This window comes from Macaca nemestrina, chromosome 5 (assembly GCF_043159975.1).
Source record: "Macaca nemestrina isolate mMacNem1 chromosome 5, mMacNem.hap1, whole genome shotgun sequence".
NCBI lineage: Eukaryota > Metazoa > Chordata > Mammalia > Primates > Cercopithecidae > Macaca > Macaca nemestrina.
The window spans coordinates 94,396,071-94,468,159 of record NC_092129.1 but is presented as its reverse complement, the minus strand read 5'-3'; the positions used below and the strand labels follow the sequence as shown (position 1 = coordinate 94,468,159).

Genomic DNA, 72,089 nt, shown 5'->3' with positions numbered 1-72,089 from the left:
GATTCTGTCCTTCAAGTTTTATAAAGTGATTATTTTACAGACTATAAGTAATCAATAAGAAGAGTATAGACTATGTGTCATATTTTCCTTAGAGATAGAATTAATGAACATGGCATTTTATTTAAATTCATTTTAGTTATCTCTCATATCTGAGACACACTGAAAATTACTTGGATATTGTAAAGGCAGAGGAAGTCTTTTCCAAGTACTACTCAAAGAAGCTACATTTTTTTTTTTCAGACGTAAGTTCTCATAATACTGAGCTATGGTTTAGTCAGGAACTAAGGCTACTTCAACATGAAGGTGATTTTTCTAAATCTATTTTCCATTGTCTGCCTATAAAATATTTTATTTTTAAAGCTATACATTGAAGATATTAGAAAATCATTGTCTAAGTTTTAAAATAATTTTAATCAACGGTGATGTTATGTAGGGGAAAGTGAAGAAGAAGATTTTAGAGTGAAAAGAAAGCTAGAGAAGAAGAAAACAAGAATGAGAATAATAAGATAAATTAAAATCAACAGACCTCAGAATGCTGTCCTCAGTTTCTCATTGTAGTCAGAATTCATAAATCTTGGAAGCTAAAAAAGTATAATATAAAGCACAATGTAGAAAACATAATTATAATCTGATACATATTGACTTTCAAAATAAAAATATGTGCAATAATAATAGAAATTAATAATTAATTAATAGGCAAACCCCAGCAATGTCGTGGGTTCAGGTACGATCCACAGAAATAAATCTAATATCACAATAATGCAAGTCAGATTAATTTCTTGGTTTCTTAATGCATGTAAAACATATTTGCACTATACTGTATTCTATTTAGTGTTTAATAGCACTATGTCTATTAAAACAACATATATACCTTCATTAAAAACACTTTATTGCTAACAAATGCCTCTGCTCATCTGAGCCTTCAACCAGTTGTTAATTGTTCTGCTGGTGGAGGGTCTTGCCCCAACCTTGACGGCTGCTGACTGCTCCGAGTAGTGGCTCCAGAAGGCTGAGGTGGCTGCAGCAATGTCTTAAAATAAGACAACAGTGAAGTTTGCTACACTGACTGACTGCTCTTTCATGAATATTGGAGTCAATCCTCTGAAACTCTGTCACTGCTTTATCAACTAAGTTTATGTAACGTTCTTAACATTTTGTTGTCATTTCAACAATGTTCACAGCATTTTTGTCAGGAATAGATTCCATCTGAAGAAACTACTTTCATTGCTCATCCATAAAAAGCAATTCCTCATTGTTAAAGTGTGATCATTCCCAGTTGCATGTTCAGGTTCCTCTTCTAATTTTAGTTCTTTTGCTATTTCTACTACATCTGCAGTTGCTTTCTCCATTGAAGGCTTGAATCTCTCAAAGTCATCCATTCAGATTGTAATCGACTTCTTCTAAACTTGCTAGTGGTGATATTTTGACCTCCTTCCTTGAATCACGAATGCTCTTAATAGCATCTAGAATGGTGAATCCTTCTCAGAAAATTTTCAATTTACTTTGCCCTGATTAATCAAGAGAATCATTATCTATGGCAACTATAGTCTTAGAAAATGTATTTCTTAAATAAAATAGGACTTAAAAATTAGAATTACTCTTTGTTACATGGGCTGCAGAGTGGACGTTCTGTTAGCAGGCATGTAAACAACATTAGTTTTTCTGTACATCTGCTTAGGAGCTCTTGGGTGACTAAATGCATTGTCAATGAGCAGTGATATTTGAAAGAAATCTTTGTTTCTTGCATAGTAACTATCAATAGTGGGGCTTAAAATATTCAGTAAACCATGCTCTAAACAGATGTGCTGTCATGCTGGCATTGTTGTCCCATTTATAAAACCTAGCTTAACAACATTACGTTTTTTGGAATGGTAAATGACCATTGGGTTAAAATTCAAGTCACTGGCTGCATTAGCCACTAACAAGAGAGTCAGCCTGTCCTTTGAAACTCTGAAACCAGACATTGACATCTCCTCTCCAGCTATGAAAGTCCTAGATGATATCTTCATTTAATACAAGGCTGTTTCATCTACATTGAAAATCTGTTGTTTACTGTAGCCACCTTCATTTATTACCTTAGCTGGATCGTCTATTCCAGACAACTTGCTGCAGCTTCTACATCAGCACTTGGTGCTTCACCTTGCACTTTTATATTATGGAGATGCCTTCTTTCGTTAAACTTCTTCAACCTGCCTCCACTAGCCTCCAACCTTTTTTTCTGCAGCTTCCTGACCTCTCTTGGCCTTCATAGTATTCAAGAGAGCTAGAGGCTTTTTCTGGATTAAGCAATGGCTTAAGGGAATGTTGTGTCTGGTCTGATTTTTCTATCCAGACCACTAAAACTTTCCTCATATCAACAATAAGGCAGCCTCATTTTCTTATCATTTGTGTGTTCACGGAAGTAGCATTTCTAATTTCCTTTAAGAATGTTTCCTTTGCATTTGCAACTTGGGCATCAGTTCAAGAGACTTTTGGCCTATCTGAGCTTTTGATATGCCTTCCTCACTAAGTATGATCATTTCCAGTTTTTGATTTAAAGTGAGATATGCGGGACTGTTCTTTTCACTTGAATACTTAGAAGCCATTGTGGGATCATTAATTGGCCTAATTTCAGTATTGTGTGTCTCAAGGAATATTAAGGCCATAGGATTGGGAGAAAAATGGGGGAAAGGCCATTCTGAGGAGGAGTTAGAACACACATAACATTGATTAATGACATTCACCACCTTAAGTGGGTGTGGTTCATGGCACCCCAAAACGATTATAGTAACATCAAAGGTCACTGATGACAGATCTCCATAACAGATATAATAATCAAAACATATGAAATATTGCAATAAATATAAAAATGTAACACAGAGACACAGTGGGCACATGCTGCTGGGAAAATGGTGCCAGCAGATTTGCTCAACACATGGTTGGCCAGAAAAACCTTCAATCTGTAAAACAAGCATATCTGTGAAGCACAATAAAGTGAAGCACAATAAAGCAAATTGTTCTGTATTAATTGAACATATACTATACAGAACAAGGTGCTCTCTCTCTCTCTCTCTCTCTATATATATATATATTCTCTATAATTCTTTATAACCCATATGCAGGGAGGCATTATTATCTCACTTCACACACAAGTGTAAGCTAGGCCTCTGAGAAGTTATGTAAGAATAACAAAGTTCTAGACTAGTGCTAATTAAAAGCAGGGCTGAGATTAAAAGTCAGGTTTATCTATGTGACTCCAGAGGCAATCCTTTCCCACTGAACTGCACTGCACTGCTTCTCATTAAGATTTTGAAGCAAAGATGCTACATGGAGGAACTTGTATCTATTACAGAAAAATAATATTTACACTTCTATGAACAAATTTATCCTTTATTGAAATAGCATATGTGCATAAGTAGTTGGAGGATGACAGGCATATGTAGACTTACGCTTCTTCAGTGTTAAATTTATGACTGAAAAGATAGGGAAGTTTCTTCCAGCTGCTATTTAAATTTTAATTTTCTGGTGATATCTAACACATTTCTGTAAATCTTAAATTGCACAGAACATGATCACATATATTTGGCATGATAAAGACTTAAGAAAATTGTCCTTTTAGGACTCTAAATCAAGGAGCAAGATTTTTCAGGCAATATGTTTAAATTTGTCAAACCTTTAAATGATATTACATTTTAAATGTTGTTACATTTTAAATGTTATATGGGTTATCTTAATTTGAGTTAGCTAGTAATATTAATTTGATCCATGTGTTATTATATTTAGTACAGGTAGAAAATGGTTAAAAATTACCAATAATTTCATACAGTTCAACCATGTAATATTTTATATAATTTGTAGCTGTTTATAGGTATACTCTATATCAGTCATAATAATTAAAATAATTTTCAGTTGTGTAGTTTTTTACACAGTTGTACCAAAATCCCGCATATTTGGAAACATTTAGAGTGACAAAAAATTCAGTCACTATTATTAATCTTACATCATATAGATCATTACGCATCAAAACTAAAAAAAAAAAAAAAATTGTGTCCTTGAAGTTTCTAAAACAGTAGTAGATAGTTGAGATAGCAATATTCTCTTTACTTTTTCTCTGTTTCTTCTTCCTAATTAAAAAAGACCAAGATTTAAAGAACGGTTTCAAAACACAACAGATGTAACAAACCAATTACCTTAGGAAAGTCTCTATTTATGATATGGTCAAACTATTGATCTTTCAATAAGAAAAGTTCATTTTAATTTAGTTTCTTTGCAATAATTACATTTATAGAGACAAAATATAAGGATAGATCTCTGGCTAATGAACTATACAAATATCTCAGTAATTATTCTGGACAGGTTTATTGTTCAATTGCAATTATTTTTCATGCCAAGTCCTTAAATACTGTGTATATACAGGTTAATGTTGTTCTATTGGTGTAGATTATTTTTGTGTCTTACATACATGAAAATGCACTCAAAAGGCAGGATTTTTTTTTCTTTTTTTTTCTTCTTCTTTTTTTTTTTTTTTTTTTTGGTTTTTGAGGCAAGGTCTCACTCTGTCACCCAGGCTGGAGTGTAGTGGCTCAATCTCAGCTCACTGCCACCTCTGCCTCCCAGGTTCAAGCAATTTTCATGCCTCAGCCTCCCAGGTAACTGGGACTATAGAAACACACCACCACGCTCAGCTAATTTTTCTATTTTTAGTAGAGATGGGGTTTTGTCATGTTGCCCAGGCTGGTCTCGAGCTCCTGACATCAAGTTATCCACCTGTCTTGGCCTCCCAAAGTGCTGGGATTATAAGTGTGAGCCACCATGTCCAGCCAGACAAGCATCTTTTAAAGGCTATAAAAAGATAACACATAATCACATAAGAGTACAATGAAGTCTGATTATATAAGAGCAAAATATTAATGAAAATCTCCCCAGGTTTGCTGTCCTGCTAAATACTTTTTAATTCTGTTATTCCCTTCCACTTTGTTCTTCCTCCTCCTCCTCCTCCTTTCTTTTCATCTTATTTTCTTTCTTTACCATTTTGGCCTCTTATTTCCTCATTTAAAAAAATCTTTCTGCTTTTGTCAAGTAACACATCACCTTTAATGGTTGCTAAAATAACCAAAAATTCACGTTTCAGCAAGAGATGGAATCTATTTCTTTAGTCCTTGAAATTGTGTTGGCCATATGAGTTTCTTTGGCTAATTGAACATTAACAATTGTGACCCAAATTGATCAGGATTTCTCTGCTGACATTTTGGACTGGATAATTTTGTGTTGAAGAGGATTGTCCTATTCATTATAGAATATTTAGCATCCTGCTTTCTACCAACTAGATGCCATTGGCAAGCCTCTCATTGTGCCAATTAAAAATGTTTCTCCAGACATTGTCAAATATCCCTTGCAAGTTGGAGGAATTGCCCCAGTTTTAGAACTCTGATGTAGTGTCTTGGAAAGAATTTTCCCTTGCGCCTGTAATCCCAGCACTTTGGGAGTCCGAGGCAGGTAGATCACGAGGTCAAGAGATTGGGACCATCCTGGCCAACATGGTGAAACCCCGTCTCTACTAAAAATACTAAAGTTAGCTGGATGAGGTAGCAGGTGCCTATAATCCCAGCTACTCGGGAGGCCAAGGCAGGGGAATTGCTTTAACCCACGAGGCAGAGGTTGCAGTGAGCCAAGATTACGCCATTGCACTCTGGCCTGGAGAGAGAGCGAGACTCCATCTCAAAAATAAACAAATAAATACAAATAAATTTCCCATAGGGGCTTACTCTCTTTTGGTGCACTGGAATCCTGACAACCCCATGGAAGTAAACCTGAACTAACCTGTTAAAGGATATGAGACCATGTGGAAGAGAATGAAGACACTCTGGCCAAGAGCCTATCAGCTGTCAGACATGGGAGTGATGTGTTTCAGATGGTTCACCTGAGTGTGCTCCATAAAGATCATATGAGCCTATTCAGACCAAAAGAACCACTCAGCTGACCGACAGAATCATGAGCTACACAAATAGTTGTTAAGATATTATGCAAGAAATATGCATCTGGAGTTATTTTTGTTTAGCATTGAAATGTATTTGCTTTTTTTTTTTCTAATGAACACTAATCACTAAAGAAAATAGACAGATGGTATAGAAATTACAAATATGGAGTTTTCCACACATATTTTCCGAGTTCAAATTCTGGTTATTCTACTTTCTATATGCATGAACTGAAGTCTATTACTTAAACTTGATTTGTTCAGCTTCTGCATCTGTAAAATGGGGTAAATGAAAGTGCTTAGAACATACTAAGGATTTTCTTAAACAAGCTCAGTCTAAATTTTCTGGGTGCAGCTTTCTTTATTTCCAATACGAATCACAAAGTTGGAAGCTCAGATATACAAGTATCTTCTTCTCTGTAGACCATTGCTTTACAGTGTCCTCTTTAAGAATACATATGACTTTCGCTGGGAGCGATGACTCAAGACTGTAATCCCAGCACTTTGGGAGGCCGAGGTGGACGGATCACTTGAAGTCAGAAATTTAAGACCTGCCTGGCCAACATGGTGAAACCCCATTTCTAGAAAAATACGAAAAGTAGCCTGGCACGACGGCAGGTGCCTGTAATCCCAGCTACTCGGGAGGCTGAGGCGGGAGAATCACTTGATCCCGGGAGCCAGTTTGCAGCAGTGACCCGAGATCACGCCATTACACTCCAGCCTGGGCTACTGAGCAAGACTCCATCTCAAAAAAAAAAAAAAAAAAAAAAAAGAATACATTTGACTTTTTGAGTCCACACGGGTTACACAGTTTATATGAAAATCTCCTTTATAAATGAAAATAATATTTGTAAATCTCAAACTATTAAGAAAACCTTAGAGTGTCCAGTTCAAACTTAATAAAAAAGCATCCTAGGAGTCTGGATTGGATCTCTATCTCTGCACTAGTCCAAGCACTCCCAGGGTAATAAAATTGATTCCAGGTGTCATTGCCCTGATGGTACTGATTCTACTACCCCTGGGCTCTGAAGGAAACAATCCTCCGAAGTAGGGGAACTCTAAAGGTGCCTATATTCATGACTTAAGAAGTTAGGATCAGGGATTAGGTCAGTCTTGTAACTGGTTCACGTTTTGTCTTAGCCTTCTAGTACTTGAATTGTACCCTGACAACTCCATTTGCTGACACTGGGTTACCATTTATCTGCTGAAATTTCTGACTTTAATTAATCACTTATCTGGATCCTTTCTTCCAGATAGTAGACTCCCTAAATCTGTTTCTTACAAGGCTATCTCCCCGGTACCCATCCCCTGACTTTTGTCCTTTCTTCCTATTACCTGCTGCCAATCTCTGCTGGTGCCCTGTTTACCTCCTGGAAGCTCTCTTTATGAATACCTCCGGGTCTTGTTGTCTCTTTTGGGACATTTTTTCTGAAATTCTCTTTTTCTGCTGCCAGAACTTGTCAATTCAGCCAAGTGCAGTTCTGTTCATTTCCACAAACACTGGAGTATCTATTACATTATCTCTATTCTTCACCACAACACTTCAAACAACTCTTAAAAAATGATTGATTAGTTGTGGAAACCCAAACTGAAAAATGTTGGGTAGTTTCTAAAGTCATACAAAAGTAACTGTTGAAATTGCTTTAAATTCAGAAGGTTCTAGTGACCCTAAACCAACACTCTTCTTGTTCTGCTTTTCTCATATCTTATTCATTCCTATTCTCATTTATGTATCAGTACATAAACCATCATGCTGATAGTTTGAGCCATAGGCAAATATTATTTGCCTATGAAACAAATGTTGAGCAGCAAAATAATAAAATCAAAATTATGTTTTTGAAATATGAATTCAGGGTAGATTGAAGGAGACAAAGAGGTTGAGGGTATATTATAACAGTCCACGTCTGAGTTAATAAGATCATGACACAAAACGGTAAACCATTAGAAAGTCAAAGAACAAAATCGCTAACATTGAATGCTGGTGCCCTCTGGCATGAATGAGAAGAGAAATAATGCCAATAGTAATTACAGATTATCCCCAAAGAATTCCCCCCAAATTATTATATTTTTGAAACTCATTAAAATATGCTGAGTTTTAGAGTTTTTAAAATTTAATATATAATTTAATAAAACAACCTTTCAAATTACTTTAGATGCTGGAAATAAATCTTTGGTAGAGGCATTAGGAGTTCAACATATTGCTGAATAATTAAAGATTCCAGGTAAGCATTTATCTAGTTTTCTTCTGGCCTGCAGAACGTACTCTATGGATGTATAATTAGTTTAGTGTGAGACCCTAAGGTTGGTGAATCACTACCACATATGTTCATTTTATTTTATTTTTTTGCACAAATGGTTCCTGTAATTTTGGATGTCCTTGACCCTTTTTTCCCATCAGCTTCCTTATTTTATGCAAGACCTAGCTCTAATGCTAGTGTGTCTATGAAACCTTCCCTTACGATCCCACCAAATAAATCCTTCCATTGTGCTTTCATTGTTTGAGGAAACATTGGTTTATAGTTCCATTATTGTTCTTGACTTTTTATGCTTTTGTGCGTCTTCCCAGGAGATTTAGTAAACTTAAAAGACATGACAATGCTTTAGCCATCTTTATTTTTCTCTTTGTTATGACTTATCGGACTGGGTCAACAATAGGTCAAGGTAAGAAGTAGAAGGAAAGTGGAAGTGAAGAAGAAGCTAACATTTTTTATTCTCTTGCATACTAAGTATTTTTATAAGTAACACCTGATTTGTGGCCAGATTTTCTTCTTTAATATTTTGTATAGCAAAACTCATGTTGTATCTGAGTATCTTTATGTATTATGGGTTTCCAAGAATATCCAAATGCCTTGTCCCTTACATTGTCTGGATTTACTAATTCATGTGACCAGCTTCGTTTGTGTGGGCATTTGAGCTAATGACTTTGCTTTCCATACATGCTATGATTTCATATATAATACAGTCCTTAGAAACCTGCTTTATTATTCTAGTTTTAAAACTGAGGAAAGAGAGACTTCCAGAAACTATGTAATTTTTCCAGAATCATTCTATTTGTATATGTAGTAGAGTTCAATTTTAAAAAATAAAATCATGAATTTCAGGAAGTTGTAACTAGAAAGATTAACTTGGAAAATGGAAGCTATTCCCAATAAATTTTATTCTAAGTGGTTGGCACATACAGTTATATTTGAGTTATTAGCTCCGATACTTAATAGCTGCATATAAGGGAAATCATGACCAACATCAAGTTATAAAAATAGGGCTTAGTTTTATGTGCTTAAGCTTTATGGAGAAATGAACAAGAATGGTTGCATACAGGTAGTCAGCACTCCACAAGTAGCTTCTCTGTAGTCACTGCTTCATAACTTGCTACCTATCATGGGAAGAGTGTCAGCTGCAGTAGCAGCAGTCAGGTATTCATGAAAAACATGTTATATTCTGGGAAACAACAGCATAATTAAAACATGGGGAGGTGTGAAGAAGGAATCAGATATCATTTAAAGGTAGACCATCTGCACTGATAGTCTTCATTTCAAGAAGACAGGTTTTGCTTACAGAATCTGCAGCTTCTCACAAAGCATGTGTTTGAACTTAAAAACAACTGACAGGGACCAAGTCTTCCCAAAGGTAAGAGTCTAGTTTTGCTGTACTCCCAGGGAAGATATTGATACTGATGTTAGTAGTTGTACTGTCACAACAACTGACTGTGAGCCCAGTGACAATGCTGGAAATAAAATGTGTTGCTGTCCTTCAGGCTGAAAGTCAAATAAAAGATAAAACAAGGAGAAACACAAAGTACTACTTTTTCTTAGACCTAACTTCTATTACAGTTAACTTAAATATAAAATTGGCAGTGAATGCCTCTAAGAGAATTAATATTGGTAATCAGGCAATCAGAGTCTCTGATCATCTAGGGTAGAATATGTTAATTTTTGAAATAAAAAATCTCTTCATAGTTAATAGTTATTTCTTTTTGAAAGAAGAAAGTGTTCTAATTTAGGACAAAAAGTCATTGTTTTCTAATTATAATGATGACAAGTCGTCTAAGAGTTGAGGCCACATAGAAATGGATAAGCTAAAGTTAAATAAAGAATGATATATAATTTTTTCTGCATTATAAAATGAATAGTAGTTTGGAGACAGGACAAAGCCATGAGGAAAATGAGAAGGGTGAGGAAATTGATTTCAGAGAAGTACAGCACTTTGGACAAAAGCTGACACGTAGATCAGTGGAACAGAGTAGAAAACCCAGAAATAAACCTGCACACTTGCAACGTCTGATCTTTGACAAAATCAGTGATCAGCAATGGAGAAGGACTCCCTATTGAGTAAATGGTTCTGGATAACTATCTAGATATATGCAGAAGAATAAACTGGATCCTTACTTCTCACTGTATACAAAATTAACTTAAGATGGATTAAAAATTTAAATATAAGACCCCAAACTATAGAAATCCTAGAACAAATCCCTTCTTGACGTTGGCAAAGGATTTATGGCTAAATCCCCAAAGGCAGTCACAATAAAAATAAAAATTGACAAATGAGACCTAATTAAACTAAAGAGCTTCTTTACAGCCAAAGAAATTACAAACAGAATAAACAGCCTATAGAATGGGAGAAAATTTTCAAAAATTATGTATTTGACAAGTGTCTAATATCCAGAATCTACAAGGAACTTAAACAAATCAACAAGCAAAAAATATACAATCTCATTAAAAAATGGGCAAAGGACATGAACAGACATTTCTCAAGAAAAAGACATACCAATGGCCAACAAACATTTAAAACATGCTTAACATCATTAATCCTGAGAGAAATGTAAATCAAAACCACAATGAGATATCATCCCACACCAAGTCAGAATGGCTATTATTGAAAAGTCAAAAAATAACAGATGCTGGTGAGGCTGTGGAGAAAGAGAATGTTTACACACCGTTGGTGGGTATGTGACCTAGTTCAGCCACTGTGGAAAGTGGCTTGGAGGTTTCTCAAATAACTCGAAACAGAAAGACCATTCAACCCAGCAATCTCATTAGTGGGTATATCCCCAATGGAAAATAAGTCATTTGATCAAAAGACACATGCCTCCATGTGTTCATTACAGCACAATTTACAATAGCAAATACATAGAATCAGCCTAGGTGTCCATCACAGTGGATTGGAGAAAGAAAATGTGGTACATATATACCATGGAATACTATGTACCCATAAAAAATGCAATTATGTCCTTTGCAGCAACAAGGATGGAACTCAGGGTCATTATTCTAAGCGAATTAACACATGAACAGAAAACCCAATACTGCATGTTTTTATTTATAAGTGGAAGCTAAACACTGAATACACATAAACATAAAGATGAGAGCAATAGATACTGCCGACTACTTCATGTGGGAGGGTAGGAGGGGGCCATGAGCTGGAAAACAACCTATTGGGTACTAGGCTCACTACCTGGGTGATGGGATTATTTGTTCCCCAAACCTGAGTGTCACACAGTATACCCATGTAACAAACCTTTACGTGTACTCTTTAATCTATAATAAAAGTTCAAATTATTCCAAAATATTTGAAGTTTTGTAGCAACCCTGTGTCAAGCAAGTATGTTGGCACCATTTCATCCATGGGAGGTGCTCATTTTGTGTCTGTGTGACATTTTGGTAATTCTCACAATATTTCAAGCTTTTTCATCATTATTATATTTGTTATGGTAACCTGTGATCAGCAGTCTTTGATGCTATTGTAATTGTTTTGGGGCACTAGGAACCATGCCCATATAAGATGGCAGATTTAATCAATGAAAAAAAAATTAAAATACGATGTCTAATACCATGGTGGTGTTAGCATGCTTATGTTCTAAAACTCCCCATTATTATAAAACCTTTGGACAATGTAACTACTTCACATAAATGACTTGTGAAACTGAAGCATTTGTGGAGGAGGATTCAATACTACATTTCTGTCTATACCCTTAAAAAAGGAAGTATCATGCCCTGGACAGAAAATAAGATCCCCAAACTAAAATAAGTCAGCAGGAGCATGAGATCAAAGACAGAGGGAACCATAAGATGCATCTCATTTTTGCGTTGGGAATTTGCAGAAATTTTCAGAAGGTCATTGGAATTCTATAATATAAAATTACATTTCTATCAATATTATTTAATATTTAGGGTACAAAGTGAATCTAAGAGCAAAGAACTTCATTTCATAAAAATTTTTTGAAAGACACTAGAGAATAAACTATGTTTGGGAAGAGAGAAGATTCTGATTTCCAACTTACTTTGGAACAGATGTCAAACTAAATTAATTTATGTCAGTAAATTTTCAGAGATTTTTTTCAATTGGAATTCTTAATTAAATTGAAGAGCAACATAAGTGATAATGAACAGCCCTACTGAAATAAAGCAAAGTCTCTTTCAATTTGGAAAGAGTTAACTGTAATCAGTTAAAGTATATTTCAGCAAATTAATTGAAATTCTAATCAGAAGTGAATAAGTACTTTGAAATGAGGGCAGAGGGCAAGGTATAGATGAACAGACTAAAATACTGACCTCAAAATACATCAATCGATAAAAATAGAAAGTGTTTTATCTCCTCTGCTTCTTTTAATAACAAGGATCAGATCAAGCAAAAGGCTTCCTTTGCTCTTCAGCTCCTTAAATCAGGAACTTCAAAGAATTAAGTCTCTTCTCACATCATTAAGTGATATAGGAGAAATCTAAGTGGGCTTCAGCTTCAGAGGCCGGATGTCCCCTCGTCCTTGATCAGCTGGTGAGTCCTGGTACTATTTGTCTCTGTCAAGCCCACACATCTCAGCACCTGCACTCCAAAGTCCCTGCTTGGTCCATGTCTCTGAACTGAAGGGATGCTCTTCAGAGTATTGACTACTGTGAGCTTGACAAGTTTGTCCTTTTGACAAGGTGAAAGAGGTCATTCTAACCACCAGTGGGTTCTGCAAAGTAATGCTTAAGGAGGTTTGAGCCTACATTTTTGCAGTTGCACACCAGGGATACTGTGGACACCGAGAAAAATTGTAAACAGTGTGGAATTAAAAAAAAAAAAAAACAGTCGTTTTCAAAATATAGCTATCAACAATATTTGTCTTTTTAATTGCTTACAGCACTGTCAGTAACACTAAATATGGATTGTACTGATTTATTTAAAAATGACAAAAATAATTACTGCATCTTAAGTGCAATTCTCAAGAGATATTCAGCTGAGAAATAGCATATATTAGCAAAATTACTATTTGCGGTCTAAATACTTCCTAAAACAGTTAAGAAATGTAACGAGAACCAAGCAGGATACTTTTTTCAGAATAATTCTCAGTATAAAATTAGTTTATCTCAATGATTATTTGAACATGTTTAATTTTTGAAATAAATAATTGAATCACTGGCCTGGTCTTGACCCTGACAAAATATTTCTGAATATGAATAAAGATTCATAGTACATTGAAAGAAAGCAAGAGAGATATAGGAAAATTAAAACAATTTCACCAACATTTTTATATTATTAAAGGTATTCTGTTCTTCCTATTGTCCCAACAATTAAGAGGGTGCTTTAATTATCTTTGGTGGGAAGTAAAGAATGGTGTCACTGGAAGGATTTAACTAATTTGGTTTATTAAGATGTTTTACTATGATTCCAAATTACTTGCACTAATGTAAACATTATTTTTCCAATGTTCATGTTTTAGTAATATACACAGAGCAAGATTTTCCAATAAACCACTGGAGTCTTTATAAGCTCCAGCGTTTTCTAAACCAATTTTACTTAGTACTGTTGCATGGGGATTTTACATTTTTAAAAGCACAGCTGTATTTCCATTAGTATTGTACAAAACTTGTAAAAAGTAACTAACGCACCTTTACTGTTTTTTTCCCACAGCAGGTTTGTAAATTTCTAGGGCACTTGCATTGGCCATGAAATATTGTAATGAGGAGTACTCCAGAGGTAATTAAATTAGATATCCAAGAGAAATGTTCTTTCTTGCAGTATTTTGGGAAAACCTGGAGGATTGTAATTTGCTGACTTATTTATTTCAAGGGAAAAGGAAGCATTTTTGGGATGTTTGCTAAATATATCTTCAACAGTTGAAAAACTTTCCAGATAATTCTCAGATAAGTATGAAATGCCTTTCTTAAAAAAAAACTAGACTATTTTTTTCTCTTCTGTCTCTTTCTTCTTCTTTCCCTTGTCCTTAACTTCTATGCACCATCCCCCTTGAAGCTATCAATGTATTGACTTCAAATATCATGTGTTCACGTGAAATTTAAAATTGGACCTACATTCTGTAACACTGATCACAAGGAAACTAAAAAGCTAAAAAATAAAATTTTAAACTCAAGTCCACGATTTCTAACCTTTTGCAAGTATCATGTCTTCTTCACAAAATTCATGTGAATAAAATATTTTAGTACAGAGGATGTGTAATTCTGATGTAAATACTCCTTTAAAAATCACTTATTTTTTGCTTCACAAAAATGTCGAGCTCTGAAAAGATAAAGACACAGAAAAGAATGATTCCATATGAAAGATTACTGAAGAGATAAGGCATGAAATATAACACATAATCCGGGGCTGTATCCTGGACCAGGAAAAAAAATTCTAAAAAATATAATTGGAACAACTAGTGATACTTGAACATGTATTTATTGTATATTAGATGATAATTTTGTATCAATGTTAATTTCCTCATTTTTTATATTTGTATTGATGTTATTATAAAAGATGTAAGAGAACATTCTTAGGAGGTATACATTAAAGAATTTTGAGTTAAAAGATAATTTTTTTTTTTTTAGACTGAGTCTTGCTCTGTTGCCCAGGCTGGAGTGTGGTGGCACAATCTGGGCTCACTGCAACCTCCACCTCCTGGGTTCAAGCAATTCTTTTGCCTCAGCCATCCGAGTAGCTGGGACTATGGGTGCGTGTCTCCACGCCCAGCAAATTTTTGGGTTTTTTTAGTGGAAACGGGGTTTCACCATGTTGGCCTGTATAGTCTCGATCTCTTGACATCATGATCCACTCACCTCGGCCTCCTAAAGTGCTGGGATTACAGGTGTGAGCCACCGTGCCTGGCCATAGGTAAAAGATAATCTTTTTGAACTTACTCTCAAATGGTCTGGGAGGGTGAATAAAGATAGATATTGAAAAATAGATTCATAGAAAAATAAAAGTGGTTATTTTATTCTTCAAAATTTATACATATATATTTTATTCATCAAAATGTTTATTCTTCAAAAATTTTACATATATAAAAATATACATTTTTTTCAGACAGGCTCTCACTTTGTCACCCAGGCTGGAGTGCAGTGGTGCAATCATAGCTCACTGCAGCCTTGACCTCTGGGGCCAGAGCAAAATCCTCCCACCTCAGCTCCCCAAGTAGCTGGAGACTACACGTGTGCACCATCATGCCCAGCTAATTTTTTTTTTTTTTATTTTTTTTATTTTTTAAGAGACAGGATCTCGCTATGTTGCCTAGGCTGGTCTCAAACTCCTGGCCTCAAGTGATTCTTCTGCCTTACCCTCTCAAAGTGCTGGGTTTATGGCATAAGCCACCACTCTCAGCTTAACATTTTGTTTTTAAAGGGGCATTCCATTAGAAAGCCTACAAAGAAAATCTCTATATCTATACAGTACACATTCCTGGAAGTGGACTACCAGTTAAAACAATGGACTCTGTAATCAGCAGATAGCTTTTGTAGAAATTGATTGCACACTAAAATCTAGAGCAATATTGAGCTCATATAAAGTGGAAACTAGAAAATGTCCCCCCTTAATTAATCAATTAATTAATTGGTTGATTAATTAATTAATTTTTGATATAGAGTCTTGCTCTGTAACCCGGGCTGGAGTGCAGTGGTGTAATCTTGGCTCACTGCAACCTCCGTCTCTCAGGTTCAAGCGATTCTCCTGCCTCAGCCTCCCGGGTAGCTGTGACTACAAGTTCATGCCACCACACCCGGCCAATTTTTTTGTATTTTTAGTAGAGACGGGTTTCACTGTGTTATCCAGGATGGTCTCCATCTCCTGATGTAGTTATCTGCCCGCCTCCGCCTCCCAAAGTGCGGGGATTACAGGCGGGAGCCACCACGCCCAGCCTCCCCTTTTAACTTAGGTGTGGGATGACCTCATTGACAAGCCTCACAAACAATGTTCTAGAGGCCGGACGCGGTGGCTCACGACTGCAATCCCAGCACTTTGGGAGGCCGAGGCGGTCGGATCACGAGGTCAGGAGATCGAGATTATCCTGGCTAACACGGTGAAGCCCCATCTCTACTAAAAATACCAAAAATTAGTCGGGCATGGTGGCAGGTGCCTGTAGTCCCAGCTACTCAGGAAGCTGAGGCAGGAAAATGGCGTGAACCCAGTAGGCGGAGCTTGCAGTGAGCCAAGATCGCACCACTGCACTCCAGCCTGGGCGACAGAGCAAGGCTCCCTTTCAAAAACAACAACAACAACAACAACCACCACCACAAAACAATGTTCTAGAAGAAAGAGTTGAAAAAAATGACGAACTGACTTGGATTCTATCTCAGAAGAGGAGAACTTTCAACCTCCATGGAGAGAACTGTGTAAGTTTACTACAAAATGCCATTAATTCTTTATGACATTGCTTTGCAGGTCAATGCAGTAAATTTTAAAATATCTGAGCATTAAGTATTAACTCTTTGACTCATAATGCTAGGTAGAGCTTCGGGTTAGAGAAAAGAGAGGCAGAACAAAATCTAAGGTCACTTGTTTCAAACTGTGTTCTAGTCTGCTCTTCAACAGCTTGCAATTGAGTTGGGAGGAAAGTTGTTCACATTTGGTTGAGTGAAGTAACAGGGAAACCCACTAGACAGATGATCCCTGACTTATCATGGTTCCCCTTAACATTTTTCAACTTTACTACTGTGTAAAAATGGTATAAATTCAATATAAACCATACTTTAAATTTTGAATTTTGATCTTTTCCCAAAATTAGGCTAATGCAAGTGTTCTAAGCACTTTTAAGATACGCTAGGTTAAACTGTGATATTTTTTAGGTTAAGTGTATTAATTAAAGATATAATGTTAGGCAGTTTAGGTATTTAGGCATATTAACTGCATTTTCAACTTTCAATATTTTCAATTTGTGATGAGTTTATCAGTACATAGTCCCATTGTCAATTGAAGTAAAGGTTAGTATCAGAATGAGAGACACAGATAAGGTATTCTGTGGAAACTCAGAGACAGAAGAGATAAATATATCCTTCACCTATGTAAAGCCACCAAAAAATCTGAGAATCGAGCTAAGATTTGTTAAATTTGTACCAAACAATTTTCTAAAAATAAATAACTTTGGATACAAAATCAACATAAATAATCAGCTGCATTTCTATACGCCAACAACAAACAATCTGAAAAAAAAATCCAGAAAGTAATCTCATTTACAATAGCTACAAATAAAATAATATACTAGGAATAAGCTTAACTAAAGAAGTGAAAAGATCTCTATGATGACAACTGCAAAGCATTGATGCAAGTTATTTAAGAGAACAGAAAAAATGGAAAGCTGTTTCATGTTCATGGATTGGAAGAATTGATATTAAAATATCTATAGTACCCAAAGCAATCTACAGATTCAATATAATCTCTATCAAAATACCAATTACATTATTCATAGAAGTAGAAGAAAAATGCTACAATTTATGTGGAACCACAAAAAACTCAGAATAGTCAAATCCAATCTAAGCAGAAGGAACAAAACTTGAGGAATCACATTATCTGACTTCAAATTATACTACAGAGCTATATAAACAAAACAGCATGGTACTCACATGAAAACAGACACATAGACCAATGGAACAGAATAGAGAGCCCAGAAATAAATCCATACTATCTACAGTGAACTGATTTTTGACAAAGGTACCAAGAACATATACTGAGGAAAGGACAGTCTCTTCATGAAATGGTGCCAGGAAAACTAGGTAGGTATCCACAGGCAGAAGAATTAAACTAGACCTCTATTTCTCAAACCAAAATGAATTAAAGACCTTAAATGTAAGACCTCAAACTATGAAACAACTACAAGAAAACATTTGAGAAACTCTCCAGGACATTGGTCTGGGCAAAGATTTATTGAGTAATAAACCACAAGCATAGGCAATCAAAGAAAAAAATGGACAAATGGGATCACATAAAGTTAAAAAACTTCTACACAGCAAAGGAAACAATCAACAAAGTGAAGTGACAACCCACAGAATGGGGGAAAATATTTGCAAACTATCCATCTGATGAGGTATTAATAACTAGAATATATAAGGGCTCAAACAACTCAACAGAAAAAAAAATAATCCAATTTAAAAATAGACAAAATATCTGAATAAACAATTCTCAAAAGAAAACACAGAAATGTCAAATAGGTATTATGAAAAAGTGCTCAACATTATAGATCATCAAGGAAATGCAAATCAAAACTATAATGAAATATCACCTCACCCAAGTTAAACTGTCTTTTATCCAAAAGATAGGAAGTAATGAATGATGTTAAGGACATGAAGAAAAGGGAACACTTGTCCACTGTTGGTACAGCCATGATGGAAAACAGTATGGAAGTCAGCCAAAAAAATCTAAAAATAGAACTACCATATGATCCAGTAATCCCACTGCTTGGTATATAGCCCCCAAAAAGGAAATAAGTATATTGACGGGATATGTGCACTCCCAAGTTGGATTGCAGGACTATTCACAATAGCTAAGATTTTGAATCAACCTAAGTGTCCATCAGTAGGTGAATGGATAAAGAAAACGTGGTATATATACACAATGGACTACTCTTCTGCCATAAAAAAGAACGAGATCCCATTATTTGCAACAATATGGATGGAACTGGAGGATATTATGTTAAGTGACATAGGGCGGGTGCAGAAAGACAAACTTTGCATGTTCTCTCTCATTTGTGAGAACCAAAAATTAAAACAATTGAACTCATGGAGATAGAAAGTAGAATGATGCCTCCTGGAGGCTGAGAAGAGTACTGGAGGGTTGGAGGGGAAGTGGGGGTAGTTAATGTGTACAAAAATACAGTCAGAAAGAATAAATAAGATCTAGTATTTGATAGTACAACAGAATTACTGTAGTCAATAATAGTGTATTGCACATTTTTGAATAACTAAAAGAGTATAATTGGAATGTTTGTAACACGAAGATATGACAAATGCTTGAGGTGATGGATACCCCATTTACCCTGATGTGATTGTTACACGTTGTATGCCTGTATCAAAATATCTCATGTACCCCATACATATACATACCTATTATATATCTACAAAATTAAAAAATATATAAAAATTTAAAAAAGTAACTTTGGAAATATCCTTTAGATGCAGAATTCACAGTCACAAAACCCACATATTATTGGTTTTTACAAAAGAGATAACATCTTTTTAAGAATACATGCCTTTTACTTATTCTCAAATATTTAAACTATTTATTTTTGAAAAATGTAATCAGTTTATCTGTTTTAAGAAACATTAAGATATTTTAAATATTACAACTATGCCAAAAATGTAAAAATAATAACAATTTCTTCCACCCAACTTTCCTATATTCTGCTGACATTTTACTGAAAATTGTATTGTTATCATTTCATTTCATTAATTAATTTCATAAAACATAACTTTTGGTAACTGCATTCAAATATTATTCAATCCTCGATCATTGGTGTTTATAAAATTAACAATTTTTGTCAGTTATAATTAATGCCACAATAAACATCCTTGTAGATAAATCTCTAAAACTCCAGTTTTCTAAGAATTTGAGGAGTAAAATTTCTACATGTTTCAAGATTCTTTATATACCACCACAGAAACTCACATAAATCCTGTTAGGTGTGACATTAAAAGCTATTTGGCTTATAAATTTCAAAGATACATATGTAATGGGGTAAAAGGTAAACTTAATTGTTCTATAGCAAATCAATGAAACTTGCAAACTCTTTTTATATGCATAGGAAAATCATATGAATTCAAGGTAACTCATTAATTTCTATTTTACCACTAAGGTTTGGTTTTGTTGTTTTGTTTTTTAATGAATATTGAATTAGATTTAGGTGTCTTACTTTTCTTTCTCCCTGGAGATGGTTCAACTTCTTTGGCAGACATACAAGTCTCCCTAGTCTTAGCAGATGGGTGTTTGAACCGAGAAGGGCTCTTCAGTTCCCATTGGTCTCTGCCGAGATAAACGGTTTGTGGTGGCATTGGCTGCTGATTTCTGAGCTCCCACCCCTGCTTGCAGTTACATGGTCGGTGAATCTGGGACCCTGGTATCTGCAGTCCCTCCAGAATCAAGTCCTAGTCTCTTTCCAAGCATCGATTTAACCTCAGCTTTTGGATGGTTTAGGAATTCCCTGAAGCACATTCCGATCAATCAACAAGCCTCTCTTGGGCTGCCCTTTACCCCATCTGCGGAGGCCAAACCCTGATCTTGCCCTTGGATCCAGCCATACAAGTTGCAAGTCTACTTTTAGAGACTGGTCACCTTTAAACTAAAAAAGTATGAGACAGAACTGTTCTCAAATATCACTAAAATCATTTAATGGTTTCTGTCAGAAAGCTTTTCATATTGCCTGTATTATTCTCTCAGGTCAAGACATGAGAGGATGGGGCATGGAACCTTTACTCAGGTGCTCAGAGAGTATCTAAAACTCAAGCTCAGGACCCAGGTCCTCTTCTTTCTTCTCACCATCCGGTTGACATTTAGCATATTTCCCAGGAAATGGAGAAACTCTGCTTAAGGCTTAACCTATTTTCTTCCACTGCTTAATGGTTAATTTTATATCCTTTATGTTCCGTTTCTCCCGGCTTTTGCTCATGATCTTCCAGGAAGTGTCCTTAAAGGACAAGGGAGGAGGGGGAATGGAGCAGGGATGGGTCACTTTCTTTAGCAATTGTTCACTTTTTATTTCAATGTGTGGCACCGTATATTTAAAGCGAAGGCTGATGCCTGCATGGTGGAACAAGAATGATGAATTCAAAGAATGAAGAAGGAAGATAATCTCACTTTACATTGAAAATGATCATCTCACCATATATTTGTGTAAGTGTTTCAGTGATGTGGTACTCTATAGAATGTCAGCCTCACTGCAACTTTGCTGGCAATGGAGCATCACCTCCTTGCATTTCTTTTCTTTCTTGCCACTTATGGGAACATTTAGTAATTGATTATTATTTTAATTCCTCTGTGTGTGTGCATGTGTGTAGGTAGGTGCATGGACATCTATGGTTTCTAATGAGTTTTCATATACTTTCAAATATAGAAGCTATTTTATCTCTTTTATACATACATATTATTTATATTATTAATTTGAAAAGTTGCTTAATAATTATGAAAGTTATTAAATTTATTGTAATTTTTATTCACATAATTTCACATCTGCAATTAGAGAAAATTTTGTTTTCTTTTATTCAATAACTAAATCCTCTCTTCTCTTCAGTTTAGATTAGATTGTACTTAACAGAATTCATAAAAAAGTATTACAGTGATAATCATGTGTCTTTTTCTTAGAATCTAAAGGGAATGATTTTAGTAATTTGCTGATAAGTATAACATAGGTTTTTGGTTAAAGATATGCATTATGCATTATTCAAGTATTCTACTGAAATAGGAAAATTTCCCTTATTCCCTAGCAGGGCGTGAGATGGGGGTGTGGCTCGCTTCTTCGGTGCCCCGGGGTTCAAACCTCTAGCGGAAGCATGGAGACAGGCAGGTTGTGGGGCTCCAACCCCACGGCAGCATCTAGGGGTGAATGTTTATAGCTCCTGAGTCCCCTGTGGGTGTGTGTTACCCTGTGCTCTTTTAGTTTCGACATCTGCAAAAAGCTTGTGTTTATCAGCTCAATTAGATCCCTTGCCTTATTGCAAGGGTAGAGGGCTTTTCTGTATTTCGGGGTTTCTTTCCTTGGTGTACCGGAAAAATTGGATTACACACGGGCGTGGAGAATGAGTGCAAGGTTTTATTGGGAGGAAGTAGATCTCAGCAGATGGGGGAGACAAAAGGGAGATGGAGTGGGAAGGTAGTTTTCCCCTGGAGTAGGGCTGCTCAGCAGCAGGGCTCTCCTCTGACCGCCCCAGCCAAAATTTGCTTAGTTCCAAGGGTCGATGGCCTCGATGGCCTGCCAGTCAGTCAGCATCCGCCCGTGCTCTCTTACTCAGATAGGTGCCTCTGCGTCCAGCCGCTTGTGTCTTCCGCTGGTGTGTTCCTCTCCACGTCCAGCTGCTTGTGCCCAAGCCCACTAGGGTCTCGGGAGTTTTTACAGGCACGGAATGGGGACGTGGCAGGCCAGGATGGTCTTGGGAAATGCAACATTTGGGCAGGAAAACAGAAATCCCCGTCCTTACCTAGGTCCCTGGGCACAGGCCGAGGGGTGGAGCCCTAGCCAGTGACCACACTCTTCCCTTTCCAGCACTTCCCTGCCCCACTCCCGTATCACTGTTTCTGGTTTTCTAAAACGGTTATTTTTAAATATTCAGAAATGAGTGTTAAATTTGGAACATCTTTTTAAATGGTGATATGATATGCATTGTTTTATCTATTATTATGATATGGTATTATTATATTTTAGACAAGTGAGCAATATTTGAGTTTCCCTGGGATAAATCCTGCTTGGTTGTGATGGTGGATTGTCTTTAGGAATTTTTTACTTCATTTTGCTTTATAAATCATTTTGGATGATTTATATTCCAGCATAGACTTTATATTTATATTCTAGTATGGACTTATTTTCTATACTAAACAAGGCACATAACATTTGCTTGTGTGTTTATCAGATTTAAGTATTAGAAATACGATCCTTTTTAAATTAATCTTTTTTAAAATTAATAAAGATATATTCTAAAGTTTGCCATTTGAAAAGATGACGGTGTTCTCACAGATCTCCTCATCTCCCCATTTTGTTGGGTACTTCCAGAATCTTCTTTTCAACATTAAATGAAAAGGCAAAGTGATGGTCATAGTACAAAGTCACTGTATCTAGTGAGCATTTGCCGAGTGTTTGTCTGAGGGATTTAATCTTGCTCCCATTGCTTGATCTCCTGATCATGAGGCATCAAACATTTTCCTGGAAAATTTGTGTTATGTGTGAGTGTGTGGTGTTAAATAGAGTTCTTATTGCTTCGTATTCTCCTCTCCAGTATTTGGCATGGTATTGTTAGTGTTTTAGAATTTAGAATTTGGCCATTCTAATAGGTGTGTAGCGATAGCCCATTGTTTTCTATTGCTTGGAGATATAAAGTCTTCTTATTTCTAAACTGTTTTTCAGTAATGTCAATTTACTTAATATCAAAAACTGAAGTTTTTTAAGCTCCGTTAATTATTTTGACTCAAGATTTTCAACTTATTTGAACAAAATTTAACCAATCCATAAAGGATTCACTTGAAAGCAATGGCAACATATCATTTGAGATACTTAATTTGAATTTTATAGTTATTCTTCAAAGGGTAAAACATTACACACTTTAAAATGTGTCTAGAATGCACATCTATTGCCATACTGATGTATTTTTTTTCAAAATCAGCTTTGTGATGAACATTTTATAGTTTACTGTAATTCTGTATTTATAAAATATTGATATGTTTTGATAGCAGCTTTAATTTCTGATGATACTTTATTGGAGCTTCTATGAATGCAGTTTTGAACTACATGGGCAACAAAATAAATTCTAAGTATATTTTTGTTTCATAGAATTCTTAATTTAGTAAGGACGTTGTTTTGCCCATAAGGTTGTGCTCCACCTAAAGTTGTATTTTTATAATCACCACAACACCACGTTGTTTTATCTATAATATTGAATTTTAAATCTGACTTCCCAATAGCACTATCGATGATGTCAGATGCTTATTTCTAACATAATGAACTTGGAAAACCTTTACTTTATTTAATTTTAATAAAAAATTAAATCATTCACCAGAATAACCTATTTTTAAATTTGAATTATTTGATGACATTTACCTACTAAAACAATGTAAATATTTAAGACATTTTTAACTAATGAAGTGAACACATTGAAAGCTATCTCCTCACTTTTTATATGTTAGATAATAATTCTTGAAAAAAAAAGTAAGTTAAATTAAATGAGAACAATGATTTGATCTAAATGAACAGTCATACTTCACAGAGCCTTTCTTCTGCGGCTCCTAGGGTTAAATCAATTTCTTTGGGAGCAATCATCTAAAAATAAATTCTGGTTTCTGATGTTGGTGCCGATGCATCTCCAGGAAATTTTTATCTTTTGGTTTTCATGTCATCAGTGATGTACTACATGGTGGATGACAAATTCAACAAGTATTTTGTGAGGAAATTCTGCTTCCTACCAAGATGTAGTCGTGGGACTTGTTTTATCATCACACTTGAAACAACTAATAAACCAGCCATAATATTCAAATCTATGTTTCTGAAGATTTTTCACATCAGAGAATAAAGCATAGTGCTCCCTGAGAAAGAGGTAACAAATTAAGCAAGCCATACAATTGCTCCATCTTATATACTTAAGAGGGGTTTTCAGGCCATGGAATGTGGAACAGAAGTTGAGGGACACTGATGGAGCCTAGCAAGCTCTCCGAGATGAGAATATATAGTAGAAAGTCTGTGGTAACCTGATCAGAATCCTAGTGAGGAGAGAACTGGAGACACAGGAATCTCCAGAGATCTACTGAAAGTTTCCTTCAATATTCAGCAGACATGTGTGTAGGGGGAGGCCAGCAGAAAAAATCACCAGAAAAGATTAGAGGAAAGGGTACTTAGGGCTCACACAGGGTAGGGACTAATAAATTCCCACTAGCCAGAACTTAAAACTTTACGATTACGAGGCTCTGGCTTGAATTCTCAGAAGCATCTTCTTGGGAGGAATAAATATCCCTAAATTAAGTTAGGTTCTGGCTTTACCTAACAAATCATAAAAGTAAAACCCTAATATAGATAAAATTACTTCCAAATAGCGATGCCCCATAACAAAACACAATAATATTTGTAATTATACAAAAACATCCAGCAATAAACATGGTAAAATTTTCAGTAACTGGCATCCAGTAAAAAAAGTCCTGACATGAAAAGAAGCAGGAAAATATGATCTATAATTAGACAGCTCAATCAATTGAAACCTACCCATAATTGACACATAGAATTAACAGAAAAGAACACTAAGACAGTTATCTTAATTGTGTTCCCTATCTTCAAAAAGCTAGTGGAAAGATAAAGCATGTTAATTAGCAACATGAAAGATATAAAAATGACCCAAATCAAAGTTCTATACATGAAAACTACAACATGTGAAATTTCAAGAAAGGATGAAATTATTGGCAGATAAGAGATTATTGCAGAAGAAAAGATAGTGAACTTGAAGACAAAGCAATAAAAACTATCTAAAATGAAATACACAGAGAAACAAAAAGACTCAAAAAAGTAAAAGAAAAAGGACATGCAATATACCAATTGTAATTGGAATCCCCTGAGAAGAAGAGAAGGCTGACTGAAGAAGATTTGAACAATTAATGACCAAATATTTTCCAAATTGATGAAACAAATAATTTGTATATCATGAAGTTTCTCTGGAAATGGAAGTTCAAAATTGAAGATGGTTTGTTTTGAAATAAGAATACAATTTTAATCAACATAAAATAACCATAGATTTTCAAATACACAATGGGGCAAGAAAATTTTCCCCATAAATATTAAAACAGAAATTCTCAGCCTCTATTTTTTGTCATATATTTCACATGTACCTTAACATATTATTTCCACTTTCTCTCTGATCCAGCTCACTGATAGCCTCACAGCTTAGTGGCTGTCATAGGCATTGGCATCACCCAAGGCACAACTGACTGACTCATTAAATGGACAACAGGGTCAGCAACATCACGTATTTCTTCCACTGTCCCCAGAGACCAGAAGGGGTGAAATGACTTCACGCTCTGCTTGAATGGATGCACCTTATTTTATCTAATACCTAGCATAGCCATGTTGCATCAGGAGTGGGTAGAGGAAAAATAAATTTAACTCCATATTGAAATGAGGCTTCTGTTCACAGCATATGTGTCACACATTACTAGGTAAGGTGTAGTATTGTATAGAAATCTACAAAACCTATCCTGAGTTGTTTTAATGCAACAGTTAACAGCAACAACAACAATGATAATTAAGTGATACATGAAACAAACCTAGACCAAATATTTAAAACTCTTAACTGAGATTGCCAGAGCCATTCTTAGTGATATGATAACCCCATATCAAACAAGTAGTTTTATAGTTAGGAATCATTATATGTAAGACACTACTGTGTCTTTATATATTTAATAAAATAAATTTGTTGTTTTATAATATGTTACCATTTAAGAGGTCTAGGCAGATGTAACATTGTTTCACGTTCTAAGATATCCAAAATGAAATTACAGACCTTTTTGCTCAGGGATTGATAGAAAATTTTCAAAAAGGTTTTCAATTTCTTGTGGCTTTGAAGCATTATTTGTTAATATAAATTGACTCCTCTGTGTCATAGTACTATGTTACTATGTGCATTTTTCAATATAGGGAAAATCAGCAAAGGCATAAGATCCAGTATAATAAATACTTAAGCAAAGTTTTAGAATTGAAGATTCAATTGTTAATAAGATATTTTAATATTAAGTGAAAAAAAAGAATTTTAGAAGGCTGAATGTAGATATGGTCTTGCTTTTGCTTAAAGTATGTCTATACATGTATTTATATTTTTATAACTATAAAGAAAGATTTTATATAGAGAGAGGAATAATCTATGGTTTGGAAAATATTTTGAGATATTGTCTTCCTTAGATTCTTTTTGTTTTGGCAACTGAAAGAAAACAATGTTGTGAAATATTACAGAACTGAGCATATGTGATAATCACATAAAATATTTTAATATGTTTATATAGTATATATGCTCAGAAAATTAACATGGTTGAGATATTCTAAAAAGAGAAAGGATAAAGAACTAATATAGGGCAGAAATCATGTTCCTAATCAAGCTACTGTCTAAATGAGTAGATAGAACCTATATGTACACACACACACACACACACACACACACACACACACACACACGAAGATTGCTTTTATAGAGAAAAATACCAAACAATGACAATTAAAGTATTAAACATGGATAAATAAATGTAAGATTGCCAAGCAAAAAAGATGGCGGATGAGATTAATCACCAAAGCCTTCCTTTATAAGGTGAGATTTAATTATATTTGAATAAGATACTTGAGCTAAGAGAGTTTTGTCACAAACTTTTCTGTCTGTTTTGGTAACAGTTCCTGATGTCCTTACTCAGTCTTTGGGAATCAGAATAAATAGAATTATACTGATGGTCCCTATTCCTGACATTCAGCAGTGCTAATACAGGGGGCATATTCTCATGCATATGACTGACAGTAAATGGGCCTTGGGCCATAGCTCATACTTATTTAGTTAACGTTAGCTGACAGTTACACTTTGGAGGTCAGCCAAAGAAATTAAGAGAAGGGGGCACTACATGGACTTTCTTTTCCATAAAATAATCAAATAGAATGAAGACATTGAGGAGAGGCTGTTTTTACACTTTTAGTTGAGTACCTTTCATATCTACTTGGGAAATGTTTTTAAGATTATAAAGTGAGGATGAAAAAAAAGGAGACTCATTTTATGGTAACAGAAGATGCATTCATTTGTAGGAACTCCTTAGCAAACCTTACCATAAAGTATCCTAGATTTTGTGCTCTCTCTACTTGGATGTTAAAGGCTTGAAGTTGGGTATGAGGCAAAAGTAATATAAGTATTTCATAAAAATAACATACTATGTTTGCCTTAAGCATCCACATGATTCTTCCCATCAGGTTAGGGTATAATATGCCACATGTCCTCTTTAGAAAATATTGTATGCTAACAGCTTTCGCAGCAGGAATGTGTAGTAAGAGATCTTCAAAAGATTCAAGGCTTAATATTTATTGAGACTGTCTTCTACAAAGCTGAGGGCATATGTTAAAAAGAGAATGAAAGGGATTATTTTTGATGGGTTTAACCAGGAATAAATATCTTCCGATGTCCTGTGAGGTCTCTGTAATTGTGAGCACCTTGGCTACTAGAGCTGAGCCAGTGCCTTCCTTTCCTCCCTGTGCCTTTACTCAGTGTATTATTCTTTACTGTTATCTAATGTTTTCCCTGACACTCTGGGATATAGAATATATTTCTTCCAAAGAAATTATTTTAACTTTTTGAATCCATTTGCACTGGTGGTACTTAGATGTCACTTGGTAATTTCTCTAGCACGTTCATGTTTTTATGTATCACATAAATATTTGTTCAGTCCAGCTCTATGCCAGGCATTCTGCTCAATGCTGGGGATGCAAAGAGCCACAGTGTGCATGTCCTATTCTTGAACCTTCAGATTGGAGGCAGGTTCCAATACAGTGTGATGGGTGCTATGAGAGGGAAGTTCCATGCATGGCAGAGTGGCACGTCTTCTGGTTACGGAGGGCACAGTCAGAAAAACCTCCAGGAAAGAAAAAATGAAGTGATCAGCCTGAGCTCTGAAGTTGAGAAAATCTCAGCCCATGAAGGAGATTAGGTAACAAGCATGCAATCTGGGTGATAAAGCAGCCTATACCCTGAAAGGAAACCTATGCTAAGTGAGTATGAAAAACTTGGGGAACTGCAAGTCACTCTGGATGACAGAGAAGTAGGAGATATGTTAACCATTGTACAAACTCCAGGTAGACAGGTAGACAAGAATAATATCATTAAAAAAATTAAAGTTAAAAACCAAAAAATTACCTCTTCAAGGGGTTGGAAATTCATCTTAAATGATATGTCAGCCACTTATTTTAAGCAAAATAGTAATTTGGCCAAATTTGTATTTTAGATTATCATGGCTAAAAAGTAGAACAAGCTTGAGGCCAGGAAGAAAATTTTCCTATATAGTTTTGTAGGTCAAAAGATGTTATTTGAACTAAGATAATAATGAAAAACAGAAAGAACTTAGGTGAATTTAGGAGTTAATAAGGATGCAGAATAGATGGTTTATGATTGTTGATTTGGATGTAGATCCTGAAGGAAAGATTAAAGGATGATTTTTGAGTTTCACATTTCATCAGCAAACTTGATAACCAGGTGCTCACTGAAATCAGAATATCAAAAAGGAAGCAATTTTGTCACTAAAGGAAGGTAGAGAAAACACTCTTTTCTGATTTAAGCATATTGAGTTGGAAATGCCTGTAGAATAATAAAATACAAATAATGAGTAGAGGTCAAATATGATGTTTCTGGAGATGAGAAGACTAATCTGGGAGAAAGTGATTTTGAAGAATTCAGAATATAAATGGTAAAGCATTTGAAATGGATAATATCATCTAGAGACAGCTTATATCCTACAAAAAGAGGTTCAAGGATGGACCCTTCACTCTTCAAGAACAAATCAAGAAGAGTGTAAAAGAGGCTGAGACGTAACAGATAAGGATACTATAGAAAAAACAGCAGAGCATGGTATTTGGGAAGAAGAGAGGGTTCAGAAAGTAAGAGTGATCAAGAGAGTCAGATGTCAAGAGAATGCAAGAAAAATGAGACGGGAAAAATCATTCAAAGGTTTTAGAATCTGTGAGGTTCCTCTTGGCAATGGTAATTTTAGTGATGTGAAAACAAAAAGAGGGCATTTTTGTTGTTGTTGTTGTTGAGCCAGAAGTGACAGGCTTGTTGGTAAAGAAACTGTTTGTAGAGGACTCTTTTAGCATTCCTGAATAGAAAAAGAGTGTAAAAAAAAGAGTGTAAAATAAAAAATCGGTTCTCTCATTTCCCTCGATCTTGTCATCCTGCTCTTCTGAATGTAGCTGAGTAGGTGGGATAGGCAAGGGTGCCCGTGTCCTATGATGATTCACAGATTACTTGTCTCTGACCCAAAAGCTTTTCCCCAATTCCTAGTTAATAATAGTAGCTGTGATTAATAAAATAATACATCTAAGAACTAAATGCTAGTTTTATCCTTATTGTAGTTGTTATTATTTGGTGCCTATAAAAATGGGCATGATTATAGATATTAGACACAAAGTTGATTGACTTCATTTTTGCCTCTGTAAGACATATAACAGGACTTAATATTTTATTCAATGATTATTAATGCAGCTTTTCCCATGTGCCAAGATTGGTACTGTGTTATATTTATACTGTTATTGATGAGGTTCAGAAAAATCACAAAGATAGAAGAAGACAAACCTAGGAATAAATATGATCCTTTCTGACAACAAAGCTCATGGGAGGCATGCTAATGTCACTTCTGAAAGAATAGACAATTATCATTCTAAAACATTTTTATATCAATAATTCAGTATGTAACATTATAAAACATTATTAATATGTTACATGTATTGGAGAAGCCTATATATTGAGTTCAAACCACCCTTGCCTTTAGTTTTCTCATGTTAAAAGGGGGATAACTGTAGGAACTATCAATGTGTTTAGTGAAAAGATGAAAAGTGCTAATAATTAAAAGGGTTACATAAAATTTTTCACAAGGTCTGTCCAAGGTAACAACTCTAGACATGCTAGCTGGTGGTAGTAGTGGTAGCAACAGTAATAGTAATAGTAGTAGTGGCACTATCCTGTGACCGTCTTAATTTTGCCAAAGAATTAGTAATAAAAAGAAGCTATGTCTGTTCTTTTGCCAAAGTTGGATAATCAAATCAGTCAACCAATAAGTCATAGGTAACATTTGGCATGTAACCTTCTTGATTGAGTCAAAATAATTGAAAAAGTTGAATTAATTTTTTTCACAAATATAAACAATATTATTCACCTAAACTAATTTATTTCCTTTATCTGCAATATTTTTCCACAAATCACATCTCACTAATTGCTTATATCTGAAGTTCAGTTGGAAAAAATATATGAACTCCCAATATATATTTTTGCCATTTAAATGTATTGACTCTTATTCTTTGTGTTCTCCAGTGACAAAGCCATTTATTTTTTCCTAAGTGTTTAATATTCATTTCGTTTCTCATGTATTTAATCCTCTTCAGTCAGTTCTATTAAAAAGAGATTAAACACTGATAAACACAACAACAAATATTTTTAAAATCGTTTTTATTTTCATTAAAAATGTAAGCTTCCTGGATAACTTAGAGTTTAAGAAGAAAAAATGTGAACAGAATGTTGGAATAATTTTTATATTATGAAAATTGAAATCACATTTATGATGATTGTCACATACTGTCACATATACAAATGGTATAGCAGGAGAAGAAAGCTCACATGGTGTACTAAAGGGATGAAGCAGGCATAGCTAAAGCTACCTTTTTAAAAAAGATTCAGAAAGATAATGATCTTGAACACACTGAGTTTAGCCAACTGAATCTGAGCCTGCAGCAATGTGGCCAGTTATTTTGAGGGTTTGGTTCTAGACCTGTTGGGATGATGTTTGAGACATTTTCTCATTTGATGTTGTCAAGCTCTACATCAGAAAGTTGCAAATACACATTATATTTGTGCAATTCAAATATTTTGGTGCCCATGTGTGCAGTTGGTCATGCTCCCCAGTTGCACAGACTGAAGCCCCAAGTGGGTTTTCTACAAACAGGAAGTTCAGACAATCAAGTGGAGACCAACAATCACACTCAACATGTTTGATTTCTTAGAAATAGCTAGGGCCAAAACATTTTCAGTTTCACATGTTTATGTTTCCTATTGTTCAAAGGTACTTAAAATTGAAAGAGAGTGAAAAATATATAATGATCTTTCCTCTGAAGAATCCACCTGTCAGCTCTTCCCTGGCCAAAGGCTTTGGCCATCACCCCCTGGTTCTATTGCCTTTGTGAGTCTAATTCCACAGCTTTACAGATTTCATAATGCTTCACAGAAAGTTTCTTCTAGCAGTTTTTTTTTTTTTTAAACACCTTTTTTTTTCTTTTTTTTGAATTGGGTATTGTGCTTATTTATTTAGAAAATAATATGTCGTGGGTTTATTTACTCTTGGATAAAAAAGCTACCTCCATATATTGCTTATATAGACACTCTACAATTGGTTAATTACAGAGAAACACTCGGAGGTCTTGCTGCTTATAATTGTCAATGTCCCATGGTAGCTGATAGTCATATACAAAAATAGGAAATGGCATCACTTTGAATGAGACTAACCATGGAGTCCTAAAGTAAAGGCATTCATTAGCCATCTGTCCAAGGTAAGCTATAGCCAACTCTTTTCTTGTATGAATAAAGCTAATATTGGGACCCTCAGTTATTATTAATCAAAACTCACTCATTGTAACAACTGATATGGAAATACTAGCAGAGTGGATTTTGTGGCAAAATGTTTAATTTTATTTAAAAATTATTTTTATTATTTTTTATCAATTTGAAAATTCAAGAAAAATGACAATTTAATGAGAGAAATAACTTTTTAGGTATGAGAACCTTTTTAAGGACTTAAAAACATATTACTGGCTTACTTAAAACATAAACAAGAAAATAAAACCGGTCAAATACATTGATTGGTTATAAGATTTCAAACTGATGTTAAAGCATTATTTAGCTATCACAGAGAAACAGGTAAATTGACCCATGTGTTAATTCCCTGCTATATAGTGATCCTACTTTTAAATCCCATACCAAAAAATGAGCCATTTGAATGACAGCCTATGTGACCTTCGAAGTTAGAAAGAGTCTCTAATCTATTTTCAACTGTGTTAAATAGTTGTTGAATTACCTAATTTACTATATTCTGTGTAGGAAAGTATTTTTTTAATTTCATGAAAAATTAAAAATAGCAGCTTAACAGTAATTTACAAATAAAAATTTTAAATATTAAATAGATCTTTATTATTGACATAATGACTTTTTAAAGATTGGCATTAGTTTAAAACAAAGTAATTTCTGTTTTAAAAATAAATTCTAAGATATTGAATATCTCCAAACTATTAATTTTGGGAGCAAAATTTTGTTCTGTGTAAGCTGGAAACTATCATTTTTCATTTAACCTGAAACATCACTAAAGGTAAGACAAACAATTGTTTTATTTTCCTCTAAGATATTTTTAAAAAGCTTCCAGTTAAATTTTATAGAATGTTTTCATATCACTAACATTTTTATTTCATATCTTTTGAAAGATCTTTTTTAGATTTATTTGACTTTTAAATCATATATCATTCCTACAAATACTTAGAAGAGAATAGAAATGCTAAATATATTGGCCTGCATTATAGTAATAAAAATGCGTTCCAATTTCACAGACTTTAAAATGTAGAAAATATGGATTTTAAAAAACAATTAAAAAGTCTATTTATATCTTACTTATTATTAAACCTATAGTAGCTCAGAGTAGAGAACAATTAACTACATTAAAAATAAATGCAAAGGCCGGGCGCGGTGGCTCAAGCCTGTAATCCCAGCACTTTGGGAGGCCGAGACGGGCAGATCACGAAGTCAGGAGATCGAGACCATCCTGGCTAACACGGTGAAACCCCGTCTCTACTAAAAAAATACAAAAAAAAAAACTAGCCGGGCGAGGTGGCAGGCGCCTGTAGTCCCAGCTACTCGGGAGGCTGAGGCAGGAGAATGGCGTGAACCCGGGAGGCAGAGCTTGCAGTAAGCCGAGATCCCACCACTGCACTCCAGCCTGGGCGACAGAGCCAGACTTCGTCTCAAAAATAAATAAATAAATAAATAAATAAATAAATAAATAAATAAATAAAATTACTTTTTGTTTAAATACAGAATAAATGTCATATATCAACATCCATGAGCCCAAATAACCCATAATTAATACAAAGGTACATTTGCTCTCAGTCACCTAGGTATATGTCCTCTAGGTACCTGTGTCTAAAACAGGATACACTGCACTTCTGTGAGAGTACTTCACACTCACAATGAATAAATAGAATTTAAATGAAAATGACTACCTGATTAGAACCTGAATTTTACCTTATGACTATTCTATCTCACCCACTTAAAACATCTTGTAAAGAGTAGTAGCTAGTAATTGTTGGAGGAGTTTATATTAATATTAGTGTGCAAGTTGTCTATTAATTTGGATGGAAAAATCTAATCAAGTCATACAAAAATTACAAAAGAAGGCTAACAGGCTATAAGTGGTTTGTAAGCCTTAAGCTTTTCATAACAACTATCTCTTCCTCTGTACTACTGTACTCCTCTTTAGTCAATATTTCTTTGTCTTCTATTTCTCAATGCTGAAATGTGTTTGTGTGTGTGTGTGTGTTTGTGTGTATGTGAGATAGTGTGTGTGTATGAAAACTATAGCCAATTAGGTTGTTTGGCAATAGGCACTATGCTTTGGGGTGAACTTGAGTCTTTAGCTTTTCCAAACTGTTAATTTTTTCTTGAGAGTGAGCTGTTATGTTTGTTCTCTTTCTCCTTTTGGGCTTAAATTATTCATGAGAAACAAACTCCCTCCTTAGTTCCAAATTTTAGTTCTCTGAGAGATAAACAGTTATTATCATTCACTCTCTTGGAAGAAAAAGCCATGTCTAACATTTTGAGCCTCTGTAAAAGCTTCACACATTTTGCCCTAAAAAATTTCAGTACATAATCATGAGAAACAGGGATCCTGGGTACAAAATATGTATAATACAGAAGCAGACATATTGGCTTAAAAACACTTTAAAATTGTCAAAATTTTACCAACAAGTGGAAGCCTGCAGAGTGGAGTGACAAAATAGTTTGCCTGTGATTAGAAATTTGCACGTCAAGGTGTGAAAAAAGGTAAGTGAAACAGGCTTATAAAATAAAAGTTCCTAATGGGGAAGAGAAACTAAGAGACAAAATGGATAAAAATGAAAACAGCAAGGAGGCCAAGAACTCAAAAAAAAAAAAAAAAATCAGAGAAGAGAAAAAAATACATAAATATGATCTGGGAAGCCCTGAAAGGAAACAAACACTACCAGAGAATGAGAGGAGACCCTCCCACGCCACCCCCCAACACCTCTTCCATATGAGGGGTGACAGCTAATGTTATTTCTCAAGGACAGTGAGAAAAAGGAAATTGCAGAGGGGAGTTGCTCCTGCAGAGAGCAGAAGAGTTTCACTAACAGCCCTCTGTGTAAGCACTACATAAACAGAAAAAAAAAAGGCATCATCAGTCCTCATGGCTCTAGAAAAAGTACAAAACTTGAGGCCCACACACAGAAAACAAGTGAAAGTATACAAAAGACTGCCAAGGCATCTAGATCTAGAATGGCATCTAGAAAATCTCTGCATAGGAGCCACCACATTTAGCAGTACTATTTGTGAGGTCTCACACACACACACACACACACACACACACACACACACACAAAATTACTACCTCTACCACCAACAAATTAAATAATCATAATACAAAATACATGAGGCCAAAACTGATAGAAACATGTTGATAGATTGATCTACTATTATAGTTGGAGACTTCAACACCACTGTATCAGAAATAGACAAATTCAGTAGCCATAAATTCAGCAAAAAGTTAGTTAAACACACCACAACCATAGACTCCTCCATGGAACAATGCAGAATGAACATTTTTAAGCTCACCTGGAAAATTCATAAGGTAGAACACATTCTGGGCTGTAAAATACACTTTACAAATTTAAAAGAATAGAAATCAGACAGATAGCAAACTCTGCTATCAGAATGCAATGGAATTAAGTTGGAAATCAAAAATAGAAAGATAACTAACAAAGCCCAAAATATATGGAGAACAAATGCTTCTAAATAACAGTTAAAAGAAGAAATTTCAAGAAAATTTGTTTCTCATGAACTAAGTGAAGATAAACACATGCCTTATTAAAATTTGTGAGATATAGCAAAAGCTGTGCTTACAGGGAAATTTATATCTCTGAATGCATATTTTAGAAAAGAAGGAAAATCTAAAATTAGTTCTCTAAATTGATACCTTAGGAAACTAGAGTATAAAGAGCTAATTAAGCCAAAGTAAGCAGAAGAAAAGAAATAATAAAAGTTAGAACAGAAATCATTGAAAATTATAAAAGATGGTTCTTTGGTAACATTGATTAGACCCTATCCAGGCTAATTTAAAAAGAGAGAGAGGACACAAAATATTAATATCATACATAAAAGAGAAGTCAGACATCTCTACAAATTTCATGAACATTAGAAGTATAATAAAATGGCATTATGAAAAACACTATGCCATAAATTTTATGGCCTAATAAAATGGACCAATTCCCTGAAAGACACAATCTACCAAAACTCACGCAAGAAAAAAAAAAAAAAGATAATTGGAATAGCTGTGTTTCTACTAAAGAAATTGAATCAATAATTAATAGCTTTCCGAAACAAAAAGCACTAGGCCCATATGAGTTCACAGGTGAATTCTACCTTACATTTAAATAGGAAATTATGTCATTTCACTTCAGTATTTTTTATAATATAGATGCAGAGAGACTATTTTCTAATTCATCCTATTAGGCCAGCATTACCTTAATACCATCAATAGAGAAAGATATGACAAAAGTAAGATAACCACAGACCAATATTACTCATGAACATAGATGCAAAAATTCTCAACAAAGTATTGGCAAACCATATTTACCAATGTATAAAAATGGATAAAAGACCTAATTATAAAATGCAAAATGACAGAAGTCCTAGAAGATAACAAAGGAAAAAATCTAGATGATTTTGATTATGGTGATGCCTTTTTAGATACAACACCAAAGGCATGATTCACAAAAGAAAGAAAAAGGAACATTTCTTCATTAAAATTTAAAATTTCTGCTCTGTGAAAAAAATTGTAATGAGAATGAAAAAACTAGCCACAGACTGGGAGAAAATACTTGAAAAATACATTTCCGATAAAGAGCTGTTATCCGAACGATACAATGAACACTTAAAACTCAATGATGAGAAAACAAACACGCTGACTAAAAGAAAAGAAAAGAAAAGAAAAGAAAAGAAAAGAAATGGACAAAAAATCCTGAACATACACCTCAACAAAGTAGATCTAAAGATGGCAAATAAACATATAAAGACATGCCTGGCATCATATATCATATGGGAAATACAAATAAAAATGACAGTTAGACACCACTACACATCTATCAGAAGGATTAAAATCCAGAACACTGAAAACACCCAATGCCAATGATCATATGAAGCAACAGGCACTCTCAATCATTTCTAGTCAGAATGCAAAATGGTGTGGCCACTTAGGAAGACAATTTGGTGGTTTTTATAAATCTCAATATACTCTCTTATCACATGTTTCAGCTATTGTGCTCCTCAGCATTTACTCAAAGGATTTGAAAACCTATTGTTCACACAAAAACTCACACACAAATGTTTCTTTATTCATAATTGCCAAGATTTGAAAGCCTCTGAGATGTCTTTCAGTAGGTGAATGAATAAATAAACTGGTACATCCGGACAATAAAATATTATGTAGCAATAAAAAGAAATGATCTATCAAGCTATGAATGAGATGAAAAGAACTTGCATGCATATTACTAAGTGAAAGAAACCAATTTGAAGGGATTGTACACTGTATAATTACAACTATGTAAAATTCTAATAGAAGCAAAAGTATGGGGAAAGTAAAAAGATAAAGATCCATGGTTGCCAGGGTTTCGAAAGGAGGGAGGGATGAAAAGGCAGAGCATGCGGGATTTTTTAGGGCAGTGAAACTACTCTATGATACTGTAATGATGGATACATGTCATTATAAATTTATTTAAACCTATAACATGTACAACACCAACAATGAACTGTAGTTTAAACTTTTAACTCTGGGTGATAATGATGTGACAATGTAGGTTCAATTGTAGCAAATGTACCACCATGGTGGGAAATGTTGACCATTGGGGAGGCTATGCATGTCTGGGAGCAGCAAGTGCACAGCAGATCACTTTACCTTCTGCCCAATTTTTGTGTGAATCCAAAATTGCTCAGAAATTGACTCTATTAAAAATTTAGAATGTTTTTGGTTGTATTTTAGATAGATTAATATAGATTTCACAAAAACATCTCATTTCCTTCCGGATTCTCCAAGTGAAAGGTCAACATAATTATCTCAATTTCCACTTTCAGACACTGGGTTGAAGCTGTCAAAATACTTAACTTTTTCTGTGGTTAGTCCACATATTGCTCTTGTGTGCTATCCCTTAAATTAATACAGGCTGTCAATATGCTTGGGTCAAGTGGTAACGGGCTGTCAAAAAGACCCATATGTTGTCAAATTTGTTAGGAAACTCTGGAGCATGGGTACAAATAATCTGCATTTAATTTATTGATTTTTTAAAATTTAGGGTCAATACGTTTGTGTGGTAATCGATGGTCTCAGGGCAGTGATTGTGGCTTCCTTATGGGATTGCTAGTCTTCCCTAGTTCATTAAATACTCTTTTCATTTCTATGTAATCTGTGCGCTATATTACTTAGACAATGCCTGATGTTTTCTTGTATTACTACTCGGATTTCACCTGCTATTCTTATCCATGTGTAACTTGTTTGTTCTTCATGCATATCTACATTCAAGAGATACTGTTGGTTGGTTTTCTTTGAACTAGCAGGAATGGGAAAATTTAGAGTTAGCATTAAGTATTTGAAAGTTACCCTTCTTTCAGAACATTTTAATTCTCTGAGATCAGTGTACATTCTTTTTGTGTAAGGTACAAATCACTGTAGCACTTGGTGTATTTTATAAACGTAATGGGAATTTAAGGAAAGCTTTTTTTTTTTTTTTTTTTAGCTCTTACAATAGTGTTCTCAATACACGGTAGCTCAATGAAGAGCAAAGGAAGGTATTACAAGGATGTACATAATATTTTCATTGACAGGTTAAGACCTTTCAGTTTAGTATGCTTCCAAGATCACAAACCACATAGTGCAGTAGAGTCACGATTGGAATCCATGTCTCCAAGTCCAGTGTTCTTTACATGGCATTATCCAATGTCATACTTAGTTTATTAGAGCTTCTTTATTTTCCTTGGACTGCCATAAGAAAGTAACACATACTAATGACTTAAAACAACAGAAATGTGTTATCTGACAGTTCTAAAGACTAGAGGGCTGAAATTAAGATATCAGCAGGTCCATGCTGTCTCAGAAGCCTCTTGGGAAGATACTCCTTTGTCTCTTTCTGATAGCTCCAGGTGTTCTTTGGCTTGTGGCAGCTTAAATCCGATCTCTCCCTCTGTCTTCATTTGCCATTCTTCCCCCATGTCTTCACATCATCTTCTTATAAGGAAACTAGTCATACAGTATTAAGAGCTCATCCTTCTCTAGTATGAAACTCATCATAAATAATTATATCTGCAAAAACTTAATTTCCAAGTAAAGTGTGGGGATTAGGACTTCAACTTATTTTTTGAAGACACAATTCAACCTAAACAGATTATAAAACATCACAACCTATAATTATATTGTGACATTGAGCAAATATGTATGAAAGGTAGTGTCAAATTAATGAACCAGAGAAGCATCTGTATATACTGTGGCAGAGAAATTGTCCCATGATAAACTTGGTTGCAGTATATCTGGGATATACCAGGTTGAATTCTTTATTGCCTACTGAGAAGTGATCCAAGGCAGGTAAATGATAGGATTTCTGATAGAGCCTCAGATAGACTACCATTACTCACAAGTCTAACTTTTTTCTTGGGTTTTCTGATAAAATACTTTCCTACTTTAACTTAAGCACCATATAACAAAATTAGCTCGGTGACAAGGTTAAATAATCATTTTCTTGTTGTTGTTGTTATTGTGTTATCCAGTTTCTTCTTCCTCTTGTTTCAAATTATACTTTATGTTCTAGGGTACAAGTGCACAACGTGCAGGTTTGTTACATATGTATTGTATACATGTGCCATGTTGGTGTGCTGCACCCATTAACTCGTCATTTATATTAGGTAAATCTCCTAATGGTATCCTTCCTCCCTCCCCCTGCCCCACAAGAGGCCCAGTGTGTGATGTTCCCCTTCCTTTGTGCAAGCGTTCTCATTGTTCAATTCCCACCTATGAGTGAGAACACGCGGTGTTTGGTTTTCTGTTCTTGCGATAGTTTGCTGAGAATGATGGTTTCCAGCTGCATCCATGTCCCTTCAAAGGACATGAACTCATCTTTTTATGGCTGCATAATATTCTATGGTGTATATGTGCCATATATTTTTAATCCAGTCTGTCACTGATGGACTTTTGGGTTGGTTCAAAGTCTTTGCTATTGTGAATAGTGCCTCAATAAACATACGTGTGCATGTGTCTTTATAGCAGCATGATTTATAATCCTTTGGATATATACCCAGTAATGAGACAGCTGGGTCAAATGGCATTTCTAGTTCTAGATCCTCAAGGAATCACCACACTGTCTTCCACAATGGTTCAACTAGTTTACAGCCCCACCAACTGTGTGAAAGTGTTCCTATTTCTCCACAACCTCTCCAGCACCTGTTGTTTCCTGACTTTTTAATGATTGCCATTCTAACTGGTGTGAGATGGTATCTCATTGTGGTTTTGATTTGCATTTCTCTGATGGCTAGTGATGATGAGCATTTTTTCATGTATCTGTTGACTGCATAAATGTCTTCTTTTGAGAAGTGTCTCTTCATATCTTTTGCTCATTTTTTGATGGCATTGTTTGTTTTTTTCTTGTAAATTTGCTTGAGTTCTTTGTAGGTTCTGGATATTAGCTCTTTGCCAGATGAGTAGACTGCAAAAATTTTCTCCCATTCTGTAGGTTGCCTATTCACTCTGATGTTAGTTTCTTTTGCTGTGCAGAAGCTCTTTAGTTCAATTAGATCCCATTTGTCAATTTTGGCTTTTGTTGCCATTGCTTTTGGTGTTTTAAACATGAAGTCCTTGCTCGTGCCTATGTCCTGAATGGTATTGCCTAGGTTTTATGGCTTTAAGTCTAACATTTAAGTCTCGAATCCATCTTGAATTAATTTTCATATAAGGTGTAAGGAAGGGATTCAGTTTCAGCTTTCTACTTATAGCTAACTAGTTTTCCCAGAACCATTTATTAAATAGGGAATCCTTTTTCCATTTCTTGTTTTTGTCAGGTTTGTCCAAGATCAGATGGTTGTAGATGTGGGGTATTATTTCTGAGGGCTCTGTTCTGTTCCATTGGTCTCTCTCTCTATTTTGGTACCAGTATCATGCTGTTTTGGTTACTGTAGCCTTGTAGTACAGTTTGAAGTCAGGTAGCATGATGCCTCCATCTTTGTTCTTTTTGCTTAGGATTGTCTTGGCAATGCGTGCTCTTTTTTGATTCCATATGAACTTTAAAATAAATTTTTCCCATTCTGTGAAGAAAGTCACTGGTAGCTTAATGGGGATGGCATTGAATCTGTAAATTACCTTGGGCATTATGGCCATTTTCACGATATTGATTCTTCCTATCCATAAGCATGGAATGTTCTTCCATTTGTTTGTGTCCTCTTTTATTTCATCGAGCAGTGGTTTGTAGTTCTCCTTGAAGAGGTCCTTCATATCTCTTGTAAGTTGGATTCCTAGGTATTTTATTCTCTTTGAAGCAATTGTGAATGGGAGTTCATTCATGATTTGGTTCTCTGTTAGTCTGTTATTGTTGTATAAGAATGCTTGTGATTTTTGCACATTGGTTTTGTATCCTGAGATTTTGCTGAAGTTGTTTATCAGCTTAAGGAGATTTGGGGCTGAGATGATGGGGTTTCCTAAATATACAATCATGTCATCTGCGAGCAGGGACAATTTGACTTCCTCTTTTCCTAATTGAATACCCTTGATTTCTTTCTCTTGCCTGATTGCCCTGGTCAGAACTTCCAACACTATGTTGAATAGGAGTGGTGAGAGAGGTCATCCCTGTCTTGTGCCAGTTTTCAAGGGGAATGCTTCCAGTTTTTGCCCATTCAGTATGATATTGTCTGTGGGTTTGTCATAAATAGCTCTTATTATTTTGAGATACGTTCCATCAATACCGAATTTGTTGAGAGTTTTTAGCATGAACGGCCATTGAATTTTGTGAAAGGACTTTTCTGCATCTATTGAGATAATTATGTGGTTTTTGTCTTTGGTTTTGTTTATATGCTGGATTACGTTTATTGATTTGCGTATGTTGAACCAGCCTTGCATCCCAGGGATGAAGCCCACTTGATCATGGTGTATAAGCTTTTTGATGTGCTGCTGGATTCGGTTTGCCAGAATTTTATTGAGGATTTTTGCATCGATGTTCATCAGGGATATTGGTCTAAAATTTTCTTTTTTGCATGTGTCTCTGCCAGGCTTTGGCATCAGGACGATGTTGTCCTCATAAAATGAGTTAGGGAGGATTCCCTATTTTTCTATTGATTGGAATAGTTTCAGAAGCAATGGTATCAGATCCTCCTTGTATCTTTGTTAGTATTCGACTGTGAATCCATCTGGTCCTGGACTTTTTTTGATTGTTAGGCTATTAATTATTGCCTTTTTTTTGATTGGTAGGCTATTAATTATTGGTCTATTCAGGGATTCAAATTCTTCCTGGTTTAGTCTTGGGAGAGTGTATGTGTCCAGGAATTTATCCATTTCTTCTAGGTTTTCTAGTTTATTTGCATAGAGGTGTTTATAGTATTCTCTTATGGTAGTTTGTATTTCTGTGGGGTCGGTGGTGATATCCCCTTTATCATTTTTTATTGCGTCTATTTGATTCATCTCTCTTTTCTTCTTTATTAGTCTTGCTAGTGGTCTATCAATTTTATTGATCTTTTCAAAAAATCAGCTCCTGGATTCCTTGACTTTTTTTGAAGAGATTTTTGTGTCTCTATCTCCTTCAGTTCTGCTCTGATCTTAGTTGTTTTTTTTTTTTTTTTTTTTTTTTTTTCCTTCTGCCAGCTTTTGAATGTGTTTGCTCTTGCTTCTCTAGTTCTTTAATTGTGATATTAGGGTGCCAATTTTAGATCTTTCCTGCTTTCTCTTGTGGACATTTAGTGCTATAAATTTCCCTCTACACACTGCTTTAAATGTGTCCCAGAGATTCTGGTATATTGTATCTTTTAGTTTGCTTGTCTGTAAAGGATTTTATTTCTCCTTCACTTATGAAACTTAGTTTGGCTGGATATAAAATTCTGGGTTGAAAATTCTTTTCTTTAAGAATGTTGAATATTGGCCACCACTCTCTTCTGGTTTGTAGATTTTCTGCTGAGAGATCCGCTGTTAGTCTGATGGGCTTCCCTTTGTGGGTAAGCCGACCTTTCTCTTTGACTTCCCTTAACATTTTTTCCTTCATTTCAACTTTGGTGAATCTGACAATTATGTGTCTTGGAGTTGCTCTTTTAGAGGAGTAGCTTTGTGGCATTCTCTGTATTTCCTTAGTTTGAATGTTGGCCTGCCTTGCTAGATTGGGGAAGTTCTCCTGGATAATATCCTGCAGAGTGTTTTCCAACTTGGTTCCATTCTTCCTGTCACTTTCAGGTACACCAGTCAGATGTAGATTTGGTCTTTTCACAAAGTCCTATATTTCTTGGAGGCTTTGTTCACTTCTTTTTACTCTCAACTTCTCTTCTAGCTTCGTTTCATTCACTTGATCTTCAATCACTGATGCCCTTTCATCCAGTTGATCGAGTCAGTTACTGAAGCTTGTGCATTTGTCACGTCGTTCTCGTGTTATGGTTTTCATCTCTATCGAGTCATTTAAGTATTTCTCTACATTGGTTATTCCAATTAGCCATTTGTCAAATCTTTTTTCAAGGTTTTTAGCTTCTTTGTATTGGGTTCGTACTTCCTCTTTTAGCTCGGAGAAGTTTGATCGTCTGAAACCTTCTTCTTTCAACTTGTCAAAGTCATTCTCCGTCCAGTTTTGTTCCATTGCTGGTGAGGAGCTGTGTTCCTTTGGAGGGGGAGAGGCGCTCTGATTTTTAGAATTTAAAGCTTTTCTGCACTGCTTTTTCCCCATCTTTGTGGTTTTATCTACTTTGGTCTTTGATGATGGTGATGCACAAATGGTGTTTTGGTGTGGATGTCCTTTCTGTTTGTTAGTTTTCTTTCTAACAGTCAGGACCCTCTGCGGCAGGTCTGTTGGAGTTTGCTCGAGGTCCACTCCAGACCCTGTTTGCCCGGGTATCAGCAGCGGAGGCTGCAGAAAAGTGAATATTGCTGAACAGCAAATGTTGCTGTCTGATTGCTCCTCTGGAAGCTTTGTCTCAGAGGTGTACCTGACTGTGTGAAGTGTGAAGTGTCAGTCTGCCCCTAGTGGGGGATGTCTCCCAGTTAGGCTACTCCAGGGTCAGGGACTCACTTGAGCCAGTAATCTGTCCATTCTCAAATCTCAAACTCTGCACTAGGAGAAACACTACTCTCTTCAAAGCTGTCAGGCAGGGACATTTACATCTGCAGAGGTTTCTGCTGCCTTTTGTTTGGCTATGCCCTGTCCCCAGAGGTGGAGTCTACAGAGGCAGGCAGGTCTCCTTGAACTGCAGTGGGCTCCACCCAGTTTGAGCTTCCCAGCCACTTTTTTTAGCTACTTAAGCCTCAGCAATGGTGGGTGTCCCTCCCCCAGCCTTGCTGCTGCCTTGCAGTTAGATCTCAGACTGCTGTGCTAGCAATGAGGGAGGCTCTGTGGACTGGTAGCCTCCAAGCCAGGCACAGGATATAATCTCCTGGTGTGCCATTTGCTAAGACCCTTGGTAAAGTGTAGTATTAGGGTGGGAGTGACCTGATTTTCCAGGTGTTGTGTGTCACGGTTTCCCTTGGCTAGGAAAGGGAATTCCCTTCCCCCTTGTGCTTCCCAGGTAGGGTGATGCCTTGCCCTGCTTTGGCTCTCGCTTGTTGGGCTGCACCCACTGTCCTGCACCCATTGTCTGACACACCCCAGTGAGATGAATCCAGTACCTCAGTTGGAAATACAGAAATCACCCATCTTCTATGTCGCTCATGCTGGGAGCTGGAGGCTGGAGCTGTTCCCATTCAGCCATCTTCAAATAATCATTTTTTATTCTGTCTAGGAATGTACTTTATTTGTTCTCTTTTGTAATGCTTCAGAGGACAAGAAATTCTGCCTGAGTCCAGTCATTTTTTTGGAGGTTTCTCCTCTAGAACTTGATACCAGTCATGTACCTACTTAAACATTTGGAAATACAATGGATAATGTGTTGTTTATATGATACACAGTTTATAAATTTCTACTTGCCATAAAAATGTTATCAGTACAGTATTTACTGTTTTGCCAAAGAATCCAATTGTATCCATATGGTTATTCCTTTTCACACAATACAATAGCATCCCACCTATTCATTCAAGAAAAGCACAGGGGAGTGGATTTTTAACCTGAGAATGGCATTTTCACTTGAGGACAGATGAACATATAAATTCTGACAGATATATTCAAAACTACTTGGAATGATTCACTCATTGATCAAACCAATATTTACTAAAATTTACAAAGTGTCAGGCACTATTCTGGATGCTTTTGATAGATCAATGAACATAACAGACAAAATATCTCACCTTTTTGGACTTACGTTCTAGCAAGGAAAGCATGAAAGCTTATATTAATTTATAAATATATATTTATATATATATTTAATTAGATAATAAAATCAATTTAAACTAAAAAAATTATATTAATCACATGCCAAATTATGAAGAAAATTCTCAAATTTGGATCACAAAATTTATTTTAATATATGACTATTCTGAATTACTTGTATATTTTTAAGGTTCCCAATAAAATACTAAATAAATATTTCATAAATATTACAACACTAAATAAAAATTACAACCAATCCCACAATTTACATGTATCTATGGCCTATTCTGATATTTCTACATCTCTCTCTCTCTATGTATAAATTATATATTATATATACATTTAAAATATACATATATAAAACTTTCATAATTGCAATTATCATGGCTATAAGTTTATGGTTTTCAGTTATTTCACTTAAATTATTTTGTAAATCCTTTCCTTTTTTCAGAGTTTCATAGTTGCTCAATCTATCACACAACTATAACAATGTGTTCGTTTTTTATATTTAGGTTTTTAGAGAAACATTTCTGTTATTACAAAAAAACAGTGTTAAAAGAAGCTTTTACATAAAGTATTTCTGAACCATCTTTTTTGACAGATTTTTTTGGAACAGAGTTGAAATAACTGTGGTTCATTCAATGTATTGATAAATTATTCAAAAAAGGTACTTCAATATCTCCAACATTATACTTTGCATTTATCACAACTGTCAATCAATCAGCACACATTTCTATGCATGTTGACAATTCTGATGGCCACTATCTTTTGTTTCTGCTCTGTCATCCAGGCTGAAGCACAAAGGCATTATCAAAGCTCACTGCAGCCTCAAGTTCCTGGGCTCAAGCGATCCTCTCATCTCAGCCTCACAAGTAGAGCACTATCTTCATCAAGGGATATGATGCATGAACACTGTAGATGATTGAATTGAGCTCGGCTGGATGACAGCATGTGTTTGTGTTTCCTCTTATTATTCATGATTTACAATTTTATCCTTCAAAAAAAATCTGTGTTATGGTATTTTCTAAGGGAAAAGAATTCTTCCACAATTAGGCCCTCTTTAGAACATAGTTTTGCCCATTCTAAAAAATGTAAACAGAAGTCTTAATAATTGAGGGGTTAGGATTGATGGAATGGCCACGATGGACAAAATTTAAGCCTTGGAATTACTTGGGGATTTATGCTGCATTTTCCTGTTTTTTCCCCCCAGTTTGGTTTTAGTTTGCTAAATATCTTTCGTTAACTAATCATCAAGGGTAGCCCCTATATGCATAATGTCAAGTGAAGCAGAGGGTTGGGAAGGACAGTCAGAAGAGAAGACATCCAAGTCTTATACACTGAAACATAAAGCATGTTTTTTAAAATTCATAAAATAGCAATGCCTCTTGCAACACAACTGACCATATTTATACAAATACTATATTTTAGTGCTTGATAGTTATGAAAAATGAAATAAGGAGTGCATAGAAAGTATTACTTTCAAAACTTTGAGGGAAAAATAGTTTAAATTCACCAAATGAAATATAAAATTCATTTAGAAAATCGAAACTTTTATTTGGAATGAGATTATGTAATGTATTTGATTCACATTATAAGTAAAATTATATATCCTGCATTTGTGAGTAGAACACACATAGAAAGAAGATGAGTTTGTTTTACTTTAAACCAATGAATTTCTTAGAAAATGCAAAACATTTGTGAGTAGATGTTGCTGAATGCTAACATGAGAAAAGATTGAGTCATTTTATTGACCCATATATTAGCTAGGAATCCAAAATATAGATAACCATTTTGTGAAGCCAGAAAAAATACGTTTAAAATCATTACTTTTTGTAGTTCTTTTTCTTCTATATCAGTGCTATTGTTTATAGCTGCAGAACCTTGAGGCTTCTAGTTTGTATTTTTCTTCCCATGCCAATGATTTGTGGTATTAGTGTAGGTCATTGATTCTGTACTGCTGAGCTATCCAGCTTATGGCAGACAAGGGGGCTGAGTGTGTCTTTAAAGTGCCCTTTACTTTCAAAATTCAAGTTGTAGAAATGACACCTCTGGTTTTATAACTGTGCAGTTTGCACTGTGTTGCATAAAATGTTCTCCCAAGTGGACAAGGTTACTTGCTTTGGAGACTAATTCTCATTTTTTGTGTTCAAGTTGGGTTGAAAATAAGATCCTATCTTAGAATAGGATTCTATTCTTAGAGTAGGATCTTATTGCATAAGAATCCCTCATAAAAATAGGATCTTATTGCATACCTTTGCAGTCTGGGTCCTGCAACTATATTAAGTAATAGTAGTAAGTAAGCCAAAACTTACCTTACATATTATCTGGTGAAGTAAATATGCCAGGCATTTAGCAGTGAGTGCTTCATCATTCAAGGATTTTGATGCTAATAATGTTAATATCAGAATTAATCAATCTTGCTATAAGATAATTTACACTGCTATATAATCTACAGTTATATTTTTAAGCAAAGGTTATATAATTTTAAAACTCTGCTGACAAACCATCTAGAAGGATTACTAAGTAAAAGATGAGATGATAAATCTTTCAATTCCATCAATATTGAGATTACTATCCTATATATATATAGGACTAGCAAAGGTAGCTCTACACTATTGAATAAATAAATTCATATAATCATAAGATTTTACAAATGTAGTTTTATTTTTCTGAAATATTCTTTTAGTTTTTTTCAAAACTTTTCCTGATAAGTTCCTACCTCTTTTTCCAGGTCTATTTTGTTGTTTTCATTTTGTAATTTTGGTATAAGTTTATTCATCTACTGTGGATTTCCATCAAACAACACATCTTCATTGCAGCTATATTAAAATACAATTTTCTCCCCCATATAGTTATGTGAGAATAGAGATCATACCTGTACTGCTCATCATGATATTTTCAACATCTGGTACTGTGGTTTGAATTGGATCTGAACACATTCTCTGGAGTTAAACTGCCGAAGTGTAAATACTGGCTCAGTCACTTAGCAATTATGTGAGGTTGGCTAAATGACTTTATCAGTCTTTAAGAAGATTAAATGATGTAATATTTGTACAGTGCCTAGAAGAGGATCTATCTGGCATATTATAAAACTATGCAAATGGTAAGTATTAATATGACTATTATTATAATTCTATAAATATCATTAAATGAATGTTGAATTTGTTTATATGTAGTGTGCATTTTATATTCAGAGGATATTCCTTTATTGGTATAAATAAAAATATTTTAATAACTAGATAAACCAAAGTCATCTCTTTGATAAACGTCTCATAACTGAAATTATTTGATAAAATAACTAGAGTGATAGCCTGAAAACTCTATTTTCTTCAAAGATTAACAACTAAATTGTAACATTCAAAGATTGACATATAGAATATATGTAAAAATGTAAATATACATATTATATTTAATTAATATTTTACTGTAGTTATAATAAAACTTTGTAATTCTCATTTTAGATTTTTTCCAAATTAAAAATATTCTAGTGGAGAATTTTGGAGCCTTGATTGCTCATTTCTCTCTGTGTTGGAGAACACCTTACACTGAGGAAGAAAACGGGCACCATACTCATAGATATTTATTTTATTTGCTTCCCTATAGAGGTCTTGGATTTGCATCTACTTCCAACTCAGTTGATTTTCAAATTACAGTTGACCCTTGGAAAACACAGGTTTGAACTGTGCGTATTCACATATACAACGATTTTTTTCCTGCCTCTGCACCTCCTGAGACAGAAAGACTACCCTCTCCTCATCCTTCTCCTCATCCTATTCAATGTGAAGACAAGAATGAAGACCTTTATGATGATGTATTTCTACTCAAGGAATAATAAACATAGTGTGTCTGCCTTATAATTTTCTTAATCACATTTTATCTACCTTTATTTTTTAAAATACAGTATATAATACATATATAACATACAAAATATATGTTAATTGAAAGTTTATGTCTTCAGTGAGGCTTCCATTCAACAGTAATCTGTGAGTTAAGTTTTGGAGGAGTTAAAAGTTATACCAGGGTTTTCAACTGTTTCCCTAATCCCTAAGTTGTTCAAGGGTCGGTTGAATTTGTAATTGTTGTGGGACTTGTCACTCAGTGTAACCTGAAACTTTCTAATGCCTAATACTTATCAGAAAATACAAGTGAAAGAAATAATAATTATTGAATATGCCAGAAAGATGAACAGAATATCAATTTTTGTAAAGAATCTCATTTTAATATTGGATGAAGCTAAGTTATCGGGAAGATTTATACCAAGTTCAAAACACTTTTTTCTGCACTTTTAGAATTATATAATCAGTATACATTGAAACATGCATAGCACTTTAATGAAACACATTACTATGTCTACCATCGAATTGTTTCAGCAGATTTTATCATATCACATAGCGTCATCAGAATGGAGGGAAGAAATATGTCTCTCATCTCATTATCAAAATTACCAATGATACTTTGGAATAATTTATTTTTGCCTTATGTACACTTTGAATCATGTAAATAATTCGCCTATCTCTATTGGGTTGACTGCTAGAAAGTTCAAAAGCCAATTAATAGTCCACATCGTTGCTGTTTCATAAGACTTCATGACATGCATGCGTTTTGTTTACCTCATCATAATTTTTCTACTCTTCCTTTTTTTTTTTTTTTTTTAGACGGAGTCTCGCTCTGTCGCCCAGGCTGGAGTGCAGTGGCATGATCTCGACTCACTGCAAGCTCTGCCTCCCACAGTCAAGCGATTTCCCTGCTTCAGCCTCCCGAGTAGCTGGAACTACAGGGCCACCAGCACGCCCTGCTAATTTTTGTACTTTTAGTAGACACGGGATTTCACCATGTTGGCCAGGATGGTCTCGATCTCTTGACCTCGTGATCTATCCGCCTCGGCCTCCGAAAATGCTGGGAATACAGGCGTGAACCACCGCGCCCGGCCGTTTTTCTAGTCTTATTGTTCCTTTCACAGATGCTCTTACCTTCCAAGTATAAATATTTTTGTTTTGAGTGCAGTTGTTTTCACTATGTCAAATAAATCTGGAATAAAGTGAGTTAGAAACAAACACCAATGGGCGTTTTGGCTAAAAACAAAAATAAGTGGTCAATGATGAGTTTAGATCACTCAAGAAGATAGTGGACTAAATTCCTGAATGAAAACAAAGTTCTTGTTCAGTTTTATGTGGGTATTTGTTAAAAACTCTGAATATTATCAAAAAAATATATTATCATCACATGAAAAGTTTGATTCAGGAAAGTATTTGCTGATAAAACCGAAATTAATTCACCAAAATACAATCTCTATATGTTCATCGAAGTTACTTTTTAATAATAAGTTTCTGATATTCAATTTTATCAAATAAGGAAGAGTTTGACATATCTCTTCTCCTGCTTTCTACAATATAGGTCAATCATTCTCCTTGATACAGATCAACAGCTGTAACATAAGCTACTCATCACTTCCTGTAACACCTAATTAACTTGATCATATTTTTCCTAAAATAAGCTGAATCATTACCTGTCTAGCCTGTTACCTAATTAAAATTATTTTAACCTCTTGGTATTTTAACTCTGTTTTTTTTTTTTTTTAAATTTATTTATTATTATTATACTTTAAGTTGTAGGGTACATGTGCATAATGTGCAGGTTTGTTACATATGTATACTTGTGCCATGTTGGTGTGCTGCACCCATCAACTCGTCATTTACATCAGGTATAACTCCCAGTGCAATCCCTCCCCCCGCCCCCCTCCCCATGATAGGCCCCGGTGTGTGATGTTCCCCTTTCTGAGTCCAAGTGATCTCATTGTTCAGTTCCCACCTATGAGTGAGAACATGCGGTGTTTGGTTTTGTGTTCTTGTGATAGTTTGCTAAGAATGATGGTTTCCAGCTGCATCCATGTCTCTACAAAGGACACAAACTCATCCTTTTTTATGGCTGCATAGTATTCCACGGTGTATATGTGCCACATTTTCTTAATCCAATCTGTCACTGATGGACATTTGGGTTGATTCCAAGTCTTTGCTATTGTGAATAGTGCTGCAATAAACATACGTGTGCATGTGTCTTTATAGCAGCATAGTTTATAATCCTTTGGGTATATACCCAGTAATGGGATGGCTGGGTCACATGGTACATCTAGTTCTAGATCCTTGAGGAATCGCCATACTGTTTTCCATAATGGTTGAACTAGTTTACAGTCCCACCAACAGTGTAAAAGTGTTCCTATTTCTCCACATCCTCTCCAGCACCTGTTGTTTCCTGACTTTTTAATGATCGCCATTCTAACTGGTGTGAGATGGTATCTCATTGTGGTTTTGATTTGCATTTCTCTGATGGCCAGTGATGATGAGCATTTTTTCATGTGTCTGTTGGCTGTATGAATGTCTTCTTTTGAGAAATGTCTGTTCATATCCTTTGCCCACTTTTTGATGGGGTTGTTTGTTTTTTTCTTGTAAATTTGTTTGAGTTCTTTGTAGGTTCTGGATATGAGCCCTTTGTCAGATGAGTAGATTGCAAAAATTTTCTCCCATTCTGTAGGTTGCCTGTTCACTCTGATGGTAGTTTCTTTTGCTGTGCAGAAGCTCTTTAGTTTAATGAGATCCCATTTGTCAATTTTGGCTTTTGCTGCCGTTGCTTTTGGTGTTTTAGACATGAAGTCTTTGCCCATGCCTATGTCCTGAATGGTACTACCTAGGTTTTCCTCTAGGATTTTTATGGTATTAGGTCTAACATTTAAGTCTCTAATCCATCTTGAATTAATTTTCGTATAAGGAGTAAGGAAAGGATCCAGTTTCAGCTTTCTACTTATGACTAGCCAATTTTCCCAGCACCATTTATTAAATAGGGAATCCTTTCCCCATTTCTTGTTTCTCTCAGGTTTGTCAAAGATCAGATGGCGGTAGATGTGTGGTATTATTTCTGAGGACTCTGTTCTGTTCCATTGGTCTATATCTCTGTTTTGGTACCAGTACCATGCTGTTTTGGTTACTGTAGCCTTGTAGTATAGTTTGAAGTCAGGTAGCGTGATGCCTCCAGCTTTGTTCTTTTGACTTACGATTGTCTTGGAGATGCGGGCTCTTTTTTGGTTCCATATGAACTTTAAAGCAGTTTTTTCCAATTCTGTGAAGAAACTCATTGGTAGCTTGATGGGGATGGCATTGAATCTATAAATTACCTTGGGCAGTATGGCCATTTTCACGATATTGATTCTTCCTATCCATGAGCATGGTATGTTCTTCCATTTGTTTGTGTCCTCTTTGATTTCACTGAGCAGTGGTTTGTAGTTCTCCTTGAAGAGGTCCTTTACATCCCTTGTAAGTTGGATTCCTAGGTATTTTATTCTCTTTGAAGCAATTGTGAATGGAAGTTCATTCCTGATTTGGCTCTCTGTTTGTCTGTTACTGGTGTATAAGAATGCTTGTGATTTTTGCACATTAATTATGTATCCTGAGACTTTGCTGAAGTTGCTTATCAGCTTAAGGAGATTTTGGGCTGAAACAATGGGGTTTTCTAAATATACAATCATGTCATCTGCAAACAGGGACAATTTGACTTCTTCTTTTCCTAACTGAATACCCTTGATTTCTTTCTCTTGCCTAATTGCCCTAGCCAGAACTTCCAACACTATGTTGAATAGGAGTGGTGAGAGAGGGCATCCCTGTCTTGTGCCAGTTTTCAAAGGGAATTTTTCCAGTTTTTGCCCATTCAGTATGATATTGGCTGTGGGTTTGTCATAAATAACTGTTATTATTTTGAGGTACGTTCCATCAATACCGAATTTATTGAGCGTTTTTAGCATGAAGGGCTGTTGAATTTTGTCAAAAGCCTTTTCTGCATCTATTGAGATAATCATGTGGTTCTTGTCTTTGGTTCTGTTTATATGCTGGATTATGTTTATTGATTTGCGAATGTTGAACCAGCCTTGCATCCCAGGGATGAAGCCCACTTGATCATGGTGGATAAGCGTTTTGATGTGTTGCTGAATCCGGTTTGCCAGAATTTTATTGAGGATTTTTGCATTGATGTTCATCAGGGATATTGGTCTAAAATTCTCTTGTTTTGTTGTGTCTCTGCCAGGCTTTGGTATCAGGATGATGTTGTCCTCATAAAATGAGTTAGGGAGGATTCCCTCTTTTTCTATTGATTGGAATAGTTTCAGAAGGAATGGTACCAACTCCTCCTTGTACCTCTGGTAGAATTCAGCTGTGAATCCATCTGGTCCTGGACTTTTTTTGGTTGGTAGGCTATTAATTATTGCCTCAATTTCAGAGCCTGCTATTGGTCTATTCAGGGATTCAACTTCTCCTGGTTTAGTCTTGGAAGAGTGTAAGCGTCCAGGAAATTATCCATTTCTTCTAGATTTTCCAGTTTATTTGCGTAGAGGTGTTTATAGTATTCTCTGATGGTAGTTTTTATTTCTGTGGGGTCGGTGGTGATATCCCCTTTATCATTTTTAATTGCGTCGATTTGATTCTTCTCTCTTTTCTTCTTTATTAGTCTTGCTAGTGGTCTGTCAATTTTGTTGATCTTTTCAAAAAACCAACTCCTGGATTCATTGATTTTTTGGAGAGTTTTTTGTGTCTCTATCTCCTTCAGTTCTGCTCTGATCTTAGTTATTTCTTGCCTTCTGCTAGCTTTCGAATGTGTTTGCTCTTGCTTCTCTAGTTCTTTTAATTGCGATGTTAGAGTGTCAATTTTAGATCTTTCCTGCTTTCTCTTGTGGGCATTTAGTGCTATAAATTTCCCTCTACACACTGCTTTAAATGTGTCCCAGAGATTCTGGTATGTTGTATCTTTGTTCTCATTGGTTTCAAAGAACATCTTTATTTCTGCCTTCATTTTGTTCTGTACCCAGTAGTCATTCAGGAGCAGGTTGTTCAGTTTCCATGTAGTTGAGTGGTTTTTATTGAGTTTCTTATTCCTGAGTTCTAGTTTGATTGCACTGTGGTCTGAGAGACAGTTTGTTATAATTTCTGTTCTTGTACATTTGCTCAGGAGTGCTTTACTTCCAATTACATGGTCGATTTTGGAGTAAGTACGATGTGGTGCTGAGAAGAATGTATATTCTGTTGATTTGGGGTGGAGAGTTCTATAGATGTCTATTAGGTCTGCTTGCTGCAGAGATGAGTTCAATTCCTGGATATCCTTGTTAACTTTCTGTCTCGTTGATCTGTCTAATGTTGACAGTGGAGTGTTGAAGTCTCCCATTATTATTGTATGGGAGTCTAAGTCTCTTTGTAAGTCTCTAAGGACTTGCTTTATGAATCTGGGTGCTCCTGTATTGGGTGCATATATATTTAGGATAGTTAGCTCTTCCTGTTGAATTGATCCCTTTACCATTATGTAATGGCCTTCTTTGTCTCTTTTGATCTTTGATGGTTTAAAGTCTGTTTTATCAGAGACTAGTATTGCAACCCCTACTTTTTTTTGTTCTCCATTTGCTTGGTAAATCTTCCTCCATCCCTTTATTTTGAGCCTATGTATGTCTCTGTGTGTGAGATGGGTCTCCTGAATACAGCAGACTGATGGGTCTTGACTCTTTATCCAGTTTGCCAGTCTGTGTCTTTTAATTGGAGCATTTAGTCCATTTACATTTAAGGTTAATATTGTTATGTGTGAACTTGATCCTGCCATTATGATATTAACTGGTTATTTTGCTCGTTAGTTGATGCAGTTTCTTCCTAGCCTCGATGGTCTTTACATTTTGGCATGTTTTTGCAATGGTTGGTACTGGTTCTTCCTTTCCATGTTTAGTGCTTCCTTCAGGGTCTCTTGTAAGGCAGGCCTAGTGGTGACAAAATCTCTAAGCATTTGCTTATCTGTAAAGGATTTTATTTCTCCTTCACTTATGAAACTTAGTTTGGCTGGATATGAAATTCTGGGTTTAAAATTCTTTTCTTTAAGAATGTTGAATATTGGCCCCCACTCTCTTCTGGCTTGTAGAGTTTCTGCCGAGAGATCTGCTGTTAGTCTGATGGGCTTCCCTTTGTGGGTAACCTGACCTTTCTCTCTGGCTGCCTTTAAGATTTTTTCCTTCATTTCAACTTTGGTGAATCTGGCAATTATGTGTCTTGGAGTTGCTCTTCTCGAGAAGTATCTTTGTGGCGTTCTCTGTATTTCCTGGATTTGAATGTTGGCCTGCCCTACTAGGTTGGGGAAGTTCTCCTGGATGATATCCTGAAGAGTGTTTTCCAACTTGGTTCCATTTTCCCCCTCATTTTCAGGCACCCCAATCAGACGTAGATTTGGTCTTTTTACATAATCCCATACTTCTTGCAGGCTTTGTTCATTTCTTTTTCTTCTTTTTTCTTTTGGTTTCTCTTCTCGCTTCATTTCATTCATTTGATCCTCAATCGCAGATACTCTTTCTTCCAGTTGATCGAGTCGGTTACTGAAGCTTGTGCATTTGTCACGTATTTCTCGTGTCATGGTTTTCATCTCTTTCATTTCATTTATGACCTTCTCTGCATTAATTACTCTAGCCATCAATTCTTCCACTTTTTTTTCAAAATTTTTAGTTTCTTTGCGCTGGGTACGTAATTCCTCCTTTAGCTCTGAGAAATTTGATGGACTGAAGCCTTCTTCTCTCATCTCGTCAAAGTCATTCTCCGTCCAGCTTTGATCCGTTGCTGGCGATGAGCTGCGCTCCTTTGCCGGGGGAGATGCGCTCTTATTTTTGGAATTTCCAGCTTTTCTGCCCTGCTTTTTCCCCATCTTTGTGGTTTTATCTGCCTCTGGTCTTTGATGATGGTGATGTACTGATGGGGTTTTGGTGTAGGTGTCCTTCCTGTTTGATAGTTTTCCTTCTAACAGTCAGGACCCTCAGCTGTAGGTCTGTTGGAGATTGCTTGAGGTCCACTCCAGACCCTGTTTGCCTGGGTATCCCGCAGCAGAGGTTGCAGAAGATAGAATATTTCTGAACAGCGAGTGTACCTGTCTGATTCTTGCTTTGGAAACTTCCTCTCAGGGGTGTACTCCTCCCTGTGAGGTGTGGGGTGTCAGACTGCCCCTAGTGGGGGATGTCTCCCAGTTAGGCTACTCAGGGGTCAGGGACCCACTTGAGCAGGGAGTCTGTCCCTTCTCAGATCTCAACCTCCGTGTTGGGAGATCCACTGCTCTCTTCAAAGCTGTCAGACAGAGTCGTTTGCGTCTGCAGAGGTTTCGGCTGTGTTTGTTATTGCCCTGTCCCCAGAGGTGGAGTCTACAGAGACAGGCAGGTTTCCTTGAGCTGCTGTGAGCTCCACCCAGTTCGAGCTTCCCAGCAGCTTTGTTTACCTACTTAAGCCTCAGCAATGGTGGGCGCCCCTCCCCCAGCCTCGCTGCTGCCTTGCCGGAGAGATCGCAGACTGCTGTGCTAGCAATGAGGAAGGCTCCGTGGGTGTGGGACCCTCCCGGCCAGGTGTGGGATATGATCTCCTGGTGTGCCTGTTTGCTTAAAGCGCAGTATTGGGGTGGGAGTTACCCGATTTTCCAGGTGTTGTGTGTCTCAGTTCCCCTGGCTAGGAAAAGGGATTCCCTTCCCCCTTGCGCTTCACAGGTGAGGCGATGCCTCGCCCTGCTTCAGCTCTCGCTGGTCGGGCTGCAGCAGCTGACCAGCACCGATCGTCTGGCACTCCCCAGTGAGATGAACCCAGTACCTCAGTTGAAAATGCAGAAATCACCAGTCTTCTGTGTTGCTCGCGCTGGGAGTTGGAGACTGGAGCTGTTCCTATTCGGCCATCTTGCTCCGCCCCCTTAACTCTGTTTTATAATGACATTTCAAAGAATGTATAGAACATAGCAAAAATAAAACAAAAAGTACTTTTTAATATTTTAAGTTCTTGGGTACATGTACAGAACGTGCAGGTTTGTTACATAGGTATACATGTGCCATGGTGGTTTGCAGCACCCATGAACCCTTTATCTACATTAGGTATTTCTCCTAATGCTATTCCACCCCTAGCACACCACTCCCCGAGAGGTCCCGGTGTGTGATGTTCCCCTCCCTGTGTCCATGTGTTCTCAGTGTTCAACTCCTACTTATGAGTGAGAACATGCGGTGTTTGGTTTGCTGTCCTTGTGTTATTTTGCTGAGAATGATGGTTTCCAGCTTCACCCATGTCCCTGCAAAGGATATGAACCCATATTTTTATGGCTGCATAGTATTTCATGGTGTATAGGTGCCACATTTTCTTTATCCAGTCTATCATTGATGGGCATTTGGGTTCGTTCTAAGTCTTTGCTATTGTGAACAGTGTTGCAATAAATGTACATATGCATGTGTCTTTATAGTAGAATGATTCATAATCTTTTGGGTATATACCCAGTAGTGGGATTTCTGGGTCAAATGGTATTTCTAGTTCTAGATCCTTGAGGAATCTCCACACTGTCTTCCACAATGATTGAAATAATTTACACTCCCAACAACAGTGAAGCGTTCCTATTTCTCCACATCCTCTCCAGCATCTGGTATTTCCTGACTTTTTATTGATGGCCATTCTAACTGGTGTGAGACTGTATCTCATTGTGGTTTTCATTTGCTTTTCTCTAATGACCAGTGATGATGAACTTTTTTTCATATGTTTGTTGGATTCATATATGTCTTCTGTTGAGAGGTGTCTGTTCATATTCTTTGCTCACTTTTTGATGGGATTGTTTTTTTCTTGTAAATTTGTTTGAGTTCTTTGTAGACTCTGGATATTAGCCCTTTGTCAGATGGATAGATTGCAAAAAGTTTCTCCAATTCTGTAGGTTGTCTATTTACTCTGATGATAGTTTCTTTTGCTGTGCAGAAACTCTTTAGTTTAATCAGATCTCGTTGGTCTATTTTGACTTTTGTTACTATTGCTTTTGGTGTTTTAGTCATGAAGTCTTTGCGCATGCCAATGTCTTGAATGGTATTGCCTAGGTTTTATTCTAGGGTTTTTATGGTTTTAGGTCTTATGTTTAAGTCTTTAATCCATCTTGTGTTAATTTTTGTATAAGGTGTAAGGAAGAGATCCAATTTCAGTTTTCTATATATGAATAGCCAGTTATTCCAACACCATTTATTAAATAGGGAATCCTTTCCCCATTGCTTGTTTTTGTCAGGTTTGTCAACCATCAGATGATTGTAAATGTGGGTATTTCTGAGGCCTCTGTTCTGTTCCATTGGTCTATATATCTGTTTTGGTACCATACTGTTTTGGTTACTGTAGCTTTGTAGTATACTTTGAAGTCAGGTAACATGACGCCCCCAGCTTTGTTCTTTCTGTTTAGGATTGTCTTGGTTATGCGGGCCCCCTTTTGGTTCCACATGAAATTTAAAGTTTTTTTTTTTTTTCCAGTTCTGTGAAAAAACTCAACGGTAGCTTAATCAGGATAGCATTAAATCTATAAATTACTTTTGGCAGTATGGCCATTTTGATGATATTCATTCTTCCTATACATGAGTAAAGAATGTTTTTCCATATGTTTGTGTCCTCTGTTATTTTCTTGAGCAGTGGCTTGTAGTTCTCCTTGAAGAGGTCCTTCACATCCCTTGTAAGTTGGATTCCTAGTTATTTTATTCTCTTTGTAGCAATTGTGAATGGGAGTTCACTCATGATTTGGCTTTCTGTTTGTCTGTTATTGGTGAATAGGAATGCTTGTGATTTTTGCACATTGATTTTGTATCCTGAGGCTTTGCTGAAGTTGCTTATCAGCTTAAGGAGATATTGGGCTAAGATGATGGGGGTTTCTAAATTTACAATCATGTCATCTACAAACAGAGACAGTTTGATTTCCTCTTTTCCTACTTGAATATCCTTTATTTCTTTCTCTTGCCTGATTGCTGTGGTCAGAACTTCCAATACTATGTTGCATATGAGTGGTGAGAGAGGGCATTCTTGTCTTGTGCCAGCTTTCAAAGGGAATGCTTCCAGTTTTTACACATTCAGTATGGTATTTGCTGTGGGTTTATCATAATTAGCTCTTGTTATTTGGAGATATGTTCCATCAATGCCTAGAAGAAGTCAAATCTCTGAATATACCAATAACAAGTTCTGAAATTGAGGCAGTAATTAATATAGTCTACTACCCAAAAAAAGTCCAGGACCAGACAGATTCACACCTGAATTCTACCAGAAGTACAAAGAGGAGCTGGTACCATTCCTTCTGAAACGATTCCAAACAATAGAAAAACAGGGACTCCTCCTTAACTCATTTTATGGGGCCAGCTTCATCCTGATACCAAAACCTAGCAGAGTCACAGCAAAAAAAGAAAATTTCAGGCCAATATCCCTGATGAACATCAATGCAAAAATCCTCAATAAAATACTAGCAAACTGAATCCTGCAGCACATCAAAAAGCTTATCCACCATGATCAACTCGGCATCATCCCTGGAATGCGAGGCTTGTTCAACATATGCAAATCAATAAATGTAATCCATCACATAAGCAGAATCAATGACAAAAAACACATGAGTATCTCAATAGATGCAGAAAAGGCCTTCAACAAAACTCAACAGCCCTTCATGCTAAAAACTCTAAAAAAAAAGTGCTTTTAAACACTGTGTGCACCAGAAGGGATAGAGTGCTTACAGAAGGGATAAAAGTGCTTTTAAACACTGTGTGCACCAGAAGGGATACAAAATCCTTCTGCTACTTTCTATGAAGGCTCTCTTATTCTACCTAGAAGAAAGTTATCTTTCCTTTTTAAACTTCCTTAGCACTTCCTTTGTAGTACCTTCAGTGTTTAGCTCAACTGCTAAGTTTTGGGCATGGTGAGGACAATAGGTGTATTTCATTTCATCTTGTATTCTTCACACATACTTACACAATGAATGAATGAATTTATCAATGAGTGAGAAAATAATATGTCTTCCTTCTTAAAGGCAATGCTAATTAGTGACAATATCCTATTGTCACGAATAGGATATTATTTTAAAAGTTTTTAAAAGTTTTCCAATTTGAAGTTTCCTATAATTCTATAGGTACACATGTTAACATCATTTGGAAGCTTATAAACTCTTACTTCCTGCTTCATGACATAGGAAGTAAAATTCCCTCAGTAATTTATTTTGCCTCCCATTTCACTGATTCTTATAAATTTTAATATATAGTCATAATAAAAAATAAACAATAGAAAAGAGATAAGGAAATTTTAGTTTAAAATATTTTTATTTTTCATAATGGTACTTACATTTATAAAAGTTTTTACATTATCACTATATTATCACCAACATAAATATCTGTAATGTATAATGTTTATGTGTTCAAAAATATTTATTGAACACTGATTGTGTTTCATGCAGTGGGGAGACAAAAGTAAATACATGGTTTTCTGGCCTCTTAAAATGCATAATCTACTGGGGAAAACAGTAGAACTACTGTAAGTAAGTAATCCTATTTTAATATAATAGGAAAGAATTATGTACAAATTGTTATGTAGTTATAAATAATTTGCGGATAAATTCTTGAGTGCTACCAAGAGAGATAAAACGTAATACTTAGAGAATCAGAAAAACCTTTTGTACACAACTGAAAGACAGAAACATCTGCTGCAAACATAAATCAAGACTAGTTCAATTCATTCTTAAATATAGCCTAGGTTATTTTGTTTTCCAAAAAAAAAAATAGTTTATTATTATTTTTCTTAAATGGGGCAAAAAAGGTCCAGAAAATTTATCAGCAGGTACAAAATTTAACAGCAAGTACAGGAGGAACAAACAACCTTTAAAAAACCATTGCTGAATAGTCATTAGCTTAAGGCCCTCAACAGTAGGTAATTTTCAGGCAAGATCTTTTCTATATCTCTAGAATTAGGGATAACAATAGATTGCTAATAAAACTTTCCATCCTCATGTTTATGGACAAAACACATTTTCCTATATAATTTTTGCAAATGTCTTTAATCAAACATGTTTTCAATAAACCATCATGCCTGAATTGAATTGAGGATGCCAGTCAGCACTAATGACATGCTAGCATTTAATCCGTTTCATAAATCTCCACCATGGAGCCCTGGAGGTTGCAATCTAATTATATACTGAAAGTCATGGCAAGATTCCCTATGTCAAACTTTGATCTGCTTCTGTTCAGCTCCTTACATTTCTGAGGTCAAACTTCTGAATAAGTGAGTGGTTTCAACTAAGTGGCTTGTTAAGACCAAAATACTTTAATCTTAATTTTCTTCTATCAAGAGGAGTTAGATATATTCAGGCAAATGGTTGAGCTCGATTTTCACTTGATTTCTGTGGAAGTCAGGCATTCTGTGGCAATACATATGTATAGATAAGACTTCTCATGAAGAGAACCAACTGGGAGCTGAAGGTTTATATGAACTTACTTTCATCTTTTAGCCTTACCTGATTCCCAACTATGGAATATTGGATGGAGACACTGAGTATTTGCGGAAAAATCTATTTTAGAATTGAACACCATATGGGGAAAAAGGAGAAGAAAAAATTTCTTAGAAGGGTGATGCAGCATTCTGTGGCATGGCTCACAGTGGTGTGAAAGAAGCACCATATGCCATTCGCCGACTGTTAACCATTTGATTAATTAATACATAACAAGAAAAAAAGTTACCTCTGCCACCTAATAATATGGATATGAAATTTCCACAGTGCTCTATTTGTTAAATAACCGATTAATTCCAATTCATAAATGAAAGTAGGATTGATTAATTTATATCAGACCTACGTCTTTAAGTTATCATATTTTTATAGTGTATCTGATTTTTCTGACATTTTCAAAAATAAAAATATGAAAGCTCAAGTTTTCCCCAAAATGGCTCTCTCTTAACAAATGGTTAGAATTTGATACATTCATTTCTTTTCAGTTGAGATTTTTCAGGTTAGTATATTTATTTTTTTCCCAGTGAACTGACTTTGGACCTAATGTTTGGCTGTAAACTATTGGAAATACTCATCAACTTGGCCATCTGCTCCATCAGGCACTATAGATATTTGCATCTGATAGTCCTTGTTGAGTATGCTCTGTTTCTATTTCCACATATCAGACATGCATGCAATTGTATTCTCTTAGTTTTTGTTTATTGCTAATTTTCCTTGTGGGGTTCACTGTAAAATGCCATAGAAGTCTCACGGGACAATATATAAAAAGCATATTATAATTAAATTTGTCAGACTTCTTTGACATCTAGCTAATGGATAGTAGTAATCTCTTTTCTTAGGCTTTAAATTCATTTTTAACTTTAGCTTCTTTAACAATGCATATAATTGTATAAGCGAGTAACCTTTTAGATAAAATCAAGTCAAATCTAAAATGTCTGTTCTATTCTTTGCCATGGATATTTGGCACATTCTTATTATTTTAATCTGGGGTTTTAAATTTTGCTAAAATTGAGATTTATGGTGGACACTCATGCTTTCCTTTACCTTTTTCCAGTAAAGATGTTTTCTGGCATGTGGCAGAATTTCAGAGCAAGAGAATAATTTCTATGTTCTGTAATGGAAAGACTTGAACTCATGCTGTTTATTCACTTTTATTCTGTCTCCAGTTGCTGTCTTTGTCACAGATGATCTTAAATCTTTTCTTTAGACCTCTTCAAGGTTGTTCATGTGGCCTACTGTCTGAAATCTTTCTTTCTGTTTACAAAGTTGAGATGCTACTTTTTTCTGCAAAAGTTAAAATTATGGTTTTATTGACTGTGAGTCGAGGAAGTTTATATTTTCCTCTTTTTTTTCCTGACAACAATTGATCAGAAAAGCACAAAATGATGTTCTACCTTTTCTTGTCCTGATTGTCCAAATGGGCAATTTCTATAATCTTGGACTTTTGACTCTCTGTACTATTGATTGTTTCAAAATGACTGTTGGGTAGCAGTTGCAACATAGGTCAATGCAGAACTATTTCTTAACCTTAATTTAGCAATGTTATTTTGAGTTTGGCAGTGGAATCGAAAGACATCCCTGGCCTTCGTGAGACAGTATGGTTTACAACTAGCTTGCTCTAGCAAAGGGAGATAACATTTTAAGGAACTTGTAATAGAGCAAAGTTAAATGTGTGGAATTAGAAATGAGTATAGCATCACTACACTGTATAATGTTAAGCTTATTACTGAAAATAAACCAGCAGTCCAAAATTGCTTACGATTTTTCACATTTCCAAATTCTTTGTGCAACTGATTTACTGTGGCTTTTGCTATTTATGCTCATTCAGTTTTTAAGTGTGTGGAACTTGGAATGGGGCTGATGAGTCACATTAAACGTTCTCATACTCTGGGACAGCAAAGATGTACCAGCACACTTAATTGCACTCATTTAACCATTAAGCCTCATTTCCAAGGGTGCTGCCAGTTGTCAGGTGCACTATATTACAGTCCCACATGGCATGTGACATCTTTGCTACTTGCTGCATCTGGTTACAGGCCCCTAGTAAATGCTAGTATCTACGCTAGTGAAAGAGTCCAGGTGTAGGACAATGACGGTTGAGTTAATGATGGTGAAGCATTAGAAAAATAGCCCTAGAGAATGCTTCACATCTGATGAGACAGGACAACAGTTTTTCATATTCAAATGAATACAGTCATATTCTGTAGTGCATTAATTGGTTAGGTTTTTTATTTATTTTCAGAAATGCAAGTTTAGTTATTTTTCAAAAGATTATTTTAAAGTAATTGCTGAACAAAAAGGATTCTGTTCATTTCACAAATTTTCAATGTAAATATTTCTAATCAGACTTGGGGAGAGCCAGATGAATGAATTAGTGGACTTAAAAATCACTGGAGTTTTACTAGAATGGAGAGATTTCTCAATTCATACTCCCCTCTTCTCACCAATGAGAAGATGCTTAAATATAATAAATGATCAATAACAACTCACAGAAGTGACTTTTCACCACTTCTCAAATTACAATTGAATTATAGTTTTTTAAAATACAGCAAATTAAAAAATATATGTTAAGAGTACTTGAAGATGTGACTATTTATATCATTTTATCCAAATGAATCTCTGTTATCTAAACACAGTCTATCTAAATTATTAAAAGATTAATGAAAATAAATGCATATGTGTGGCAGACGTTAAAAGACCATACAACTTCTAGTCCATGTTTCTTATTACATTTTCATGTAATCAAGTGGATAATGAAAAGAAACAAATAACTTTGTATTGTATTGAGGGAAGACAAAGTAAATAAAGGGTTGCTGGCAGACAGCTGTTTTCCATCTTCATCAAGGATCAAACAAGAAAAGGCTTAAGTTGCAGTGAGAGGAATTAAAGCTAAATATAACACAACTGCAAGCATTGTAACATGCAAGAACCAGCAACTGCAGGAAATATTGGAACTTTTTCCCTGAAAAAAATTATCTTCTCCTACCCCATCCCTTTATTGCTGTATTGTTAAATATCAATAGACTCTATCTATACTAATATAACTTTTAACCAACTTTATGATGAAGTTGTTGGACACTGAATAAGTTATTAATGTTACAGGGAAGGATACCATGCCCTTTAGAGAGATCTCTCTGGATTGCTATGCCACCTTATATCATGCATCAAAAAATGTGAGTTTTAGTGAAATTGTTTCCTATCCATAAAAGAGCAATGATATATTAAAGAAGTCTTAGAATCTGTACACAAAATTTATTGTCCATTTTAATAATTGAAATTAATATTTTAATTAATTAATTTTAAAAGTGTTAAAATAATTAAAATTAAAATACTCTAATGATTTAAATAACCATTGCACTAGTATGCCCAAAATTACAGGTAGATCGGGTTCAGGGTTTATGTTGTGTCTATGTGTTTTTCAATATAAAGATAGGTTTCTCAAAATATTACTCTAAGTTGTTATAAAGTTGATATGGTTTGGTTGTGTCCCCACCCAAATCTTATCTTGAATTGTAGTTCCCATAATCCTCACATGTCATGGGAGGGACCTAATGGGAGGTGATTGAATCATGGCGGTGCTTACCCCCATGCTGTTCTCGTGATAGTGAGTGAGTTCCCATGAAATCTGATGATTTTATAAGGGGCAATTCCCTCTTTGGTCAGCACTTTTCTATTCTGCCACCTTACGAAGAAGGATGTGTTTGCTGCCCCTTCTGCCATAATTGTAACTTTCCTGAGGCCTTCCTAGCCATGTGGAACTGTGAGTCACTTAAACCTCTTTCCTTTTTAAATTACTTTGTTTTAGGTATTTCTTCATAGCAGCATGAGAACGGACTAATACAGTAAATTGGTACTACAGAGAGTGGGATGCTGCTATAAAGATACCCAAAAATGTGGAAGTGACTTTGGAACTGGGTAACAGACAGAGGTTGGAATAGTTTGGAGGGCTCAGGAGAAGACAGGAAGACGTGGGAAAATTTGGAACTTCCTGGAGACTTGGAGGGCTCAGAAGACAGGAAGATATGGAAAGGTTTGGAAATACCTAGAGACTTCATAAATGGCTTTGACCCAAATTCAGGTAGTGATATGGACAAGAAAGTCCTGGCTGAGGTGGTCTTAGGTGGAGATGAGGAACTTTTTGGGAACTGGAGTAAAGGTCACTTTTGCAATGCAAGAAACTGGTGGCATTTTGGCCCTGCTCTAGAGATCTGTGGAAGTTTGAACTTGAGAGAAATGATTTAGGGTATCTGGCAGAAGAAATTTGTAAGCAGCAAAGCATTCAAGAGGAAGCAAAGCATACAAGTATCAAAAATTTGCAGCCTGACAATGTGATATAAAATAAAAACCCAGTTTCTGGGAGAAATTCAAGTCTGCTGCAGATACTTGCATAAGTAAGAACGAGCAAATGTTAATCACCAAGACAATGGGGAAAATGTCTCCAGAGCATGTTGGAGACCTTCATAGCAGTCCCTCCCATCAGAGGCATGGAGACCTGGAAGGGAAACATGGTTTCATGGAATGGGCCCAGGGTCCACCTGCTCTGTGCATCCTTGAGACATGACACCCTGTTCCCCAGCTGCTTCAGCTCCAGCCATGACTGAAAGGGACCAGCATATGGCTCAGGCCACTGTTACAGATGGTCCAAGCCCCAAGACTTGGCAGCTTCCATGTTGTGTTGGGCATATAGGTGCATAGAAGTCAAGAACTGAAGTTTGGGTACCTCCTCCTAGACTTCAGATGGTGTATGGAAAACTCCTAGATGTCCAGGCAGAAGTCTGCTGCAGGTGTGGAGCCCTCATGGAGAAACTCTGCTAGGACAGTAAAGAAAGGAAATGTGGGGCTGGAGACCCCACACAGAGTTACCACTGTGGCACTACCTAGGGGATTTGTGAGAAGAGGACCATCATACTCCAGACCCAAGAATGGTAGATCCACTGACAGCTTGCAATGTATGCCTGGAAAAGCCACAGACACTCAATGCCAGCCTGTGAAGGCAGCCAGAAGGGGGCTGTACCCTGCAAAGCCACAGGGATGGAGTTGTCCAAGGCTGTGGTAGCCCACCTCTTGCATCAGCATGACCTGGATGTGAGACATGGAGTCAAAGGAGATCATTTTGGAACTTTAATGTTTAATGACTGCCCTATTAGATTTCAGACTTGCATGGGGCCCACGGCCCCTTTGTTTTGGCCAATTTCTCCTATTTAGAATGGGTGTATTTCCCCAATGCCTGTATCCTCATTTTATCTAAGAAGTAGCTAACTTGATTTTGATTTTACAGGTTCATAGGTACAAGGAACTTACCTTGCCTCATATAAGACTTTGGACTTTGGCTTTTTGGTTAATGCTGGAATGAGCTAAGACATAGGGAGACTGTTGGAAAGGCATGATTGTGTTTTGAAATGTAAGGACATGGGATTTGGTTGGCGTCATGGGAGGAATGATATGGTTTGGCTTTGTGTCCCTATCCAAATCTCATCTTGAATTGTATTTACCATTATCCCCATGTACCATTAGAGGAACCTGGTGGGAGCTGAGTGAGTCATGACCCACACTGTTCTTGTGATAGTAAGCGAGTTGTTATGAAATCTGATAGTTTTATAGTTTTCATCCTTTTCTTCGCACTTATCTCTCCTGCAGTCATGTGAATAAGAACATGTTTGCTTCCCCTTCTGCCATGATTGTAAGTTTCCAGAGGCCTTCCCAGCCATGTGGCACTGTAAGTCAATTAAAACTCTTCCCTTTATAAATTACCCAGTGTCAGGTATTTCTTCATAGCAGCATGAGAATGTGCTAATACAAATGTTTATGCATTCTTTGAAGTTATAATTTTCTTAATTGGGTTACAAAATAATCCATAATTCACGATATATAGCAAGGCTTGTTCTCTCTTCCTTATTCTACTCTTCTTGCTAATTTCCCTTCTTTCAAATTCAACAAATACCAATAATATAGTTGTCTGAGTTATTAACTCTACTAGGTTTTGATAATATAGATGATATAAAAGTAAATTATAACCTACACAACTTTATGATCAAGTGGAGGAAACAGGAAAATAAAAATTGGAATGCAGTAAGATAAATGTCATGAAGTTCAGAAATATAGAGTGTCCTGGATTATGCAGAATAAGTAAATAGCACAGACTAGCCATGTCTTTGAAGTTTCTAGAGAACATCATTCTCTGACTTGAACTTCTAACTAGAAACTATATTGTGAGTATGGATTTGAGAGACAAGAAAGCATTCTTTTTTGACTAGGTTAGAAGCTGCCCTGGTTCATCTTCCCTAGCTCCAAATACCAGCAGAACAGTGACTACAAAAAAAAACTTAGAAGTGAGATTTGTAGGCTTCTTAGAAAAAAGTCATTATGAGAACTCCGACTTTTTGCTCTATAACACTCTTGTAGCACTCATTTTTATTGTGGCACAAATATGGAATTATTTTCTTTTAAACTTTTTTTTTATTATACAAGCAACGTACTTTCACTATAAAAATAACATTTTAGCTATCAGATAAGTCAAAAGAGGAAATAAAAGCCCACATTTTTACCATCCTGTAACACACCTTAATTTAAACACAAGAACCATTTCATTTTGTTTCCCTGAGTCCCTGTAGATTTGTCTTGATGATTTTGACCAGAGTTTCACTTGTCCTTGGGCCACTGCTAGACAGAAAGTTGTTTCATAGACTCTCTCTATCGTGTTGTACCTGAGGAAAGCCCATAACCCTCATGAGGCTTTCTAAGAGATTTTGCTGCTAGCAACAGTGGGCAAGAGAAAAATTAAATGCAAAGGGAGAGTTTAAAAGTGACAAAATATCTAATTTTCCAAAAGTGGTTTCTGCTATTCTAACCTGCTGTATGACTTTGAGCATAGCATTCATTCAATAATTTTTTAAATGATTCTACCAGATAACAGAAAAGTGTTTCCAAACTCATAATTCTACTCATTGGAAAATTAATAAATTAGTTAACAAATGTTGTTTATTTAAAAAAAAAAAAAAAACAAAACTTGTATTGATTCTGTTACCTGGCACCTCTGAGGAGCTTTTATTGCCAAGATATAGAGCTCTTTCTCTTAATCTTTTCCAGGATGTACAAAACAGGGGATATTTGTCATTTCACTTGTTGAAAAGCTTATGTGATTTCTATAGCTAGCTGAGTGAATACCTGTTTTGGCTTTTTGTGTGCCTATGTATTCCAACTCAAGGAAATTTTTTCCTGCAGAAAGAGAAAACCCCATTCTTTTGTCAATCATAAATGAACATTTTTATTTCCGAAAGCCATTAAATATGTTTTAAATTTCAAGAAAGGGGTTCTTTCCTAGTCCCTGACACCTTTCTTCTTTCACTTACAGCCTCTTAGGGGAGAAAAAAGCAAAGTGAGACAACGTTCTGCAAAAGTATTAATGCTATGTCATTAACTATGAAAATGACCAAAGTCAGTGAAAGAAAAAGGCTGGGAAATAATGCCCAACTTCTAGTATCAGGAAAAAAAAAGGAACATGTCCACAGTCACAGTAAATCATTTGTAAATAAAATAGAGCGTGTGAAAGGTGTGAATTACCTATTATTTGCAACTATATGCCATTTAAAAGTCTCATATTCAAGAACTGTACAATAAAAATAACAAATTGATCACAAAAATAGATTCTATTTCATAGATTTCATAAACTTTTTGTTCTGTTTTGAAATGCTAGAAGGATAAAGCAATTTATAGATAAGGAATCTGTGCCCTACTTTCAGTGACTTTCTCCCGCTTTTGAGGAATGTGCTTGTCTTACAAATAGATGATATAGGTCTTCTGCCTCTCATTGGCAGAAGCTTATATTCTATTAGCAAAATCAATAACTTTTAGAAATGGAGATCAACAAAATATTTCTTGACTAAAATATTTTTACTATTGACTTGCCTAAAATATCAACCTAAACACTATGTTGCCGTAATTATTTTGTTATAAGTAAGAGGTCAACATAATTTATTAAAATAATCAAGTCTCCATTTTACCATTTACTTCTTCTGAGTTTGTGGAAAAGTTATTTGTAGGTTTGTTTTCTTTATTGTAAAATAGAAATACAAATTACTTAGCTTATTTTAAATATTACATTTAATATAAATAAAATCCTCATTACAGCATCTAGAGTCTGTCAATTAGTATTGTATATAATTGCTTATCTATTTTCCTGTATGTTGCATTGTTTCCATGTCAAAATGCAAAAGTTAATTGAATGCTATTTGATCTATTTATTTCTTATCATAAATTTTTCTGTAAAATTACTTATCTAAAGACCTTCACTCGGCCGGGGGTGGTGGCTCAAGCCTGTAATCCCAGCACTTTGGGAGGCCGAGACGGGCAGATCACGAGGTCAGGAGATCGAGACCATCCTGGCTAACACGGTGAAACCCCGTCTCTACTAAAATACAAAAAGAATTAGCCGGGCGTTGTGGCGGGCGCCTGTAATCCCAGCTACTTGGGAGGCTGAGGCAGGAGAATGGCGTAAACCCGGGAGGCGGAGCTTGCAGTGAGCCGAGATCGCGCCACTGCACTCCAGCCTGGGTGACAAAGCGAGACTCCGTCTCAAAAAACAAACAAACAAACAAACAAAAAAACAAAAAACCTTTACTCTTGAGGTCTTGAAAGTATAGGAAAAGCATCTGCCATGATTTACAGATTGGGTTATATTCGCAAGCAGAGCAACCCTGAGGTGCTGATTCCAGGATATAGAGTTGAGTGACTACAACAGTAATGAAAACACCTTATATGGGAAAAAAGACTAATGCAATAACTTTCATCCTTGTGAACAAGAAATGAAGCTGTTCTTATAGCACTGATGGAAGAAGAAAAAGTGACTGGGATTACCCTGAGAAATGCAATACACAGATTACTGGTTATGATATGGTAAGAATTCAATGAAATGAATCTCAGTTATATCATGAGTGTTTTAATCAAATGAACTTTGCCAAGTTTGTTTGTGAATGTACGTTTATACAAAGGCATATGTGCTTCTTAATATGTTTTATTTAAGATCACAAATGAGAATATCTTAACATTCTATCAAGATTTATTTTATTCATCATCTCTGTATAAACGCTAAAAAGAATATCTTAGATAGATTAAACAGATAATAGATATAGATAGAAAGATAGATAGATCACACAAGTAAGTATTCTCTACTTTCCACAAATGAAAATAATAGTCATAATTATTGCTAAGGCATTCAAAAGTCACATTGGACAGAGATACCAAAGGTACCTAGGATTTTATAAACAAGGAGCTACTGAGTTCCATTAGAGTGCAAAAAGACAGGCTGGGCATTTTCAAGATATTAAAATATTTTAAACAAACATCTAGACTCTAAAGGAAACAAGACATTGATAACATAATGAAGATAATATCTGTAAAGTCTCCCAATGTATTTTTTTGGTTTGCTTACTTTGGTTGTTTTGTTTCTTTCCCCGTTTCTATACCATCCAAACGTTAAAATTTGATCATGAGGATTTTGCAGTAAGACACCAAGCTTTTCAAAGGATGACACTGTCTACAAAAGTAAAGCCCATATGTAGAGAGGGAAAAGGGTGTAAGTGTAATGGTTGAGTTGGAATCTTTCCAGACAGACAGAGAAAGCAAAAACACTTTGTGTTAGAGCATTTTCATGCTGCTGATAAAAATATACCAGAGACTGGGAAATTTACGAAGAAAGAGATTGAATGGACTTACAGTTCCACATGGTGAGGAGGCCTTATGATCAAGGCAGAAGGCAAGGAGGAGCAAGTCACATCATACATGGAAGACAGCAGGCAGAGACAGATTTTGTGCAGGGAAACTCCCCTTTTTAAAACCACAAGATCTCATGAGACTTATTCACTACCATGAGAACCTGTGCTACCATGAGCACAGGAAATCCCTGCCCCCATGATCCAATTACCTCCCACCAGGTTGCTCCCGTGACATGTGGGAATTCAAGACGAGATTTGGAGGAGGACACAGCCAAACCATATCATTCCACCCCAGGCCCCTCCCAAATGTCATATCCTCACATTTCAAAACCAATCATGCCTTCTCAACAGTTCCCTGAAGTCTTAACACATTTCAGCATTAGCTCAAAAGTCCACAGTCCAAAGCCCAAAGTCTCATCTGAGACAAGGCAAGTCCCTTCCACCTATGAGCCTCTAAATCAAAAACAAGTTAGTTACTTCCTAGACACAATGGGCGTACAGGCATTGGGTAAATATAGCCATTCCAAATGGGAGAAATTGGCCAAAACAAAGGGGTTACAGACCTCATGGAAGTCCTGAAATCCAGCAGGGCAGTCAAATCTTGAAGCTCCAAAATGATCTCCTTTGGCTCCATGTCTCACATCCAGGTCATGCTGATGCGAGAGGTGGGTTCCCATGGCCTTGGGCAGCTCTGCTCCTGTCGCTTTGCAGGGTA

The 72,089-nt window shown here is 35.8% G+C and overlaps 1 long non-coding RNA gene across 1 annotated transcript; it reads left to right on the top strand.

Moving 5' to 3' along the window:
- Positions 1–16,408: 16,408 nt before the first annotated feature.
- LOC139363155 (uncharacterized) lies at positions 16,409–49,221 on the top strand. The gene is made up of 4 exons (XR_011623078.1): positions 16,409–16,527; positions 46,168–46,330; positions 48,230–48,480; positions 48,981–49,221. It is a non-coding gene; the product is annotated as an uncharacterized lncRNA (long non-coding RNA).
- Positions 49,222–72,089: the final 22,868 nt, after the last annotated feature.